Genomic DNA, 50,626 nt, shown 5'->3' on the forward strand with positions numbered 1-50,626 from the left:
GCTAATGAGGCCGACTGGAACAAGATGAAATGTTTCTGCATGGTACAAAACATGGGAATCTCTCCCTGGGGAGGCTCATCCCGCAGCCCGGCTCTGCCCCTCACCCACAGCATTGCCATCACAGCAGTGCCGGGCTGTGCGCGCCACCCGAGCGACCACCACGCCGAGGAGGGGCCGGCCAACACCACGCTGTATTGAAATACCTTCCCTTTTTCTCCAAGGAGATGCAAAATGAGACAAGCTGAGGGTTCTTTCTCCAATAAAGATGACAAAAATAAAAATAAGCTCCAGTCCAGAGGAAATAAATGCAAAAGGCCACACGTTGTATAACGGACGGCTTGCGTTTCCCGCTCGTTACGGGATATCGGCCATCAAACACCAGATCCCATCCAAGAGCTGCCTGGATGTGTTTATACTGCTTGTGATTATATTGTTCACTGAGTACCATCCTCAACACCAAAAGAAGTGTTTAAATGAGCAAGATAAGATCTAAATTAAGCCTGGCTGGGAGACAAGAGAGCCTGGGATGCTACAACCAGCCCCGGGAGGAGGCTGCTGCGGGGCAGGCGGGAGCCGGGGACCTGCTCCACCACCTCGGGGTGGGGATGGGGGCAGGCAGCCCTGCCCCAGCTCACACGAACCCGCAGTGGTCGATCCCTCCTCCAGCGCCTCCTGCTGCCCCCCCCCCGGCCCAACGTGGCGAACGGTGCCCTGCACGAAGCGGCCGAAACCCCCCTCCTCTCGCACAAGCTCTCGGCCCCCGTCCAGCGCCCAGCAGCAGGGTCAGGGCTCGAACGGTCCATGCCGAAGCACCGGAGAGGCGCGAGCTGCCGCAGTGCTGCTGCTTCCACGCTGCCATGGAAACCTGGGTCGCTCTGTTAGGAGCAAGGGTGAACGTGAATTGGTTCCAAGTACTTTTTGCTCTAGAATACTTCAGTTTTAAGGGACTGGTAGAAATAACAACTTGTGCCCGTTCGAGACAGGAGGTCGGTTTACAAGGGCTGATGCATTGCATCTTGTAACACGCTCTTCAGCACAACCTACAAGGGTCAAGATGTGCTGGGCAGACGCGCGGGGTGGGCTTGGAAAGCTGTCTCGTAACGCAGGCGGGGGAGAAGGATGAGGACAGAGAACTTCAACACAACCAGAAAGCAGCAGTTTAATAAATAATCCATCGGAGGGAGAGATTAGCCAGTTCTGAACACAACCTGAACTGAAATAAATACACTTCATCACGAGCTTGAAAAGAGAGATACAGAAATGCACGCAATAGTAAACTTTGAGAGCGCGAGGTACTGCCGTTCTTCAGAGAACGTGGGCTTGCCACATGCCCACACGTTTTAATCAAAGATGTTAGCAGCCATTCAAGTGCAGAGAAAAGAATAAAACCCAGTGAAGTAAAAAGTTACTGTTTCGCAATAGTAATGGTAAAGAGAAAGCAATGGTTTAACGCGACAAGACCAGTTTAAACTCACTTGAACTGCTGCCATTGATACTGGAACTGCAGAAGAAGGGCAATTAAGCCAATTTTTGCCTTATGTTTGGGGCACTGCTGTTACCGACCCGAATTGTAAATCACTGCAGACAAATTCTGGGAACACTGATGTTAAACAGCCAGGCTCAGGCACTACACAGCAGATCAGTGGGATTTTAAGAAAAAGCTCTTTTAAAAAAGTTGCATTTTCATATAAAGTAACAAAAATTGGCAAAACTAGCTGAATGCTCCGTACAGATTTTCCAGTCTCCACCTGGGACGCTGCAGAATTACCAGCCCTTCAGAATGAGACATTCTTCATTCAGGTCTGGTAATTCCAACTCCATCACCGCTCGGCCCGAGTCCTCTCCTGCCCCTTGAAGGCAGAGCAGTGGGTGGGTCACATCCTCGCGCTGAGGGGGAGGGGGGTTACCTGGGCCCCACCGAACCAGGCGAGAGGAACTCCGAGACCACGGAAAGGAACCCCTGCCTGCCCCCCGTGCCAGCAACAAGCGCCGGCTCCAAGGCGGGCGAGCGCCCGTTCCTGGGGCAGGTCCACACGCCACAGGCGCCCGGGGTCGGGGCTTCGACATGTCCCAGGGCCAGTCCCCGCGCCGGCACGGCCAGGGACCGATGTACAGGTCACCTTTACGCCGGTAACGGCGCCCACGGTGCACCCACGGGCGGTGCACCCGCCTGACGCTGCACCCCCGGCAGCCGAAACCTCTGCAGCAGCACGCCGGCGCGGCAGGAGCCTGCGGCATCACCTGGCCCCGAGCTCAGGGGCTGCCCAAGGGATCAAAACACTCCAGGCGCACCGCTGGCGAGCCGGGGGTGTCGGCATCGCTGGGAACTCGGGTATCGTGTCATGACGGGCAGGGGCCGAGGAGGGAAGCTGGCCCGGGTCGTTCTGCTGTCTGAAGGGAAGGAGAGGCCGAGACGCCGCAGGCAGCGGCGTCGGTGGGAGGGCACGGGACTAGAAACACATTGGTTTCAATAAACTATTCAATAAAGGAAAGGACTTTTAAAAATATATCTCTATATACTTTATATCATATAAATTACGCTCGTCTTCTTGTAACATTCCGCTATATTCTACCCGTGAAGCTCCAAGTGCCTCAGTATGGATGAGGTAACGATTCAGTGTTTCACTTAACTTCATTCGTGTGTGAGGGACAAACCTACTTCAGTTCATTTTAATACAGTGTAAATAAATGAATCTGCATGTGTACTTGGTAAAGCTCCGGTCTAAAAAAGGCATTTTTGTGAGCAATAGAGCTGGGATTGGTGTCTGCAGTCTGAGTGACTGGATTTCCTTCAGGAAAGCAGCTCGCTGTGCAGGCACCGTACAGACCATCCCGGTAACATCTGGGAATTTGGAGCATCACCACAACGAGCTTGGGAAAACTGGAGTCACCACAGGTCACTGAGACTGTCTGCCAGCTCCGTTCTCCAGTCCTGCCGTGAGATCTGCATCAGCAGACCCTCAGTGTCCGAGGTGCCTGCCCTCTGCACGGACAACAATCTACCCTTACAGCTCTGACTACAGGATCTGGGTACCAGGCTGGATTAATGCAAAACAAACTGTGAATCATTTCACCTAAACATCCACCTCAATAACTAACCGGTCCAGAAAATCGGTGAACAGACGTGACATCATTGGTTCAGCCGCTGCACGTCCCCAGAGCTCACGTCCCCCCGTGCCTCCGAGCGGGGCGAGCCGCGCTGCCAGGGCCGAGCCGGGCCGCATGGTGCTCGCCCCGGTTTGTGCCAGCTGTGGGCCAGGGACTGAGCTCTCCAGCACGCCCGGTTGGTGCTTCCCAGTAAACCCAGAGGCAAGCGGCACTGCCGGTCGCTGCTGCGCAGGCACAGCAGCAGCCGCCATCGCCCGTTTGCAGACAGCCAAGCCATCAGGTGACGGCACCCGCTCCCTCCTGGCCCTTCTGCCCTCGGAATCTGTCCCCAGCCCACAGAGAAGGGATCCCAGCCAGAGAACGGCAGCTGCTGCACATACCCCGCTCTGAGGCACGATATTTTTGGCCACTGTATCCTCAGTTCCCTGATTTCTTAAGTGTTCCCAGCTTGGTCTTCACTTCCCCAGTTACTTCTGATCTTACTCAGATGGGAACAATAGCTTCCTGCCCTCTGCCATATCTCTGTGTATCGCTACACAACCAAGTGTTTCCTACACCTTTGTCTTGGCTGCTCCCACAACACTCAAGTCCAAGTATCCGCTGCTCTTTCTAAACAGAGCTGAACCCCGCAGCAGAGGTGGCAGTTCCATTTTTCAACAAAACAAAGGCCTTCACAGCGGGCTCAGGAACGCCACACGGAATCCAAACCTGTAAGTTCAAGTCAATCACAATTATCACCATCAGGATCTTTTGGACTGAGAAGAAACAAGCTGCAGTCGTTATCTGGTTTTAATATCAGATGGCAAGAGCCTGGGGAGAAATCAACATGCTTCATAAAAGCGCTCAAGATAAACAGCTATTTCTTTGACCTTTCTCTCAGGAAACCATGCTTTATCAAAGTGCTCAGCAGAGTTTCTCCAGCCTCTCAGAGAACTGCGTTTTCTGAACAACCCCTACAGTTCCAGAAAAAGATTTCCGAAAAACCCTTCTACCTGCTGCCCACGGAGGCAGCGACAGACAAACGTTACATCAGCGTAAAAAGAGAGAAAACCCAAACACTGTCGACCTTCTAAGCAATTTGAACTCATGTCGTTGCCCTCCTCTCATCTGCCCACGCTCCCTTGTGTCAGTTGCAACTTTACTCCTCAATTTTTCTCATCTTCATCAGAACATCAAGTCAGTAGATTTGGCTTTTTGGTCCAAGTTTCACTTGGGCCAGAATGGGCAAATTCATCGGCTCCTCAAGCAGCGAGGACGTGCCGGCAGCTGACCGCACTACCTGTAGGCATGCACCCCCTCACTCGGCGTGTGCCCCCCGCAGAGGCTGCATGGGATGGCTGTCAAGCCTCTCCCAGGCCGGGCTTGGCCAGCCGAGCTGTGACGGGACCAGCAGCAAGTACCAGTTACACCAGGGGATGGGACACGTAATGGACGCCTGGTTTTACCCTGGCTGGCAGCTCAGTCAGTTCGCACCAGGACAAAGACAATGCTAGCTCCTTAATTTTTCACTGGCGAGTTGAGTATTTGGCGGGTCACACCATGAATTCAGTATTCACGCACAAGGGCAGGTTTGCTTTAAAGAACTATCCCTTCAGGTGGAGCAGTTCGGTATCTCCCCTTTCCAGCAGCCCCAGCTGATGCAATTCCCTCTTTGCACGAGCTGGGTGTATTTGGCTCGAAGGGAAACCCCGTCCCTTCGCATCAGCTGTCAGTGGCACAGTCCGTTACCTCATTTCTTCTCTCCCTCCACCCTCTCCCCCCAGACTCCCCTGGCTAAGTCCATCCTCGATCTGGAGCCGAGACGCAAGCCAGGTCCTTCTCCCCCAACCTCATACGCTGCTGTCCTCGAGCAGGGGCTCCTTGCCGTCCGACCCTCCGGCCTGCGGGCTGTGGGGGTGGCTCTGGGCTCCGTTACTGTGCTTCTTGTGGCTGCCCGATCTCAGGGCGAGGTTGTGTTCCGGAATGAACAAGGCCACCAGGAGCGACAGCAGGACAGAACAAGCCCCGAACAGGAACGGAGGCCCTGGGATGATGCTGCTCTGTAGGGAGAAACAGGAGCGATTCGTGCTCAAGTGCAAGGACAGAAGCAGCCCAGCAAACGGAAGGATAAAGCCAAAGAGGTTACCTCGTCTGTAGGGTTGGCCATGTTGGGTTTGGAGGCCTTACCCAAAGTTTCCACCTCAGCCATTTCATTCAGCTCCACGTGGAACAGATAGAAGACAAAGCCATAGAGCGCCGGCCCCAGGCCGTTACACAGACCCCGGATTCCAGTGATCATCCCCTGCACCACCCCTGGGGACAGAGCGAGGAAAGGAAGGAATGCCTCCCGCTTTCTGAAGAAACTCGCCTTACTCCAGGACGCTTACACATTCAAGACAGGATCAAACATTCAGATCTGGATTGACACGCGCTCTACAGAGGTGGCTGGCTGGTGAGCAGCTTCGCTCACGCTCAGGTTTTACAAACCTCGGCGATGCTGGACATGGCACAAAACGAGGAGGGACACGGCAAGCAACAATTTCCAGCTGAACTGGAATTTGAGGCAGCCGAGCCTGAGGACTCGGGGCCGAACCACGAGGCAGGCCAACCATTAAGCAGCAGTCTCCCCTCTGCCTCAGACGGGCAACACCGAACGCCTATGCATACAACGTAAGAATTCCCTCCCAAAGCATCAGCTGTGGCCAGAGGCAAGAGTGTCCATACTACCAAGAATAAAGCGACACTCCCCAGTTGGCCCCGACGTTCCTGCCCGCCCCTCCACCACCGGCGCTGAGCACTCGACCGTGCGCCAGCTCCAGCGCCTGCTGGGACAAACTCGCCCGTCGGACAACCCCCAGGCGACTCACCCTGCTGGTCGGGGTCCGCGTTCCTAGACACCATGGCACTGATGGCTGGGAAGGTGATGCTGGACATGGCAGCCACGGCTCCTGCTGCCCACATCATCCTCGGAGAGGAAGAGGCAGCAGTTAGGGGGCGGGGTGCCGAGGGCCGGCTGCGGACGAGCACTGCAGCAGGGCAGCACCTCGGCCGGGGGACAGGGAGCGGCCGTAGAGCCACCGCGGACGGAAAAGCTGCCGACGGCAGGAGACGAACGTGGGCGAGCTCTTACCAAGGCTGCGATCCGAAGCCGTACCAGGCAAGCTGCAGGATCTGGAAGCCCAGTCCCAACAGGATAGTGTTTTTATTTCCTATCGAACGCATGAGAATTCCCAACACTACTGTCTGGAAAGAAAAACAGGTGCTTTCAAAGTCAGTGCCAAGACGACAAGACTGGAAGACAGAGGACAGGAACCCGAGGGAAGTCGTGCTGCTGCGAGACCACCTCTCATGCACCTGCGCCCCCCTGCTCTTGTAATGTTGTTTGAAACCAGCACGTCCCTGTGCAGGGCGATCAGAGCACGATCTGTGGAGTTTTACAGGGCAACACGGGGCCACCCCACAGTTTGTGATTCAACAAACAGCTACAACCAAAAGATAAGAAAGCGGTACCACAGGTAGCCGTGCACAGGTCCAATGACGTCTGTGTGGCCACAGGGATTCTGGGCGCTCGCCAGCCCCGATGATCAGACGTTTTGGCCATTCTTACAAGCAGACTGCTACGGCCAAGATAGAAACGGCTTCTCACCTGAGCCAGTATGGAGAGAATCCCAACCACACCAATAAAGGCTGCCACAGTCTCCGAGGAAAAACCAATGACCTGTGAAAACACCAGAGACAGACTTTTCAGGCAAGAGGTTTGTGCCCTGCGAGAAAAGCCACTCCATCGGTGTCACCGACGTTTACTGACATTGCTTATCGGGCACTTAAACATTAATCGACCGTACCTCCCACTACCTTCCCGCTGCTGCAGGAACAAAAGACCTTCCTCGGGCTGAAGGAGCAGCTTTAGACCACTGGGCTCACCCGAAATGCCTGACAGTGGCACGGACAGGGCAGACAGGCAGCCCACCAGCTAGAAGCCAAGCGAGGGTCCTGGCAACGCCTACGGAGCGGTCACCAGGCTCCCACATTTTTTAGGAAAGCTGGAACAAGTCGCTATTTCTTATAGCTTCAACTTCACTAAGCTATTGGCCAAGGTTAGCTTCCTCAGGACATGCGACTCAGATAATATTTGTAGGCTGGGATTTCCCACGTTCAGAGCCTTCCCTTGTGGCAAGAGACTGACCTGTCGCAGGTACAGGAAGAAGCTGGAGTACTGGCCGGCTTCAGGAAGGTAGGAGAGAAAGACGGTGATACAGATGAGCAGCACTGTAGAATCCTGACCCACTTTCCGCAAGGACTGTAGGGAAGGGGGTCGGGAATGAGAAAAAAAAAGAAAAAAAAAAAAAAAAAGAGTTAATATCATTAAATATTCTCCAGGTACAGAGACAGCAAACCCAAGTGCTTAAGTCACCATTTTGTACCTAAGAAGTGAATGCTTGACTGAAACCAGAGCAGCATTTCAGAGGAAGGTGCGAATGCTGCCACAACACACCAGACCAGGTGTACGACTGCATCAACTTGCACCCAGAATGAGGAACATTCAGTTTCTCAGATTTATACCCAAGTGCTTTTGATCAGAATTGTTCTTTCCCCAGACAGCCAAAATAACCTTCCTAGCAAGCAGAGGTGAGGTGAAACTGTGCAAAGCTCATCACCATTAGCAAAGGTCCCGAGAAGCCAGGAACACAGAAGACTCCTCCTGACACAGGACTATTGCCATGTAACGGAGTCTGTACTGCAACAACTGGAACGTTTCCACCGAGACGCTCCTGCTTCAGGACACCTGGAGCTGCTTTTAGACGGTTTGTAGCGGTACGAAATCGGTCAGAAGCTACTAGTCAGCTTTAGATACGTGCAGCCTGCCGCCAGCTGAACACTGTACCTTCGACGGGGTCACTCTAAGCCTCACACCCTTCACCTGCTGTGGAAAGCGTCTTCCTTTTGAGAGACATCAGCAGAACGAAAGCAAGCACAAGCATTACCAGCACGCAGAAAACCAGCAGCGAGTCTACTTACAGCGAACGGGTCTGCTTGTTCCCAAGAGATCGGAGCTCCCCAAGAGACCGGGCGCATCTCTTCCGGCAGAGACTCCGGCACAGCCAGCAGGATGAACCCAATATCCAGCAAAGCAACACCTGAAGCGAGCACAACCACCAAGGTATCGCCGTAGGCTTGGGAAAGGTACGCCCCAATCGCTGGGCTTGTGACCAGACTAGCAGCGAACGTGGCTGACACCTGGAAGCACAAAACATTAACACAGCCTCTTCTCCCTGGAGCCTATCGTCTCCTCCAGAGCAGCCCAAGGGCATTAGTTTTGCCATCTTTGACGGAGATAATCCAGGCAAACAGGGACTCTCCTGCAGGCAGACAGATGACACGTTCTCTTGGTGCAATCTAGGCTAAGCTCCAGCAAAGGGAAGTTCAAGCCACCCTGACGCTTCACCTGTGACGCTCTCGGTACCCCTGCGGAAAGGGCCCAATCACAGGCTACTCGCGCACACGCCGGCATCGCTGCCTGCCCCCGTTCCTGGAGCGAAGCAGCTCCCAGACCAGGCTGGTTTAAAGGCTAAGCCACGACACAGCCCATATTCAGATCACACAGGAGTTAGCCCTCTCCCTCAGTGCTAAATCACAAACTGAAGAACAGGGAGACTACTATTAGCGAAGCACATATCGTCTTTTCACTGATGCTGTCCTCAGGCTTGTCAATGAATCTCTCACCCTAATTTTACACCTCTCCTACCTGCAAAGCCCCAAATATTCCTTCCAAGAGACAAGGCAGTTACTCAGTTCCTTACCAAGCCATACGCCGTGCTGCGTTCATGCTCCTGTGTGATATCGGCAACGTAGGCAAAAATCACAGAAAAGGTGACAGCAAAGACTCCAGACATGGAAATGACAGCAAAATACCACCTGAAACAGGCATTGCCCAAGGCAGAGTTAGAGAGCACCACACGGTAGCCCACAGCTGCTGAACTAGAACCTCTCCCTTGTTCTTCCTTCAGCCTGTCCTACTTCATTGCAGCAGAAAGCGCCCAGGAACACCGAGCTTCAGCCTGGCGGCCCGTGGAGTTTCATCGCTGATTTTCCCCACACAGAAAGGAAACATCAACATGCCCTAACAGTGGTAACGCCCCTGGCAGGAGAACAGGCACCAGGAGGGGGCGGACAGACTCGTTCCTCCTGACACTGAACCCTCCAGAAGCACCGGACAAGTAAATCAGTCCCTAGGCTGAGCATCCTCCACCCGACGGACTCTTCCACGTCATCCGCAAACGCAACACCCGCAAATCCCCCATCGTTCAGCCTCACACCCACTCCTCTCCTCAGAACCTCTCGGCTGTAGCACGAGTAAACTCACCAGGGACTGATCTTCATGAGGGGAATTGGCGCACACGTGAAGAAGACAGTGAGGAGGAGGAAGGATTTCCTGCCCCAGACGTCAGAGAGAGCACCAATCAGTGGGGCACTTAGAAAGGAAAGCAGACCCTAAGACAGACAGACGGGACGACAGAGAGAAACCCCTCAGTCAAACTCTGATTGTCGACAGCGAGAGCTTTTGACAACGTTGCCTAAAGCTAAAAACCCGAGGAGACAACCCACTCCTACTCTCCACACGCAGGCGATACTACCGCAACAGAACAGTTTGCTAAACTGCTCACATCCTTTTAGGGAGGGAAAAATCGTCCTCAACCAGCGAGGCACTGCTGAACCCTCCGATTCCCTCCCGTTCTCCGCACTGCTCCGCCCGCGGCGGTGCTCCTCCGGGCACGCCTGTGCAGAGGGAGCTGCCCTGCCAGTGCCTGAGAAGCCGCTGGCACAGCCAGGGAAAGCCTTCTCTTTCAGATGGAGATGAGACAGACCTGACGAGACACCGAGGCCATCAAGCACAAATAAAACTGTTCGATGCCTTTCAACATCTTTCAAGCCCGAGTCAGGCAGGGAAGAGCCCTTAAGTGGGTACGGGGGTGCCCAGTAAGCCTCTCCAGGCCATTTTCAGAGATCCTCTTGCCAGTGCCAGGGCCTAACGATCTGTTTTGCCACACTCCTGAGTCAGAGCATGTGGCTACTGCTTGTTCGCATAGTTGCCTCCAATTCTGCTCTGGGAACGCTGGTCTGGTCCAAACTCACTGTGCCAGACCACACTCCTCACCTTCTCTGCGGGGACAGCCCACTAAGGCCTGCTTGGTTTCAACTTCTCTTACTGATACCTTCAGATGTCATTGACTTTTCGTTTTGTCGCACCCCAGAACAGGGATACAGGGCTGGTCTCAGGCCGATCAGAACATTTTCAGCTGAAACACACAGCTGTTGCAGCCTCAAACCCACGCTGACAAGCAGCACGTTGTTAACACAGCTCGGTAAAATCAACCGCACAAGACACCCGATGTCTGTGCTCTGTCAATTCTTCATTTTGTATCAGGTTTGCCCGTAGCCCCCCAAACTGAAATACGAACATCTACGTGTCAAATACTGGCCAACATCAGCAAAGGACACAGGCTGTACTGCCTTGCCACCTCTTGCCCTGATGGCAGGTTCAAATGAAAGCCTGGAAGGAATATTCCTTACCTTGACTCCATGAATCAGGCCATTCATCAAGAACGTGTGCTGAGGAAAAGTCTGGTGCAACACCTAGGGAAAAAAAAAAAAAAAAACAAACCCACAACAAACCAACAGAGCTAGCAACTTTTGCAAAATTTCCTCAAGCACCTGACAGCCTGAAGAGCGAAACAGGGAAAACGGGAAACGCGCCACTGCCAGAGCCGCTGCGGCACCTACGTGAGCAGCTCCACCTCCCCGCTCCGGCAGGGCAGCCACTTTCGTTGGTACCTCCCGGGTCTACAAATCAGTCCAGGAAGCTGAGGCAAGGCTAAGGTAACCTGAAACATGCCTTTCTCCACCCCTGCACCATCTGATTTCCCTCTGTTTTCACTCCACGTGACCACAGGACTTTTCTGTTGTGCTCTGCCCCTTCTGTACCGTCCATATGTTCGATCTGCCTTTCATAGGACTAAACCAATACTCTGCTTCCAAACGCCTCTGCATAAACCAAGTCTCCTTTCGCACAGTAACCTCCATGTCAGGGATCAGGCCACAGATGCACATGGCACATCAGACTTCAATGTGGGCTGGCACACCACCACCAGAAAATGAGCTTAAAAAGCTGAGAATTCTTCCTGGAGTTGCCAAACCAGAAGTTTACAGCTCCTCAACCAGAGGCAAACATCCAAGATGAGGTTTTAAGTTTCTTTCCTAAAGCTATCCCTCTGCACTTTACTGTGAAGCTGCCTTTGCTGCCTGTGCGCATCATAACTCAGCCAAGTCCTGAACGAGTCACCGGTGGCTCCCCTAGAACGAGCCTGACTCTGTGTAATTGCAAGTAATTGCCAGAAGATTATCTCTGTGCCTTGACACCCCAGACAATGGTGGTGGAGGTTCAGCAAAAATCTCTTCTATTCCTAAATAAGTCAGCACAGGGCAAAAGGTGCAGTCTTTGGATAAAAAGCCAAAGCTTTGTTCAACTTCCTTTTATTAAGCTCCCAAGTGCACTTTTTTTTTTAAAATACCTGGGGGAAAAAAAAAAAATTAAAAAATCAGCAAATTAGTCAGCTACCAGTAAATTCTAGTAATTTCAGGTCAGGTCTTTCACTCCTGCTTTCTTCAAATCCTCCAAAAGCTTTCACAAATCTAACTCATGCTTTGCTCCAAGTTAAGGCACAATAATTAAGAAAATGATTGCCCAACTCCAGCTTTTTCAGGTACAAACCATTACCTCTTGGTTTCTACTTCCTCTACTGCACAGGCCTACACCAAGATCTTCACCCTTGCCAGCCCAAGGTGAACTCCAGGCTACAGGAGCCAGTGTTATGCCCAGGGAGACTCACTCACCGTCAGCATCGGCGTGGTCAGCAGCCCCCAGGCAAAGAACTCCAGGAAAATAACCACCACGGCATGGTACACGCTGGGCTCTCCAATCCCCTGTCGCTGCAAAACAGAGCTCTGTCAGTAAAAAATACACGTACCCCGACCTGCGACGGGTTTGAGACGTGTGGTTGGACGCCGAAACACCAACCCTGACCTGAGCCGTTCCCCAGGCGACTCAGTGCTGCCCAGCGCCGGCGAGCTCCCGCGGCAGCAGCCCTCTGTCCGGGGCCTACCAACACACACCTCTCCCACAAAGCTGCCTGCTTTTCACTTTTTTATCCAAGAACTAACATCGTTGACACCATCATGCTTTCCTCAAACACGACCAAAATTATCACCTGTTCAATCCTCGCCCTAAGGACTCGGCAACGGAACGCCCCACATTCTGCGTATCTTGACAGCAGCACGTGCCATGCCCCAGAGGAGGCTCTGGGAGTCTGGGAGGGCATTAGCTCCTCAGCGCCAACCCCGTCTGCCCAGCACGGTGGGACAGTCCTTGGACAGGCTCTTAAAACCCCCACGCTTCAAGGCCTGGCTTATCTTTCTTTCTGCCAAGATTTCTCACCAGGGCAGCCTTTGTTCTACCCCTTTTCTCAGCCACCAGCCCGAGGGCTTCCTCCTGCCACGCAGGGGACACCTGCAGAGTCACGAGCTCCCAAGGAGAAAAGAATCGCGAGGGCGGGAGGGAAGCATACCAGTTTCGGCTGAATGACACCGGGAAACCGCACGGGCCAACGGCTCAGCAGCAGCAGCAGCAGCAGCAGCGGACTGTGCTGTTCCACGGGAGCCAGCTGCTGTGTCGGCAAACCACGCGGTCCAAACTCACCAAGAGGGGGAGTCGAGCCCCGATACATTATTAGTAAAACCACCCGAAACGTCTGCAGTCCCAGCAATTTAGAGAGCTTCCAGCAGCTTGAAGAGCATCCAGAAGTTAAAAAAACTTCCATGGGCTGCACAAATCTCACATCCAAAGGGACACTGGATCTGGCACGGGAAACCTCAAACCCACGGGCATTTCTTCCAGGCTACGAGAATGGACTTTTGTACCGATTTCCTCACAGCTGACTAACATCCCTGCACCGTGCTCCTGAGATAGAAACCATTTAACGGACCAGACCAAAGACGTATCTGTATCAGGATCCTGCTCCAGCACTCGCTGCTGACAGATTCTCAGGGACAGGAATGCAAGAAACCTGGCATGTGAAGAGCGCGTTTTACCCAGTCACACCCTCCCAGGTTTTGACAGAAGAATACTGCATTTCAGGTAACTAATCCAGCTGCTAAGTCATTTGAAATACAAGGGAAGGCAGCAAGAGACATTACTCTGCTGAAACGCTGTTTATGCTCACAGACTCTACCTCCCGCAGACTGGCTGGCTGCTTAAAAAACAAATCAACAGCATCAACACGAGAGGCGCCCTGCCCGAGGGGAACACGGTCATTAAAATAAGTCAGTTTTATTGCACACAAATGACACAACGTTTTGCAGCAGAGGGAGAAGCCCCAAGGCGGCACGAAGACAGTAATTAAGAGTACAGCCATCGTTACCCACCTTGCTGCACAGAGCAGCCCGCTCCTCTCCCTTCCATCCTCCCTCTTTACCCTCTCAAGCAGTTATACAGGACTGCAACAAAATTAACAGCCGATCTCTCATTGCAGAGTAGGTCCAGATCTAACCTGCCACTGCCCAGCATCACTCCTTCCACTGATCAACCATCTCATTGCGTTGGAGTCCTCAAACACTTTAGGACCGCGAATCTCCTGCGAGCAGCGGTCACCCCACCGAACCCCTCCTCCGGGGGATGCGCAGCTGCTGCCGCAAAACATAAAGACGCTCCAGAAAAATACATAGAAAGACAGAGGAGCCCAGGCAGGACAGGCCAGCGCCTCGTGACCAGGGCTGCCTTCGCTCCAGAGGGCGAGCCCAGAGGGAAGGGGCTGGCAACCGCCTTCCGCTCGGGTGCGCCCACCTCAAAGCCATCGCCCGCACTATTGGCAGCCAGAACTCCTCGCAAAGGGGGGAACGTTTTACACAGATTCGAAGGTCGCCCGTCACCCCCAAAGCGAACCTTAAACGTCAGCGTTGGCACCTCGCGGGCAGCTGGTGGAACGGGGAGGCGGATGGAGAGGCCCGGCGGGAGGATAGCAGCCTCGCACCCCGAGCAGGGCAGGGCGGCGCTCTTCCATCTGCGAGGAGCCCCAGGGCGGCGGGGCTGCCAGCGGGCACCGGCACTCCCGGGACCGCTCCGGTGCCTGGCACAGCGGCCGGGCCCCCCGGACGGGCCGGTCCGGCAGCGGGGCAGCACGCCAGCCCGCAGCGCGGCACCGCTGCTGGGGTGCGACCGCACCCCCCCTGCGCCCCAGCACCGCCCGGACCCCGCACCCCCCGCCCCACACCCACCGTGGCACCGCCTGCCCCGGGGGGCCCGACCGCCCCCTCACGCCCCGGCCCGGCCCCGACGGCCCCGCGCACCCGCTGGCCCCACTCCCGCCCCCAGGGCCCCCACGCTCCCGCCCGTCCCACGGCGCCGCTCAGCCTCCGGTAGCCCCCGGTAGCCCCCAGCCCCCGCGCTCACGCCGGCCCCGTCCCGGATGACGATCTTCTTGGCCAGCAGGACGCTGCGGTTCAGCCGCTTCTTCTTCTTCTTCTCGCCGGTCATGGCGCCGCCGGGCCGCTGCCGTTCGCCGGCCTCCGCGGCTGCCCCATCCTCCCTGCGGCGGGCCGCGCCGCGCCGAGCCCGGGCCCGGACCCGGACCCGCACCGGGCGGGAGAGCGCCGGGCCCGGGGCTGCCGGGCGCGGGGGCGGCGCCGCGGGGCGAGGGCGGCGGCCCGGCTGGCGGCGGCGGAGGGCGGCCCGCCCGCAGGCCCCGCCCCGCGGCTCGCCCCGCCCCGGTCGCCCGGGCGACGGCGCTGACGGGCACTTCCGGCGCGCTGCTCTCGCCGCCGCGCGCCACTCCCTCGCGTCCCATTGGCTGCTGCGCTTCTGCCTCGTCCGCCGAGCTGGCCTTCGATTGGCTAGGAGGGGCGGGGGCGCGTGCGAGCGGCGCCGCACCGCTTCTTCCGCCGGGCGTGAGGGCGGTGCCGTGACGTCACGGCACCTGCCGAGGGCGGTGCAAGGCACGACGGGACGCGGTGGGAGGGGCCGCCGCCCGTCAGGGCTGCCGCGGAGGAGCGCGGGGCATGCCGGGACGCGCCGGTCCTCCCCCGCCCTCCCCCGCCCTCCCCCGCCGCTGTGGCACCGGCAGCGGCCCAAGGCCGCCCCGGGGGAGAGTGGCCGCCGCCCCGGCCCCGCATGAACGGCACCTGACCGGCCTGGGGCAGCGCCGGCCCGGTGGGCTGACACCGGCGGCTCCTGGGGGAGCGGAGCGGTCCGGCCCTATCTGCCCGAGGGGCGGGGTCTGCCCGCGGGCCCCGGCGCCGAGCGACTGGCCTCGGGGCGCCGGCGCTCGGCGGGGACCGAGGGTTCACCGCGCTGAGCTCGGCCGGGCCGGTGGCTTCTCCGCCCCGCGGAGCCCCCGCCTATGGCCGCGCTGCGGGGCGGAGGGGCTGGGGAAGGGGCCCGTCCTGCCGCAGCCTCCCCTCGCTCGGGGCTCCCGGTCGCTGCCCGAGGAACCCGGTGGCGGAGCTCCGCTTGCCGTGGGCGGGAGGCGGGCGGGCGCGGGGGCTGCTCCGAGCCCGGGCCGGGTCCTGCGCCCTGCCTGTAACGGCGGTAACGGGTGACCGCGGCGTGTCCAGGTTTTACCTGTGCGGCCCCTGCAGTGACTCGCGGAGCTGCGGGGCTGGTCCGGAGGCAGCTGGCGCCGCTCGTGGCTGCCCGGCTCAGACGAGCCCCGCCGCCCGCCCCCGCTTTCCTGCCCCGTTTCCCTCCTGCCACAACCCGACCGAGCCCTCCTGTGGTCTGGCTTCCGAGCGCTTCAAATATCTTCTGGTTTCCATGATGGCTGAAATCAAGCCAAGCTTGTGCCAAGCCCCCGCTTCCTGTGTGCTCTCCCACCCAAATGCCTCCACCTCAGGACAGAGATGCCATCTCTCTCCCCCCTCCCCATAGGGCTTATTTTTGCCAGGCTTGCGGTTGCCGCCGGCACTCCGGCAGCTGGACAGTGAAGGGAGGTCAGCTCTGCGGCCAGCTCTCCAGGCCACAGCGCCGGCATGCCTGCGGGCACCTCTGGGCTGGGGGCAGGAGGGTTGAACAGGGACCCACGGCCACCCCGGGGGCTGCTGAAGGGGTGTCCCTGCGCTGCCGCAGCCCCGCTCGGTGCTGGGCTGGTGGCTCTGGCCTCAGTGCCGGTGTCTCGGCTGGCTTCGGTCAAGGTCGTTACAGCTGAGCGCCTTCCTGGGGGGATCCCGGCCCTTTCCCGAAACCTGGTGCCAACGGGAGATGGGGAGGGGGCAGCCAGGCCCGGGGCTGGAGGGGTCGGCACCACCGGGGGCTGCGGTGCGGCGGCCGTGCTGCGGTGGGAGAGCAGCACCTGCCTCGGCACCGCCAGCGCGTCGCTCGCGTGCTTGGCTGTGCGGGCACGTGTTCTCCTCTCCTAATTAATCCTTCACGGACTGGAGAGCACTTGATGTCGATTCCCTTAACGCAGTGCCAGAGGTGTAAGGAGATTAATTAGGCACAGTTTAGAAAAGTTATGCTAATCGGGTGCCACTGGGGAGTGGCAGGGCAGGGGCCAGCCCTGCTCGCCCCCCCCGGCTCGAGTTGGCCACCCCAGCAGCATCACTTAGTCTGGGGTCTGTGGGGCTGCAGGCTAGCATGTGCATGTGGCAGTGACTGGGGTGACTGGGAGAGCCTGGAGTGATCTCACGGTGGGGCAGGACGCTGCCCGCCCAGAGCAGTGGGACGACGAGATGCTGCGGGGCTCCCCCCTGCCCATGGGGCGCTCGAGGCTGTGATCCAGCCTGGATGCACAGAGGCTTTCCTTTAAGTAATGATAAAAAGCAGCCAGGGAAAACCCTTGACGTGAAGCTCTACTCTCCAGAGCCTGAGACCAGCTGCAAATGAGATGAAAATGATCCCCCGTCCGCCGGGGACTTGTGCAGGAGAGGAGAGCAGCTCCGTCTGCCCAGGGCTGAGGCAAACACGCTGCTGCAGTGAGCAGGGGCTGGCGGGGGGCTGCTGCTCTGTGCCTGGCTTTGCTGCGTCCCATCCCCACGTTGGGTGATGCCTGGTCCCGTCCCCACGCCACAGGGTGCTTGCGATCCCCGGAGTGATCTGCACGTGGCATGGGGTAAAACGCCCGTGACTTCCACGGGGACCCAGCACCTTCCCTCAGGCCGATCCCCAGGCCCCAGGAATGTGCACCCAGAACTGCCCGCACTAGGCAGGGACCCGAGTCCCCACTGGAGCCCCCTCGAGAGCACGAAGGAGCCCAACTCCTTCCAGTGCTCTGCAGCGGTTTAAAAACAAAACCAAGGAGAGCAGAGAGAGCAGAGAAGCGGTTCCTAATATGGCAACAGCAAATGTAATTCTATTACCTTGATTTATTGATCGCACTTAGAGCAATTACTGGCTTTCACCCCATCACCTGCCAGGGAGCAGGAGACAGCGAGGGGAAGGCAAGACAAAGGCGGCCGCGCGTTGCCCAGGCATGGCCGGCCTCCGGGGAGGCTCCGGTTTTGTTTGTGCCGGTTGGCGGGGGGGGAGGCTGCGCGGCCGCAGCAGCGTCGCCTCTGCAGGCAGGGGAGCGGGGTGGTTCCCCCTCCTCGGGAAGCTGGAGCCAAGGGCAAAAAGCCCCCGATGCTGGCACCGTGGGGACAGAGTGCAGGGCTGGGGTGGGCTGGGGAAAGGTGAGGGTCCCCGGGGCACCAGTGTGGGGGAGCAGCTGCGGGGCCCACTCCGGGCCACGGAGTGGGTTCGGGCTGTGGGGCCCCGCGGCCTCTCACCCCTCTGTGCCCAGCTGGCATCTGTGGAAAGCCCTGGAAGCACCAGGGCAGAGGGGGAACTCGAAAGACAGAGGCCTCTCCGGGCTTGGTTCCCGGCTCTGCCAGGGCCACACTGGGCAGCTGGTGTGAGTCGGGCTGGGGCATCGCCCCATCACCTCGCAGGGACGGGGCTCACACCCTCTGCCTGAGCCCGGCTCCCAACAGGACCCCCCGGCTCTGCCACGCCAGCCAGTGCCCGTCTCACACCGGGGGCACGCGCGCAGCTTGGCCCCTCTCTGAGCCCTGCGGTGAGCAGGATGCTGTGAGTTGGTGTCGGGCCGCGGGTTGGTGCCAGGCTCGACAGGAGGTCTGAGTCCTTTGAACCACTGGAAAAAAGCAGCAGCCCCAGGGCTGAAGGAAGGGCGAGTCACTTGGTTGAGGTCAGAAAGTCCCTTTAAGGGTGGTTTTTTTTTTTTCCCTCTGCTTGCTGCAGATACTGGCAGAGAAGCAAGAAAATGATTGTGCTTTTTACTGCCTGAGCCCTCCAGACAGATATAAACAAGCAGGAGCCAGACCTGGCTTTGGAGGCAGATGAAATCAGAGTGAGCAAGACCACTGGGCCGGGAGGCAGAAATAGGGCAGCCCCGTTGTGCAGCGAAGCCTGGCAAAGCCTCCCACCCCCACCCCACCTCACCCCCCCCCCCAGCTCCCAGCCCGCCCCGGGCTCCCAGCGAGCGCTTCCCGGTGATGAAGATGTGAAAAGAGCAGAAAATGTCCCCGGTGCGGGTGCGGGCAGCGGCCGGGGGCTGCTGGCCCCTTCCAGGAGCTGCCTGCTGGCCCCCGGCTAATTGCACAGCGGGAGCGGGAGCAGCCTCTGCATCAGCCTCATGGCTCCCGGGAGGGCAGCAGCCCCCCGCCCCCCCACCCCCGCCCGGTGACCCCGCAACGCCCGCGGTGCAGCCGGGAACCCGCGGAGCCGGGCCGAGCCCCGGGGGCGCCGGTTCAGCCCCGGCGCGGGGGCCGGGGAGCTGCGCCCGGAGGGTCCGTCGGGCGGCTCAGGCACCCCGGGATCTGCGAGGAAGAGCCCGCCCGGCCTCGCCCCTCAAAGCCGGGACCGCGCCCGCCCTTTCGGGGCTCCCGCTGCTGCCCCCCCCCGCAGCCCGCGTTGGTGACGCGGGGGGAGCAGCACAGCCCGGGGGGCACAGGGGGGTGCGGGCTGTCTGAGGATGCTGGTGGTTGCGGCGAGGGGTGCACGGGGCGGCCGGGGGTGCTGGGGGCTGCGGGGCGGTCTGAGGATGCTGGGGTGTGCGGGGGGACCGGGGGATGCTGGGGGGGGGGGGGGGGGAGATGCTGAGGCGGCTGCGGGTCCATAATGGCGAGAGGGTGCGGGGGATTCTGGAGAATGCGAGAGGACCGGAGGGTGCTGGTGGGTGCGAGGGGACCGGAGGATGCTGGGGGGGGGGACATGTTGGGGCGGCTGCGGGTCCAGAATGGCGAGAGGGTGCGGGGGATGCTGGGGGGTGCGGGGGATGCTGGTGCGGCCGCGGGCCCGGAACGGCGGGGGAGGGGGGGGGGGGCGGGGGATGCTGGGGCGGCCCGGGGGGGCCGGGGCGGGCGGCGGAGCGCTCGCACCATGACATCAGCGCGGCGCGGCCCCGGGGGAGCGGGCGGGGGGCGGGAGCCGGCGCGGCGGAGCGGAGCGGCGGAGCGGAGCGGAGCGCGGCCCCGGGCATGCTCCCGGAGCCCAAGTATGACCGCTTCCGCGACGAGCCGCTGACCGCCCCCATGCCGTCGCCGGCCCCCGGGCCGTGCCCCGCGGCGGGCGAGGAGCCCGAGCCCGGCACCACCTTCTGCGCGCTGCTGCCGCGGATGCCGCAGTGGAAGTTCCCCGGCCCCGCCGGCTTCCTCGGCCGCGGCCCCGCCGGCGCCGGCCGGGAGCTCTCCGGGCCGGCCCGGGCGGGCGGCGCGGCGGCCGCGGGGGCCCCCTCGGCGCTGGCCGCCGTGCTGAGCGCCTGCGAGCCGCTCTGCGCCGCGCCCTGCGCGCTGCCGGGCGGCGGGGGGCGGCGGGGGGCGGCGGGGCGGGCGGCGCGGGCGGAGGCGGCCCGGCCGGGCGGGGAGGAGTGGAGCCGCAAGGGCAGCTTCATCCGCAAGCCGGCGCAGGGCTGGCTGCACCCCGACGAGCGGGTGCTGGGGCCCGGCGTCTCCTACATCGTCCGGGTAAGTCCCGCCGCAGCCGCGGCCGGAGCCCGGGAACGAGCGGAGCCCCCGGCCCCACGCGTGTCCGGCGCTCGGCGGGTCTCTCCGCGCCTCCCGGCGGCGGCGGGCGGAGCCCCCGCCTCGGGTCCCCCCGGCTCCGGCCGCCCCGGGGCGGGCTCTGCCGCGGGACGGGCGTCGCGGGGGCCCGCGGTGCTGAGCGGTGCCGCGGCCCCGGGGATGTGGCGGGGTCCGGCCCGGAGGGGGCCCGGGGCAGCCACCCCCAGCACACGCAGCCTGCGGCCCCCTCGGCCCCGTCACGGGCAGCCCGGCCCGCTGCGCTGCCCGCCTTGTCGGTGGCACGTCCTGGGAGGGACGGCAGAGCCTCCCGAACCGGGATGAGAACGGGGATGGGGGCCGGGATGCGGCCGGGGGGGGCTTTCCGGACAGGGGAAGCCGCTTTGGGACCCAGCAGCCGTCAGCCCTTACGAGGGCGTCAAGTCACGGCACAGCGATGAGCGTGTTGGGTCGCAGCGCAGGGTCTGGGCGTGCAATGGGGCATTTTGGGGTGGGGGGCGAAAGGGTGATCCCTGGAGCCGGTGTGGAAGGGGCCCTGCTCACTGACGCCCGGCTCCTTCCCTCCTCTCTTCTCCATCGCCTGCCCCGGGCTGGTGGCCATGGCGGGAGGAGGCTGCTCTCACCGCGCCCCCCCGCAGTACATGGGGTGCATCGAGGTGCTGCGCTCCATGAGGTCCCTCGACTTCAACACCCGGACACAGGTCACCAGGTACGGCTCCGCGGTCCCGCTCTCCCGCACCCCAAGGCCACCCAGAGCCCCCAGCGGCGCGTGTTCCCCCTCCCTGGAGCACTGTGGAGAGGGGGGGGACACAGGGCCAGGGTCTGGGGAGCCCCTGCCCCACGGGATCCACCCCGCATGCAGGGACGTGGATGAAGGGCGCTGCTGCGGATCAGTGGGTGGAAAGAGGAGAAGGGAGGTGGCCCCGGCCGGGATTACGTACCACGGGCCATGACGTGGGGCAGTGCTGCGGGGAGGCTGCGGCGCCCGGGGCTGCGGGGGCTGATGCCTCCAGACCCCACAGAGCTGCAGGCGGGGGAGGCAGCTGCGAAGTGGCCGGGGGTCTGCAGCAGTAACCCGGCCGGGGGTCGTGGCTTGCAGGGAAGCCATCAACAGACTGTATGAGGCGGTGCCGGGCGTGAAGGGCATCTGGAAGAAAAAGGTGAGTTTCCACCCAGCCGGTCTCTCCCTGGACTCCTTCCTGGGGTGAGCTGGGGCTGTGGGACAGGGTGCTGGGGGTGCCTGCCCAGGTCACAGGGCAGAGTCTGGGGTCTCTTGGGGCACCCCTCTTTGCCTCCTTCACACCAGGAAACCTGGTCCTGGTGGGCCGCATCGCCCCCACAGTCCTCTCCCCCCGTCAGGCTCCCAACAAAGCCCTCTTCGCCATCCTGGGCAAGAGCAACCTCCGCTTCGCTGGCATGAGCATCGCTGTCAACATCTCCGTTGACGGGCTGAACCTCATGATCCCCACCACGCGCCAGGTGAGCGCCATCCCCAGGGATGCAGCCCCGCCGCCTCCCAGCTCTCTGCCTTCCACCATGAATGGGGTGGCTGGCGGCCCCCATGCTAACTCCCGCGTGGGCCGTGTTCCCCCCACAGATCATCGCCAACCACCACATGCAATCCATCTCCTTCGCCTCCGGTGGGGACACGGTGAGGCACGCGCGCCTCAGCCTTCCCCTGGGGCTGCTGGTCCTATGGCTGAGCCGAACTGTGGGGCAGCCTGGCCCTGGGGCAGGACGCGGGGCTGAGGCTGAGCCTGTCCCCTCGCCCCGGTGTCCCCAGCCCTGAGCTCCCCCCTGTGCCCCCAGGACACCACGGACTATGTCGCCTACGTCGCCAAGGACCCCATCAACCAGAGAGGTGACGCTGGCCCCCGTACCCAGGAGCTCTGTGGAAGAGGAGGGATGTGCTGGGGGATGAAGGCTGGAGCAGGGGATCCCTCGTGGGGGGCACGAGGGGTGGCTTAGGGCAGTCCTGGAGGGGTGATGGGAGCATGGCGGAAACGCTCGAGCGTCGTCCATCTGTCTGTCCGCAGCCTGCCACATCCTGGAGTGCTGCGAGGGGCTGGCACAGAGCGTCATCAGCACGGTGGGACAGGCCTTCGAGCTGCGCTTCAAGCAGTACCTGCACAGCCCCCCCAAGGTGGTGGTACCCCCGGACAGGTAGGGGGGTGGGGGGCCCCGCTGCAGCCCCACACTTCCCATCCTGGGCACATCTGGCTCTGCGTTGCTCTGGGAGCGCCCCGGCGTGGGGGGGGGGGTGGTGTCTGAGCCGGGCAGGGTGTCCCCAGCTCGCCTGTTTCTGCTTCAGGGCACTGGGTGCAGAGGAGTCAGCCTGGGGGGAGGACGAAGAGACGGCGGAGCACGACTACTACAACAGCATCCCGGGGAAAGAGCCACCCCCCGGGGGGCTGATCGACTCCCGGCTCCGGCACGGCACAATCCTGGGCCACGTCCGTACTCAGCCCTCCTGCTCCGGCCCCCCCAGCCAGGTGAGCCCTTGGGGCTGCTGCCAGCCTCACCGCGGGGCTCCCAGGCACGTCCCCCATGACGCCCTTGCTGTCTCCTCTCCCCAGGGTGGGTTTGCAGCCAGGCGAGACCAGAGCAGCCAGCTGGGGCCACCCTGGGACCTGGAGAGCCAGGGTGGGTACCGCTGCGGGGGGGGGACACCTTGGGAACTATGAGAGGGGGGTCCCTGCGGCTCTGCCCTGCCCGGGCCAGCAGTGATGCCTGGTTCTCGCAGGCCAGCCCTGCGACGGGTACCTGCAGGCGGACGGCCACCCCCTGGGGCCGCGGGACTACGAGGAGCACATGTACGTGAACACGCAGAGCCTGGATGCCTGGGAGCCAGAGGCGGTGGCTCGAGGGGTGCCGGAGGAGAGCCCCAAAAAGGACCTCTTTGATATGAGTAAGCCGCCACGCTGGGGGGTGTGGGGCGCAGGACCTGTTGCAGAGGGGCTGAGCCCAGGGCAGTGCTGGTGCTGAGCGCTGGGGGCCGTGAGCCAGGGCCTGTCCTCGCCCGCCCTTGCCGGGGCAGCAGGGCCTGGGGGGTGGGCACCCCATCTGCCTGCCCTGTCTGGGCCCGTGGAGGGGGCAGCCGTGCCAGCACAGGGGGCACCGTCCCCTCCATGCCCGGGTGCAGGCGCAGCATCATGCCCGGCGTGGCCGTGGCGCCGTGGGATCCGGTCCAGTGGTGGGTCTGGCCGTAACCCCGGGTCCTGCCGCCACTGCTTGGCCTGTCCCTGTCCCCACCACGCCCCAGCCCTGTGTCGTGCCCCGGGGGTGACGCCCCGCACCCCCTGGCTCCCGCAGGGCCATTCGAGGATGCCCTGAAGCTCCACGAGTGCATCGCGGGGGGCAGCACCAGCCCCCCCATCGAGGACCAGTGGCCGAGCCCCCCCACGCGGAAGGCCCCCATCGCCCCCACGGAGGAGCAGCTCCGGCGGGAGCCGTGGTACCATGGGAAGATGAGCCGGCGGGACGCCGAGAGGCTCCTGCAGATGGACGGGGACTTCCTGGTGCGGGACAGCCTCACCAACCCCGGGCAGTACGTGCTGACCGGGATGCACAGCGGGCAGCCCAAGCACCTGCTGCTGGTGGATCCCGAGGGAGTGGTAAGGGCAGGGCGCCGGGTGGGCGATGGGGGAGGAGGGTGAGGGTGGGGTGGGAAGGGATGCTGGAGGACACGGGCTGCAGGGGTGGGCAGCACTGGGGGGCTGCATGGGGAACCTGTGCGGGAGGCGGCAATCCTGGGTTCAGGCCTGCTGTGCCCCCCCCGGCCCCCAGGTGAGGACCAAGGACGTGCTGTTTGAGAGCATCAGCCACCTCATCAGCCACCACCGGCAGAACGAGCAGCCCATTGTGGCCGCGGAGAGTGAGCTGCACCTCCGCCAGGTTGTCCAGAGGAGGCAGTGATGCCGGGGGGTACGTGAGCCCCTGACCCGCTCCCCTGGCACCGGACTCGCCCCAGCCCTGGGGCAAAGCCAGGGTCCCTCTGCGCTCCCCTCCTCCAGTTGTGCTTGGCCTCTGAGGAAGCAAAGTCCCCCCCACACCCCAGGGTCAGGCTCCCCAGCCCCCTCCCAACCCTCGGGATCCCTGGCCCTCAAGGCCCCCCCAGCCCCACTACCTCCCCTCCATCATCCGCATGGGGCCCCTTGCCCAGCTGGACATGAAGACGTTTATTCCACACATGCAGGTGAAACGCTGCTGGGGTGGGAGGTGGTGGGAGGCCTCGCCAAGAGGGACAGAGCCCAAGCCTGGCTTGGGCAGCGCTGCCTGCTCCTGCCCAGGGCTGCCCCCCTGCTCGCCCCAGCAATGGGAGGGGGCCCGGGTGGGCATCGCTGCGGGTCTGCCCTGTCCCCCTCCTGCCCGGGGATCCTGTCTGCGTGGGGCTGTGCGCACCCCACCGCTGGTACTGCCAGCCCCTGGCCCAGCGCTGCTGCCCCCAGGGCCACCTCTGTCCTGGCACAAGGACTTGGTCTCTGGACGATGATGGAGCAAACAGGGTCAGGGCTGGTGCCAGGAGCCTCGTCCCAGGGCTCCCAGGATGGGATGGGACGGGCAGGCGTGGCGTGTGCATGTGTGTATCCATGCGTGTGCACAGGCATGCGAGGGGCGACTAGGGGACCAGCCCCTTGCCCACTGCTGATCAGAACCCAGCTCCCTGCCTCAGTTCTCCTTCTCTGCCAGGACATTTGGAGGGGTGCCCTCACCTGTGAGGTCCCCCGTCGACAGGGGGCTGTATCCCTTGCCTTGGGTCTGCTTGGGTGGGCCTGGGCACAAGCGTCTCTTGGAGGTCAGTGCCGCTGGCTGTCCCTCTTGGCCCCGCATTTCCAGCTGGATTCTCCCCAGGAGCGACTGGCATGTGAGGTTCCCAGCAGCCCCAAGCCCCCACAGCCTTCCCCAGGCCCGGGCCAGGATGAAGCTGCTGCGGGGAAGGCACAGGGCAGGGGTGAGCTACCAGCGCTGGCTCGCAAGGCCAGGTCTGCCAGGAGGAGAAGCATCCCGCGGGCCCCAGGGACACCCCCCGGCCGGCTCGGGGCTTCAGCAGGTTTTTATGGCATATGTGGCCCCATCTCCAGCGTGTCTGGCACTTGGCGCGGGCTCGTGGTTTGGAATACGTTTCTAATTAAACCTGGAAATGAGCAAAGAGCCCGGGTTATTCATGCCACCCCGGAGCACGGTGCTGGGAGGGGGCTGCTGCTGCCAGCTCGTGCGCCCAGGGGCTCAAGGGGGCCGGGGAGGCAGATGGTGCTGGGATGGCGTCTCCATCAATTGGTGGTGGCAGCCTGCCCCGTCCTAGCCAGTCACGCTTGTCTCTGCCCCCCTCAATCACCCTGTCCCCCTCCTGCCCATGGGTCAACCCCCGGCCCCCTGGCCCGGAGGGAGCTGTGGCACCCAGGGCTTGGCCCCAGGGTGCTGGTCCTGTGCGGCATCTCCCCCTTGCACCCAGCACCCCCCCTGCTCTGCCTGTTCCCGCTGCCTGTGGGCTCGCCTCCTGCCTCTGCCCGTGGCCGCAGTGGTGGCCTCCTGGCGAGGCCTCGTCTGGCTCCTGCCGCAGCTGGGCTGGCACTGAGCAGCCGAGGTGTCGCCCGTTCATGAACATGGTGGCCAGTGGAGCGAGACCCCGCAGTGGGCCTGGCCGCAGCTCCGGCCGTGCGGCACAGCCGGCGGTAGGAATCGGCAGAGGCGGGAGGAGGCTGCCCCAGTGCTGCTGGAGCCCGGTGGCAGGAGGTTTCCCGGGCTGGCAGCGTGGCCGGGCTCCAAAACGCTGGGCATGGGCACTGGGCGGGCACTGACCCTGGCACTGGCCGGCTCCAGGGTCCTGCCCCTGGCCGGCTCCAGGGTCCTGCCCCAGCTGGGTGCTGGTGGCCTGCCCCAGCTCTGCCCCGTGCTGCCACCGTGCTGCCGGCACCTGCCTCAGGGAGCGGGGTCACCCTGGCACCCTCTGCCCCTCACTGGGGACAGCCCCTCCCAGGATGGGGCTGCTTACTGCTGGCTGAGTCAATGAATAAAATAAGCCCCTAAATAAAGCCCGGTAACGCAGGTGTAATTTTCCATTGATAGCTGAATACCTACAGGGACACGGCGCTTCCATCTCAGCTGCTATTTTTTGTCATGTAGTAATGCGCCTGCACAGATAATTGCGCCGTTCCCTCAATAGCAGAGGCAGGAAAAGGCAGCAGAGCCCGGACTTTCTTCTTTCCCCGCTGGAGAACAAGCCCACGCCTTCCACCGGCTGCTGCTGGCTTTGCCCTGGCCCCGCAGCCCCGGGGGTGCTGCCGTCAGGTGCCCGAGCAGCTGGTGGGGTGTGTATTTTAGGGGTTTAATCACTTTGGTTGAGGCTGGTGTGCGGAGCTAACGGCTGTGGGGTGCAGGGGGCTCTGCCCCCCACCCCAGCCCCGAGTTGTAGGGCTGCTGAACAGGGGCTTAGAGACCCTCCTCATGAGGGTCCCGCTGTGGGGCAGTGCCCCACGGCCGCCTGGTGTGGAGGCAGGACCTCGGGGGGGAGGCGGGCTGGGAGCTGCACAGCAGTGATCTTGAAGCAAAAAACAATTCAAACAAATACGAGGCCTTGATTGAGTTAAGTATGGACATGAATAATGCAGCCAGAGCAGCAGGGAGTGCTCCCATCTGAAATTGGATTTCTTTCCATGTGCTCTGCACCCCAGTGCGGCTCTGCTCTGGACTGGTCCTTGCTGGGTTGGGGGCACAGGGAGTGTGAGGGAGGAGGGAGCCCATGGGAGGCTGGGGCTGGGCAATGGTGGAGTGAAGCGGGTAGCGGCACATGTGCTGAAACCACTGGTGGCTGCTGGTGCGTTTGCAGGGTCCAGAGTTAACGCCGGGCTGAAGGGGAGAGGGGGAGAGTGACTTACCTCTCAGCACTGCTCCTTCAGCCCGTGTGACGGTGGGGAGGACGAGGTGTTTTGCACAGCCCATGTCTCCAAGGCACTGGAGATGCGAGCACCTGTGGCAGCTCCTGGAAGTCCTGCCCTGAGCTGAGCCCAGGCAAACTCAGTGCAGGCAGGAGGCAGCTCCGAGCACTCTGCTCCCCTCTGCACCCCAGAGACGGCTGGCCCCGAGCCGAGCGGGCAGGGCTGGCCCAGCTCCAGCACTCTTTGTAATCCCAAGGGAGCTCAACCATTTCTGCACCTTGTTTACCCACCGTTGTGCAGGGTGGAGGAAAGGCAAACACCAGCCTTTTGTTCATCAGCCTCCCCTTTCCGGGAGCCTCATCCTCCTCTCCCAGGAGGATGCCCTCTTCCCCCCACGCAGGACCCAGGACTTAGCACCTTGCAGGGCAGAGCACAGGGGCCAGCCAGGACACTGCTGTCCCCATTCCCCACTGCTGCCCCCAACACATCCCTGCCCAGAACCCTCCAGGTCCTGGTAGGTTTCTTTTCCCCACACACCCTATCTGGAGGGTCCCAGCACCTTTCCCGGGTCCCAGGCCTGCTCCTGTGCCAGCAAGGGCCCACTGCCGGTGAGGGTCTGCGGTTGGCCTGAGCCACTGCTCCCAGCCAGGCAGAGCCATGTGCCAAGGAAGTCCGTAAACCAGAGCGCTCGCCCTACCAGGGAGCCCCCACTCGCTGCTGGGAGAGGCCTGGGCATGGTGGGCAGAGGGTGTGTGGTGAAACCCGGGGGGTGCAGGGAGAGGGGAGGGCGGTCTGCTTCCAGAGAGGGAGAAGGGTTGTTCCCCCAGGCCCTGGGGACCTTCTCGCCTGCCACCTTTCCCAGGCGCTGGCAGAGCTGGCTGCTGGCCCTCGGTCCCGCTCGGCACGGCCGGCCACCTCTGTATCAGCTTGGAGCCAGATGCAGAGGGAGTCGAGAGCCCCCACCGCCCGCAGTCGCTGCCCTGCCCCCGCCGAAGGCGCCCACCGCGCCAGGCTCCCCTTCCCGGCGACCACCCCAGCCCTGCGCCGCTGCGGGGTGGCGGTGCCCCCCCCGCGCCCCGAGGCACCCGCAGGGCAGCACTCACGAAGGGGCAGCCGCCGGCCCCGTCCGTGCTCCCCTGTCCCCAGGGCGGTACCTGGGCTGGGGCCGTCACCCAGGTTTGAGCCTCCTGCCCCCCCGCAGCACCGAGGCCGCGGTGACGCTCCGTGGAGCCTCCTGACGTTTTGCCCCGGTGCCCCAGCGCCACCCGGGCCATCTCCTGCCCCGGCGCGGTCCCCGCCAGGTGCTGGCGACACAGGGACATGTGGCGCTGCCTCCCCCCGCCTCCATCCGCGGTATTAAACCACTTACCGCCCCCGGGGGTCCCTGAGCTCCGTCCCGGCGCTGCGGGCTTTGGCCGGCGCTCTGACGGGCTCAGCGGCTGCGCTCCAGGGGAGCGGCCCCGTCCTGCCGGCCCCGGCCCCCTACCGCGCTCAGGGGCTCTGGGGCTGAGCCGCCCCGCTCCCCGCCTCATCCCGGCTCGGGCCCCCCGCCCCCCGTCCCAGCCCGGCCCCGGCGCTCCCACGGCCAGGCGGCCGAGTGTCCCGGGGCCGGGCCCCCGCATCCCCCCGAACATCAGCACCCCGGGGCCGCTCGGCCCGGCTCGGTGCCGGTCCCGGTCCCGGTCCCGGTCCCGGTCCCGGTCCCGGTCCCGGTCCAGGTCCCGGTCCGGCCGGGCGCGGCGCGGCGCGGGGAAATGAGGGGGCGCCGCGCTCGGAGGATTACGGCGGCGCGCGGGGAAGGAGCGGGGCCGCCGCCGCCGCCGTATAAAAGCGCGTCCGCGCCCGCCCCGCCCGGGCTGCGGTGGCGGCGGCGGCTCCGCTCCAGGTGCGGCGGCTCCCGGCAACTTCCCGATCGCGGCGGCGCCGGTGCTGGTCAGTCGGTCGGTCCGTCCGTCCGGGCGTCGCGTCGCGGCCGCCCCGTCCCGTCCCGTCGCTTGAGGCCGGCGGCGCCGCCGCCACTGGCGTGTCCCTCGGGTCCCGGTGCCCATCGGGTCCCGGTGCCCCTCGGCGCGGCCAGTTCCTTCCCTTCCCCGCCCCCCCCCCCCCCCCCCCCCGGACTGGCGAGTCCCGGTCTCTCGGTGCCGCTGGTCGCCCCCCGGGCCGACGGCTCCGGGCTGTCGGTGCCCGGCCCCCCGTGACAGCGTTGTCTCCTCCAGCCCCGGACCCGGCGGCAACATGTGGCTCCTGGAGCGGCTGCGCAGCGTGGCGGAGAACGGCGGGTCCCGGGGCGCGGGGCCGGAGGAGTCGCCGCGGGGGTCCCGCTACAGCAACGTCCTCACCCCCGACAAGATCCCCGACTTCTTCATCCCGCCCAAGCTGAGTGCAGCGCCCGCCGAGGCCGAGGGCACGGAGCCCGCCCCAGCACCCGCCCTGGGCCCCTCTGCCTCGGAGCAGGACCTGGCCGGGCGCAAGCCCCCGCGCAGCCCCCGGCCGTCCAGCCGGCCCCGGACGCGGGCCGCCGGCCGGCACATCATCCAGATCGAGAGCGCCGAGGACTGGACAGCTGAGGGGGGCGTCGGCACCAACGTGGACCCGCAGGCGCAGACGGCCATGTCGCTGCCCTACGTGCCCAAGGCGCAGACCTCCTACGGCTTCACCACGCTGGTGGAGAGCCCCCACACGCGGCGCAAAGAGTCGCTCTTCCACAGCGAGCACAGCAGCCTCTGCCCCTCACCAGCCACCTCGCCCAGCGCCCAGCGCAGAGCCAAGCTCAACGGCGAGAGCGGGCCTCGGACGCCCGCTGACCTGGGCGCAGCCCTCATGCACCCCGGCCGCTACTTCAGCGGCGGCGAGAGCGACACGTGCTCCTCAGCCGAGTCCTCCCCCTTTGGCTCCCCGCTGCTCTCCCGCTCCGTCTCTCTGCTGAAGATCTTCAGCCAGGAGAGCCAGTCCAAGGTCATCAAGCTGAAGCAGTCGGTGGCCCGCAACAGCTCGCTCTCCACCGATGACAGCTCGGCCGACACCAGCCCCAGCGCCCAGCGCCGCTCCAGGAGTGCCCCGGCCGGGGGGCAGCCGCCCACCGCCCTGCTGCCGCTGGACTTGCCGCCGGGCCGCAACCGGGAGCACAGCCTACGGCTCAGCCGGGGTGGGAGCCTGCGCCTGGCCGCCGAGTACGACCCCTCCAACGCTCGGCTGCGCGTGCGGCTCGTCTCCGCTGAGGACCTCTACGACGCCCTCGTCGACGTGCGCAGCATCAACTGCTGCGTCTCGCTGTGCCTCAACCCCGGGAAGCTGCAGAAGCAGCGCAGCACCATCGTCAAGAACAGCCGCAATCCCGTCTTCAACGAGGACTTCTTCTTCGATGGGCTGGGCCCCGGCCACGCCAGGAAGATGTCCCTGAAGCTCAAGGTGGTCAACAAGGGCAGCAGCCTTAAGCGGGACACGCTGCTGGGGGAGAAGGAGCTGCCGCTCACCACCCTCCTGTCCTGCCTGTAGGTGCTTGCTGCCAGCCCCGGAGGGAGCCTGCTGGCCCGTGGGGCTGGGGTGAGGGCGGGGGGCTGGCCCTGACCCCCAGCTCCCCTGGAGGAGGGTTTGGAAGAGCCCCTCGGAGGAGGGACAGGGCCGTGGCGGAGCGTGGGGGTCTCTAGGGGTGACACTGCTGTGGGGCTCTGCCAGCACCAGCCCTCCTGTGGTGGGGCAGGCAGGGCCGGCAGCCGCAGCCTCTCCCCTCTGCTCCCTCCTGGGGCTGCATCTCCTGGAGCCCAGCAGGGAGCCACCGGCCCCATCTCCGCCAGGAAGGATGGATGTCACCTGCTGGGCTCTTCCCTCCCTGGTGCCCGTGGTCTCCAGCTGGCCAGCACGAAAGTTGGAGGTGGGTAGATCTCTGTAGCATACTTACTGCCACCTCTCTCAAAGCCCCAGCTCCTGGAATCAGGTGACAGCATTGATCTCAGCTTTAATTTCAAAACCAAGTTTCTAGACTTGGAAACTGCAGAGGAAATACTGCAGAGGTGACCCAGGAGTGGGCCAAGGGAGGTAACCCTGGGGGATGAGTCAGGTTTGTGGTTTTTGAGCCTTTCCTGCACTCTTCCCAGCCCTGCAGGACTGCACAGATGTGCAAGTCGGCTTGGTCCGACGCCTGCAGCCTCCCGGGATGCCCTCCCTGCTCACCCCCAGCAGTGTCCTGTCCCCCATTGCCGACCCCCTGCGGGAAACTGCTCATGGAGCTTCAGGGGCTTTGGGTTTGCCCAAATCCAGGAGGCTGCCTGTGCCTGTCCCCTGCCTGCGGGAGGGAGGTGCTGGGGACTGGCACCCCTCGCCCTGAGCACATGGGTGGTCCTGGGCACTCTCCCAGCAGATGTGCTTGTTGACAAAGGTGACAGGAATAGCACTCTCTGAGTGCTGGTGGTCCAGCTGGCACTGGGGACATCCCCAGGTGCCACTGGGCAGGGGTGAGGCCGTGGCTGAGGCTCCCCTACCCTCTGCCCTCCCTCGCCTGCGGGGGCTCGGGGGCTTATGAGCAGCTGCACCCACCTGGCAGGAGGGACGTGTCCTGTGGGGCCACAAAGCCCCTGTGCCCAGCCGGACCCCGCTCCCCAAAGGGACTGGCCTGGCTCTGCAGTTTCCCTTTGGGGTGGCGTGGGGTGCTCCTACCCCTTCCCATCCCTCCCCGCCATCCTGGTCCACCGGCTGGAGACACTGGGAGCCGGGGAAATGCTGCCTGGGGCATTTCTGTGGGTGGACAAAACAGACGCCTTGTTGTTGTTTGGTGTGGTGTTACCCATTGCATCGGGCTCTGCATGTTTCTGTGGAAGGGAGCAGAATTCGCAGTGCTCCCGTCCCTGCCTGTTGCAGCACGCGTGGACACACATGCACACACGTGTCCCTCTGTGTTAACCTCTGTTGGTGGCAGTTGATGTTCCTTCCTTGTCCTTTGCAGCAGATGGCAGATTTCAGTGTTGGCTATTTATATCTGAGGCTGATCTTTCCCAGCGTGTTTTACTTCTGTCTGTAAATATGTTTCAGGTACGCGAGGCATGGTTCTGATAGCACGGTATTTGCATGTCCGGGGGGATTTGGGGTGATCGTGGCTGTTTGTTGAGCTTGTGGCCGAAAACAAACCATGCAGGACGTAAGGAGAAGACACATCCCTCCTTCGTGGAGGGAGGGGTTTCCCACCTGAGGCTTCCCACCCCCAGGATCTGACACAGGGACACTCCTTGCCCTGGGGGCAGATGGGGGCTCTGGGGAGGGTGGGACAGGAAGATTATCCACTCATGTCCCTGGGCTAGGGGCGAACATCCTGCCCTCGAGCAGACCCAGAGCAGGAAAGGGACCCTACCCGGCTGGCTGCTGCCCAATAGCCCTGTGCACCCCTTGCCAGGGTGCTGCAGTCCCCGAGGTGCTGCACCTGCAAGGGGCTGGTGGGACCCAGGCACTGCTGGGGGGGGACACGACACCCAGCAGGCTGCGAGGGGAGGGGTGGCAGGAGCTGGGCAAAGATTTTGGTGCTCTGTGAGAGGGTTGGGAGGGTGACACATCCCACACAGCAGAGCCGTGTGCCTTTGGGTCTGGGGAAAGGGGATGCTGAGAGCAGGGCCCTGGGCTGCTCCTTGGGTTGGGGCTGGCCTTGGGGGGAGACCCAAGGGCCTGGGGGCTTGTGCTGTCCTGTCCCCTCCTGCCTGTCCCAGGGCTGCCTCGCTGGAGTCGAGTGGCGTGTGGCCGTACGCCGAGCCCTGGGACGTGCTGCTGTGAGCCCCACTCCCGGGATGGTGGGCGGGTGGTGTGGGAGCTGGGACTGTGGCCTGGCTGGGTCTTTCCTCCCCTGTAGCTCTTTTCTACTGCTCCTGCTTTGATATTTCTGTGGCTGGATTTAATGATGTATTTTTGGAGTGAAAAAATATACTAATACCTGAATGGAATGTTTGTTTACAGATGACTTCGCCTTTTTAGTGCAATAAAGTAATTTCTAAAACAGATTCAGGTGATGCCCCGGCTCCTGGTTCCCTTTGCTTTCCATTGCCGTGGCTGTGGCATCCCCCGGCCCTATTACCTTCCCCGCCGGCTCCCCGTGCCGCAGAGGGGTGGGGGAGCAGAGCTGGGACCCCGGGACTGCGCAGCCAGGGAGCGGTGACTGCTCTTTGGGGTGATGCTGCCTGTTCCCGACAGCCTTGCAGGGCTCAAAGCCCTTCAGCAGCTCTTCCTCGGTGCTGCCGACCAGCCATGGGGTGAGGTGGGAGGAAATCTCCCGGGGAGAAGCAGGGAAAGGGGCTGTTCCTGCTCGGGGGGCACCCAGGGCCGTCCCGGCTGGGGCAGAGCTGAGCCAGGGCATCCCACGGGAGCCCTTCCTCCTCCTCGCCAGCTCCCCCAGCCTGGCCCCTGTGCTCCTCCTCGCAGTGCCGGTGATGAAGGCTGTGACGATGTTTTTGTGCTCCCTGTCAGCAGCGGGCTGCGTGGGCTGGAGCGATGCCCTCAGGGGGGGCCGGGCGCCCAGCACCCCCAGCCCTCGGGCTGCCCTCGCTGGGGGCTCTGAGCTCCAGCAGACCCTCGGGGGGGGGGGGGGCTGTGGGACACAGCTGAGCTCCAGCTCAGGGTGGAAGCCCACCCTGCTGCTCTCTGAGCTTCACAGCCCTTTTTCCCTCAAAACCCTGGCACCTCAGGCCGGCTCCTCCACTGCAGAGGTGATCTGCTCCTGCAGCGTTTTGGCATGAAAACAAACCCAACGGTTTCTGCCCAGCCATGCCCCCGCTGCAGCGCTGCCAGGACGTGTGTCCCAAGTGCTCTGTGGCACAAGCGATGTGGGTGTTGGATGAGCTGCTCTTGGGGCATCCCCCGGATTATTTCCCTCCCCTGCCCCTCTAGGGACCACCCCCCCACCTGGCTGTTGGCATTCAGTAGATTACCCTGTTTTTCCCCCACCTTCCATTTCCAAATCTGTTTTTAACCAGATGCCGCTGAAGAAATGAGGGAGGTTTGTCTGTTACCTAAATACCATTTTTCTAATTTCCACCGTTCTAATAATTTGTCATTTTTGGTAGAAATAAAGGCTGGGAGCACTAAACAGATCCGCCCTCTCTCCTCCTGCCTCCACAGGGGCAGAGAAAGCAGCATGGCGAGAGCTTGGCAGGTGCCAATAATTTAAGTAGTGCTTTTTCTAGAGGTGTAAAGCTACAGCAGTTAGCAATAAAATGAGGCTGATTAAGTTAGTCTGAACTAGAGTGGATGGGGTCAGCCTGAACACACGAAAAAATCCCTGGAAAGCGTTCAACATTCAAAGCACTGGAAGCAGTCAGAGGGGTGGAGAGGGGTGTCTTGTGGGGGAAGATTTAACTCTGAATTTGTTATTGAGTCGTTGTGGGAAGGAAATGCGGCTGCTTCTCTGCACCCTCAGCTGGACCCAGGAGGGCTGGGGTCAGGCTGAGACGAGCCTTGGAATTGGAGGATGCTGGTGGTGGCCGTGGGGGGACCGGGAGGATCTGTCCCCTCTCCACAATGCAGCCCCTCGGACAAAGGATGTCCGGGTGAATCACAGCCGCTGGACTCTGCCAGGTGAGAGCCCAAGCCCGAGTGGCTCTGCCTGTCACTGGTGATGCCCACGCCAAGGGGTGTTCGAGCCCCAGGAGCTTTCCCCTGTGTGTGGGTTTCTCTGGCCAGGGGTCCCCAGGCCACCGCAGCCACACGTGGGTTGTGCTGGGGACAGCACGGCGCATGTTTGGGCAGCGGGATCCATGCAGGCAACAGAGGCAGAGAGTGGGAGACGGCTGGATGCGGAGGAGCTGGTGGCAGCCACTGCCTTTGCCCTTATCTCCAGAGCAAGATTCACCTGGGCGAGACGCACACGCAGACCTCGGCTATTTTTAGTCCTGTGTTCCCACAATGCGAGGACTCAACTTCTGAGAAAATTGCCTGGAGCTCATTTAGCTGCGTGTGCGATGGCTGCCGAGGGAGGTGAGGGCGAATTAGGGGCTCCATCTCATACGGGGCGTGCGGTGGGGCCAGGGCTCCCTGGGGAGGGTTCCCCAGGGCGGAGGCCAGAAGGGCCATTCCTTGTCCCTTCCCCGTCCCCCAGCTGGGCAGGGGGTCCCAGGGCCGTCCTTGGCCGATGCTCAGGTTCCCTGGCAGTGTCTGGGGCCGGAGCAGCTTTTAGCAACGGCTGCTTCTCCTTTCCATGTTTTTGGGTGCTGTTGGGGCTGGGGAACCTCGAGTGCCACCACGAGCAGCCCCAGCTTGGCCATGTCCCTTCCTCCCGCTCCCTGACCCAGCTGCCGATTTACCGTTTTGGTCAGAAAAAGCATCTTCCCGTTGCCTGGCAACCCTCGGCCGCCCGGTCCAGCGGCGGGGGGGGGTGCTCCGCGGGGGCTTCTCTTCTGCCCGCAGCCCCCGCCGTGCCGGGGCCGGAGACCGCGGGGGCTGCTCGGTGCCGGAGGTGGGCACGACGCCTGCGAAGCCGCTGCAGCGTTTCCCGTGCTCAGGGTCTGCACTGCGGTGCTCAGGGGGCGCGATCCCCCGGTGCACCCCGGCTGTGCCCGGGGTGTGAAGCCACCGCCCGCCATGGCAGCGCAACCTGCCGCCTTCGAGCGCGACCGTTCCCCCAGGACGTGAGTCACCAGGCCGGCAAACCACCGCGTCCCGCTGTCAGACGGCGCAGAAAAACCTCAGGGAGGGGAAAGGCTGGCTCCCACCGGGGCCGAGACCCCCGCAGCCATCGCCGCCCTGCAGAGGGGTGACAGCTCTGCAAAGGGCCCCGGATTGGCGGCAGCCGCCCCTACGAGCCCCCCACCTCCTGGGGCAGACGCGGAGGCTGTGGGAGCGGACGATGAAACGGCCCCGTGCCCGTGTCTGGCCCCGGCTGGGGCCATGGGGGCTGCACGGGGGGTCCTGCTCCAGGGCCAGCTGGGTGCCCGCCGCAACTCTGACACCTGGCTCCAGGCACCTGGGACTGGCCCAGGGACACGCTGCGTGCGGGACCGGGCGTGCAGGTGTGCAACAGGGAAGCGGGCAGCGCGGCCCGGGCAGTGCCGGCTGCACACAAGCATCGGCCTCCCCCGGCACGCACGCTCCTCTGCTTTATTGCAAGCATTTGTCTTCCATGGCAGCGTGTCTGTTTTAAAGCAGAGAGGAGAGACTCCCACTGTTACTGGGAGGAAAACAGAACTTTATTGAATCCCACACTCACTTGTAGTCCATCAGGCGAGAGAGTGAGCCAGAGGAGAGCAATTCCCCCCATGCTCCTGCTGGGCTCCTGCACCCCAGCACCCTGGGCTGGGCACCGGCTGCACCTTGCCAGCCAGCGGTCCCTGCTCCTCCTGGGGATGCGGAACACCCTGGGCTGGGTGACCCCGGGGTCTACTGGCAGCAGGGACAACCTGCGGCTCCTCGTCAGCCCCGCGGCACTCGGCTGTTCACTGAAAGCCAGTGCTGCAGAAGCCCTGGGGTGTCCCCAGGGCAGGTAGCGCAGCCTGTCACTGCCAGCCTCAGGGCACCCGCTCCCTGTCTTTCGCTTTGCCGTTTGATCTGTGCTCTCCAGCTTTGAGGCTGGCAACCCAACAGGGACTTGGGGACAGATCCTGCCTCGGTAGCCAGGGAAGGGCATCAAGCAGACAGGCATTGCCGCCTCAGACTCTCCCTCTCCATCTTCTCTGGCAGAGGGGAAATTAATGCAAGTCCCGGGAACCAGTGCAGGCTTGGCTCAGGCTTGGCTCAGACCTGGGGCTAGGGTGGGCGTACAGAGCACATGGGACCACATCAGGGGAGTGCAGGCAGCGCAGCTACAAGGAGGGATGAGGGCGAGAGCAGAGGCTGCTTTGCAGGGTGAGGGATCTCTGCCCGCCTCTCGTCTCTCTCTCCAGTGACCTGCTCTTCACTAGCTGCCTGCTGGAGTTTTAAATGCTGCCTTTAAAGTGTTTGCAAAATGCCCAAAGCATCAAATAGGCCCAGGTGGGAGGGAAAAAAATGGCATAAACAAAGCAGACAGGAGGATTTGTTAAACGCAAGCAGCTGCTGGCAAACGCTTTAATACCAGTGCAGACGGGCGCCAGTCGATACGGCATTTGGGGCCACGGGCTGATCTCCGCTCTGTGCCCACGGGCTGGCACCCACACTCGCTGGCTCTGGTGCCAGGGTGGCTCTGGCTGAGCCCAGGGCAGCTGTGCTGCACAGGGGTCGCGCTGGGCAGGGGGGCCCCCAGCTGGATCCGGAGGGGGAGCATCTCCAGGTGCCGGCTGGGGCAGAGCTCCACTTCTCCCCCTGCTTCCCCACCCGGACCCCAAGCCCTGGGCAAGGGGATGCGTCTCCATCTCCCTCCATCGGCTCTCCCAGGCCGGTGGCAGCCCCGCAGCCCCTCTGGGGCACGGCAGGAGTGGGGCAAGGCAGGAGTGGGGCCATGTCAGCCGTCGCGGCCGAGTCTGCCCAGCGAGGCAGCGCCCAGCCATTGGGCTGGACACGCCGCAGGGAGCTGCCTGGCATTGCCATGGTAATGGAGATAACGGCACTGCCAGGCGGAGAGCAGGGAGGGCAGGAGCTCCGGCAGAGCTTGCCGGGGAGACGCTGCCGGCCGCGCACATCTGTGCTGGGGCAGCGCTGGGAGTCCCAGCCCAGGGCCCGTCACACCGACATCCCCTGCCCGAGCCCCGTGACAGCACGACAGCAGCAGTCGCGTCCTTGCTGCGAGCGAAGCCCTGAGCACCCCTCACACAAAGCCAGAGGTTGCACTGGGCAATACATAAAAATATCTATTCGAAACCTCAGATCTCACCGCTGCCAGGCTATAATTAATTCCTATTTGCAGCTCGGTCCAATTTCCCTCGCACAGCTCCCAATTCAATCCAATTGCCATATGAGATTTCTGTAATCACTAATCTTATCAAGCACATCGGTGTGAAGCGACAACTCTGCAATTAGCAGGAACAGGAGCAGCAGGTGAGCTGCCACTCGGCGAGTATTTATTTCACCTCTGCCAGGGGAGGAGGTGTACTTGGCTGAGCACTTGCTGGGGCCATCCCCTGCCCACCCTGGGCAGGGTGGGATGCTTGGGGGACCGAAGCCACGGCGGTGCCAGAGCCGCCAAACACCAGCAGCTGTCGGGAGCTCAGCTGGCCAGCCTCTGCCAGGGAGGGGGCTTGCCTCTCCCAGCCTCCCCATCACCAGGGTGCTGCCAGGGGAGCCGAGAAACCCCAAGAGGATGCTGGCGAAGCGTCCTTAGACAGCACTGCCTGTGCCTCGACTTGTCACAGCAGCAGGAGCCGGAGACAAAGCGTCAGCCTTAATTCTGGGTTTCCTGGCTCCTCTTGCCGTCACTCCTGGCACCGCAGCTCAGCTCTGTCCTGGCTCTGCTTGGGTGCCCCTCACTGAGCAGATGGAGACTTGGGCTGTAGGGGCAGGGGGAAGCTGCTGGTAGCCCGACTGCCAGCAAAGCATCACCCTCCTCTTGGCAGCTATTGCTGTGCACGGCCATTGGGGAGGCAGCTCCTGCTCCCCGTCCTGGTCCGGGCAGCACAGGAGGGACCCACTGGCAGGACGCAGGCCATGCATCCCACCCAGCATGAGCACCCATGTTACTGGACCCCAGAGGAGGTGCACAGGGGATACTCTGTCCCCCAGACCCTCCCAGGAGGCTCAGGCACCGCAGGAGATCCTGCTCCAAGCTGCTGCGTGGGGACTGACGCGCTTTTTTGTGGACAATCTGTTCCCCTCCCACCGCCGCTGGCCGCCTGCCCGCAGCGTCTCCCGGCAGAGGCGTCGGGTGGTGGGAGCAGGTCTGGCCACTGGGCCAATTCACCAAAAGCCACAGAGCCAGGCTAGGCTGAGCAGGCAGCTCCCTGCCACTCCCTGGGTCCAGCGGGGTCACTGCCTGCACCGGCAAAACCTGGGGCCAGCCAAACCTGCAGAGTGGCAGCTGGGTCCAGGGAGCAGACGTTCACCCGTCTCAGATCCTCCTCCAGATCAGGTGGGTGATCTTCAGCCGGGACGGATGGGCCTCATGGGACTCTGCTCTTTTGGGAGCGGCTAAATTACCTGTGGGTTTTGCACAGCGTGGTGAGGCTGGCGGCGCCTCAGCCCTGGGCACCAGCGATGCCAAACGTCTCTGGGGAGTAGGGAGGCGGCTCAGGCAGCCCCAAGCTGTGCCTCACCGACACCAGGAGAGCATCGCTGCGCTGGTCCCTGCGCATGCGGGTGCCCCCCCGATGGCACATGGCGGGGGGCGTCGGGGTCCCCACCCTCGCTGCAGCTGTAGCGTCCGTAGGGTGGTGTTGCACGGGCACCTACCAAATTCTCTCGCTTTGCCACCCCCAGCCGTCTGTCGCTGCTGACACTCTCCGACAGGAATAAACTCCAACACCTACCATATGCTTTGCTACTTCTGCTGCCTGCGCTCACTTGTTACTATCTATTTCCAAAGCCGAGGCTGCCTCTGCACCGGGCGGCTGGCGGGCCGTGCCCCGGTGGCGAGGAGACGGGCTGTGGGGCAGTGCCTTGGGGACAGCAGCATTTCTGGCATCCCTGCAGCAGATGAGCGCAGCGGGTCTCTGCCCTTAGCCGGGCTCAGCCCTGCTCTGTGGGGGACCCCTGCTCCCCGGTGCTTGTTCAGGGCATGGTGGCTTGGGTGCTGGTGGGGCCAGCTAGCCCTGTCCTGCAAAGGAGCTTGGGGCGCTGGCAATGCGGCCCCTCTGCAGCAGGATCCGGCCCCTCCATGCTGTGCCCCGGCACTGCATGGCTGGATCAGCGCCCGCCGCTGCGCCTCGTGGGGCACCAACAATGCACCTGCCCGGGCCGTGCCACTGCGCCTTTGTCCTGCGGCCCCGGCCGGCGTCAGCCTGCGCCAGAGCTGGATGTGGCACCGGGAGCTGCGCTTGCCTGGCCGGGAGCTGGGCGCCGGTGGCTCCGGCTGTCCCCTGAGTCATTCGCTGGGCCGGGGACACAAGCCAGCGTGACGGCCCCAGGTTCTGCTGGCAGGATCCGTGTCCCCAGGACTGTCCCAAAGGAAAACCATGGGGAAGGGTGCAGGGAGCAGCCGTCAGCATGTCCCCCCAGTCATGGGAGCTGGAGGGTCCCGTGCGGGGCAGTCTCTGCCCTGCCCCAGCAAGAGGGAGAATTAGTCTCGGTCTAAAGACGCTGAGCGGAGCCGGTCTCTGCCCTCCCCTCGGAGCTGCTCCATGTGTTTAATGATCCTTGCAGCTGGGGAAATTCATCTTGCTTCAAGAGTGGATGCATCTCAGCGCATCCTCCAGGCGCCAAATCTGGTGACGCCGTGAGCAGCAGAAAGACCTTTATGGCGGAGCACGGCTGGGCTCAGCCTGCGCCCATCCTGCCACCTCGCACCCTCCTCACACCCCACGTGCCAGAGGAGCACCCTGGGGCCAGGCGGGGGGACAAGGACGCCTGGGTGCACGAGCAGAGCCCAGCAGTGGCTGCCTGCTTCCCCGTGGCATCCCGCACCCTGCATGTGGTTTTAATTGCACCATGCGGCTTTGGTTCCTGGTTTTAATTGCAGCCTAACGAGGCCGGGGCAGCAGGAGAGGAAAACATCAAGCTTAAGGGAAACAAATCGGGAGAGAAAAGAACATTTACTGGTGACTAATAGGTCCGTGGCTCAGTGTGTGTGTGTGTTTGCCTGCCACAGCACAGGACGTTGCCAGCATGAGGAGGAGAGGGGATTTCTTCCACGCACTTGGCAAGGCAAGACGCACAGTGCAGCACGAGGAGAGCAGATTTTTCCTGGGCCCGTGCCGTTTCCGCGTTATTTTTAATCCCTGTTGCACAAAAGCTGCCCCCCCCCCAGTAAACACAGTGGATTTTGCCTGCTTGCACAGGCAGGGTCGGGGCTAAATCATCTAACGGTAACAGATGGGCCCGTTTACACACCGTGCTGGTCCCACCAAAGGAAATTGAGACTAATTCAGTGCAGAGGAAAGGAAGAAAGTTTCTGGCACCTGCATCCAGAGCCCTGGGGCAGCTGCAGTCCTGACCAGGTGCCACCGTGCTGGGCGAGGATGGGGCAGGTCAGGGCAAGTGCGGCACTGGGGGTCCCCGAACACGAGCCAAATTCCCTGGGGAGGCTGTGGCACCTCCCCCTTGGGATGCCTTGGGCTCCCCAGCCTCAGTCTTGCTGCAGGGCCCGGTGGATGGGGGACTGAGCCCAGTGTCCCCAACAGCCTCTGCTCAGGGGTGGATGGGGTCCCTTCGCAGACTTGGGCAGGGGAAGCTTTGCTGTCCCAGCAAGGGATGCCAGGGACACCCCCGTGGGCAGGCTGGATGGGGCAGGGGAGCGAGGATGGGGACGGAGACAGGATGTGGGGACGGGGACAGGGCAGGGATGAGGACATGATGGCACAGCTCCGTGCCATCCCTGACCCCCATCCCCCTCAGCGCCATCCTGCTCCTCTCCCTCTGCTGTAGAGGCCACCTCTGCCGAAGGGGTGGCCCCGTGGGGACTCATGCGGATCTGGCATGGCTGCCCGGGCTGTTCTCCCCACACCAGCTGTGTGGGCTGGGATCTCGTTACTGAGCTCTTTGACTTTGAGCATCTTGGAAACCGGTGCTTGCTAATAAGACAAAAAGAATGACAGCCAATAAGCCCAGCCACAGGAACATGGCCTTCTCATCCAGCATTTTTTATTCCCCCACGTTCTCCCCCTTCCCTCCTTTGCCAATGGATTGAAGCCACCGTAATAAAATTATTAAATAAAAAAAAGCTGTAGCCCCCACCTCGATGCGGCAACCATGGAAACTGGATCAAGGGGACACCTGTACATTTCCATTCTGGGCTCCCGCTATCTGAATATACAGAGGAGCACTAATTAAAAACCCAGCGCGTGTGGCAGGCGGAGGGAAGGCACTGGCCCCGAGAGAAGGGGTGCGTGGCTTGGAGGCACGCCAGTGCCAGCGGGCACAGGGACGGGCCCCGCCAGCTCTCCAGAGACCCTCCAATGCCATCCGATGCTGCTGGCTCCCGGATGCTGAGCGGGCGCTCGCTGGCTGCCAGCTGCAGTGCTGATGAGACGGCCCTGGCCCCCTGCCCCGCTGCAGCCCTCGGGACTCTATTCCAGACCCAGGGATGATGCCCAACGGGGCAGGACAGAGCCGGCCGTGGGGCTGGCAGGTCAGTGTCCTGTCCCGTGCCAGGAGGAGTCACGCTGCTGCACTGCAGTGCCGGATCCTGCCGGGGTGCAGGAGCAGCAGGGAGAAGGGGGAGCCTCTCAGCGGCGCCTGCTCCCATCCCCATCCCACAGGACAGCCCCGGGCAGGCACCGGGAGCCACATCACCCTTCCCCAGCAGCAGCCCCGGGCGCTGTCACGCCTGGTCCCCCCGTGGCCGGGGGCGGGAGGGCAGCGGGTGGCGGTGCGGAGGCGAAGCGAAGCGTGAGATCTCGCACCTCCCACGGGGAGGGCGAAGGGTGCGGGGAGGCTGCCGCCTGTGCCGCCAGCTGCCTCCCTCCGCCGGCACCCATGCCAGCGCTGCGAGTGGCACTGCCTGCAGGGCCCTGGCAGCTGCCCGGGTCTCTGCCGACCCTGGCACCAGCCAGGCAGCTCCTGCATCCACCCTCGTCCACCCTGGCCCTGGCTGGAGGGTGGCTTGGGCAGGCGCAGGCGTCCCCACACACAGCTCCTGGGCAGGTGCGGCGGGGATGGTGCTCCACGGCCGTGCAGGATGTCCATGAACAGGGCTCCTCTCTGTCCTGTGCCACACACCTCGGGGCTTGGGCTTGATTTTAGGTTTTTTAACCATTTCACCAGGAGGAAGCTCTCAGATCTGGCACGTGAGCACCCAGGAGGAAAAGGCTGTCTTTAACCTGCAGGTTTATTTTTACTGACAGCGAACGGCAGCGCCTGGAACATTCCCCTGCTTGGAGATAATTTTTGCTGAAGCTTAGTTTTAGCCATTGTTGTCTAAACCTGTCTCCTCCACCTCTATCCCATGGAAAAGCTCCTGGAGCTCAGCCCCAGGATTTGAGGGCTGACGTCCGGTGCCTGCTCCTGCCAGCCTGCGGGAAGGTCAGGACAGCCCCTGGCTTCTGCTGGCAGAGACCCCCACTGCGGGGAGAGCAGCCCCCACGCCCGCGCAGGCCCCAGCGGCCGCTTGCTGCGGTGCTTCCTGGGGCTGGCGGCAGCGAAAGCTTTTCCTCTCCTCAGAGCAGGCATCAGGGCGGCATCTTCCCGCGGGAGGCGAGCAGAGCACCGAAACTCTGGCGGCCGATGGACTGGTCTGGAATCGCTCCCCAAGTGTCCTTCCCAGCCCCAGCCAAAAGCAGAGCTGGCTCCCCCCGCGACCACCCCCGCAGGGCCCACACGACAGGGCGGCTGGGGCAGGAGCGGTGGCTCCGGTCACTCTGCCGGGTCGTTTTCCCAGCGAGCGGCTTGTTTTCTCCGGCCGAGCTGCGGAGGACGGCGGGGTGTGCTCAGCGGGGGATGTTCCTCCTGCTCAGCCCCTCTCCACCCGTCAGGCCACCCTGGTCTGCCGAGGGGGGGAACCCACCGCACGGTGCAGCGCTCCCGGGGTGCGAGGGGTCCGCGCCGACCCCCGGCTCCCTCCGCCGACACGCACCCCCTGCCCAGCAGCACCGGCTGCACAAACGCCAGCCGAATCAGCGGCTCCCACCGAACGGGACGTCCCGGGAGGGCGTCAGGGGCAGGACTTGGGCAGGCGAGCGCAGGCATCGCCCGCTGCCTGTCCCTGCCCGCTGCCGGTCCCTGTCCCTGCCCACTGCCGGCGCCGCAGCCCCGCTGCCGGCTCAACTTTGGGGAGAAGACAATTCCTCGTTTCCATGGGAACCAGAGGAGGACGAAAGTTTCTGGGGCTGCGGCTGGGATCGTGCCAGCGGGCGAGGCAGCGGGACCCCGGCGTCGGCCGCCCCCCGGCTCCGCTCCGCTCCGGGGGAACGCGGGTGCCCGGCCGGCGGCCCCGCCGCCGCCCCCCGAGGGCGCCTCCGGCGAGGGGTGCGCCGGGCTCCGCGTCCCCCCCTCCCGAGCTCTGTCAGACGCGGTCTGACATTTAGCTCTGCCGCTCGGTGCGTGGAGATGCAGCGATAGCTCTAATCTGCTTTTCTGCTCCTCGCACTCTCCCCCGAGGCCAAAGCTGCTGCCGGAGAGCAGGGGGGGCTCCGGCAGCGCGGCGAGGAGGGTGCCGGCCGCACCGTGCTGGGGGTCCGCAGGGTCCCGAGGGCCCGGGGGGGTCCCGGCAGCATCGGGCCCTCCTCCCCGCGCCCTCCCGTCAGGCGGCAGCTCGCTGGCGGGGCCTGGATGCCAGCAGCGGCTGGAATTCAGGGTGTTTTCAGAGCACCCAGGGCTCTCCTTCCTCCTCCTCGCTCGGCTCCCCCGGCTCGGGACGCGCCCAGGACGGGGGCCGGTGGCAGCGAGGGCAGCAGCTCCCTGGCGAAGGGGCTGGGACACGTCCGAGCCGTGACACCGACAGCACAGGCGCCGCGGGGGCGTCGAGGCCCCGGTGCCGTGTGCTGCCCAGCAGGGCTGCAGCTCCACGGGGACGTCCCGAAGGCTGCAAGGGCAGAGGCACGGCGGTGCCCCAGACACAGCCAACAGCCCCCAAAACCAGATGGCCACAGCTGCCTGCCACCCCGCCAACCAGCCCCACCACCCCACCCCACCACACCCCCTTTCCCGGCTGCAGCCACGGGGTGTCGAAGCCATCCTGCCCTCCGGATGGGGAGACGGCGTGCAGCCCCGTCTCCCTTTCCCGGTGGCTCAGCTCCAATTAGCAAGGCCCCTATTAATTTTTTCCGCTCAGCAGCTCACGTCAGTGTCAAACTGGCAGAGTGCGGTGCGGGAAGGAGCCCGAGCTGCCAGGGGGGTGGCGGAGGGGAGACGTGGTGCTGGGATCAGCCATCTAACGAGCCTCGGGTGCACGCAGGCCAAGCCCCGGCCCCACAGCCACACCAGGTGGGAATGAGCCCCCGGAGAGCAAAAGCTCCCATCTGGCCCCACCGCTCCGGCATCCCTCCCTTCGCCATCAGGGCCCACGGCTCCAGGTCACAGGTGAGTCCCGGCTCCCTCCTCTCCTGCAGCATTTGCTCCCAGGCGTTCGGAGCAGGTTTGGGAGCCCACCTTCAGCCCCCGTGCAGCAATGCGAGAGCTTGGGCAGAGAGGGCACGCCGGGCTGGCACAGCCATGATGTGAGCCCGGAAAGCTGCCCGCCACAGGCACAGCCCTGGGGCTGGAGCCCCCAGGTGAAGACTGGGCTTGGTGGGCACTTGAGCTGACTCTAGGGGTCCTGCAGCTGCAGGCCAGCCCCCAGAGCCTGCAGCAAGGGCCAGCCCTTGCCACTGGGCTCCTGCCTGGGCAGCACCAGCCTCCACCCACTGCAGGTCCCACAGGGTGAGGCCAGGACACAGGAGACCCCCAAGATCCACCCCCCTGCCCAGCCCTTGGAGATTGACTGGAGCAGGGGGTTAATGATGCATCCAGACAGACCCAACCTTTCCACCTTTCCACCTTTCAACTTCACCTTTGGCTCCCTTTTCCCTGCCATTATCTGCATGGATGCCTGTGGATTTCATTTCCATATTCATGGTGTTTTAATGACCCTGTAATATCTTTATGTTCTGCAATTAAATGTGGAATATTTTTTTTTTCTTCTGCAGATTAGCATCTGCATAGGATCATTTGTGGCATTTGAGCAGAGGAAGGGAAGGCTGTGCAGGAGGGTTAATTAAACTTCAGAGATCAGCAGGCTCCTTCTTGCCGGTGGGACCAGTAGAGAGTGAGGAGGGAACAGCTCTGGGCTGCCTTACAGGGCTGGGCCACCCTCCGGCAGCTCCTGCGGGTGTTGAGCAGCTTTGAGTCCAAGCACACAGAAGCACCGCACACACGCTTGCACGACGTGGCCCAAAGTCTGCATCAAGATCCCTGACGAGGGGTGCAAACCACGACTTAAACTGGTGCTGGCGTCACCCCAGTGCAGGAGGGTCCCGTCCCCATCCCACCTCCTGTGGGACCCTCATCTTGTGAGGCTCTCCACCATGCAGCGTGATGTCTGTCCATCATCCAGCACTCAAAGACAGACAGACAGACAGACAGATGCGTCAGGGAAGAGAAGTGCCACCAAGCGGGACAGGGAGCTGGGGGCAGCCAGGGGCTTGGGGGGCTGGACGTGCCCCCTCACGCTCACAGCAGCCTGCAGGCCCCATGCAGCCGGGGCAGTGAGCCTGACATCAGGGCTCCGTGGAGAAGCCATTAGAGCTCCTATCGCTCCATCTCCATTCCCCGGAGCTAATCGGCGTCTCTGCCGGCTGCACCATCCCCCTCCCTGGGATGGTAATTGGGTTTCAGCCCTGTAAGATGGATGGGGCCGGGCTGAGAGCGGAGCAGGGAGGAAGAGGAGGGGGGCAGAGGCAGCTGCAAGCAGGACAGACCCCCCTTGCCCTCCATCCACCTCCTGCCCCTCTGCTCGGCTGTGGGATGCCACCGGCCCCAGTGCGGCTCCAGACCTTGTCAGAGGCATCTCCATCGCCTTGTGAGGCAGCTGGGGACAGGCAGGTCCCAGCAGCACAGCCGGCCATGGGCATCCCTGGGGAGCAGAGCTGGGGTTGTGTCCAGGGGGTCTCAGCTCCTCCCTGATGGAAGATGCTGACGGCAGGCAGCCCCAGCGCGCTCGCTGGCTTTGTGTTGCACCTCGCAGCCTCCTCCTCCTTCTCCCTTGGCCCTTTTGAAGCTGCAGCTGTGAACAAGATGTTTGCAAGGGTGAGGCGCAGGAGCGGTGTTTTTGGCGCATTGAATAAAGATGGGGCTGAAAAACACCTCCTCGTGTGGCTGTTTGATGTGAAGGGCAGCGCTGAATTCATTAGGAGCGCTGCCAGGCGCGCTCTGCCACCGGCGCTCAGCCGGTGCCCCGGCGGTTGGAGCAATACGTGCTGGTGCCCCACAGATGTGCCACCCCGTGCGCTGGCACACGCTCGCACGCGGGCACCTACCGGCCATGCCGAGGCCCAGGCGGGTCGCGGGCCCCGAGAGGTTGGCAGTCATTCCCGCTCCGTGTGCCGGCCGGGCCCACGCGCCCCACCAAACCGCGTTGGGGCCACCTCCACCTCTGCGGGCACCCAGCCGCGGTGAACACAGTGCCTGCCAAACCCAGCGGATAACCCACGCGTGCAGGGGCCCTCGTCCACCCCGTGACCCCCCCACTCCTCCTGGGGGTCCTCACGCTCCCCTGATCTGCCAGGGGCAGATGAGGGGCTGGATGCATGTCAGGACAGAGGGGCGCAGGGGGAGGGCCGGCTGCGGGAGGGGCGCGGGACGGACAGGCTGCTCCTTTCTAGTCCTGCTGCTGCATCCCGCTGCTCCAGAAGGATGCGGTGTTTTATCATCCTGTACAGCTGACAGGCATCAGAATTAATGAGTTCCTCATCAGCGCTGCTTCATTTGGCTCCCTCCCGGAGTCGCCAGCTCAGGGTGGCAGGCACGCAGCCCCCCGGCAGCATCTGACGCTGCTCCCTTGGCAGTGGGGCGAAGCCGGGGGTGTTACACGGGCATTCTCCACAGGAAGATCATCGCTGCTTTGCAGTCAAGAGCCAATGTCTACCCCCGAAAGAATCGTTAGCACGGGGTCAGCAGGAATCCCAAGTTAAGACCTGTCGGTGTTTTCCGGCTGAGGGTGGGACCTGCTCACTTATTATCAGGCACTGCCCTGAGGTGCTAGACGCCAGGCTCAAAAGACATCAACTGTGTGATCCACGGGCTGAGGAAGCTCGAAAGGGAGGGTGGTCCGTGTCTCAGGATCCGCTCCCACAGGCCCACCAGGGTGAGTTCTGTAAGCCTGTAAAGGGTGCTCAGGCACCGGTGGCTGATATAACTGTCAGGTACAACAGTATCTACTTACGTCTGTAGATATTGCACATATTTTTGTGAGCCCCGCAGAGACTATTGTATAATAAATATTTTGACTGTATATTTTTGGGCCGTGAAGACTTGAAATGGAGGCCTGTCGGAAGGGAGGAAGGAAGGATAACAAGGATAAGAAGAGAACCCTGCAGCCATGATGCGTCACCTTAACCCACCCATCCGATCAACTGGCCGTACTAGGGTGGACAGGCTGCCTTAACTAACCTGGAAAAGGATCGTGTAAATGGTACGTGCTCAATAAACAGCTGACAGCACTGGTGGATCCTGAGCAGCTAGCATGTTTTGGAAGTGTAAACACTTGTCTGAAAACCTAAACTAGTATGTTATTTACGAGTAGCACAGCTCCATCTAGCATTCGTGGACACTGATGCTTCTCTAAAGCTTAAGTCGTAACTACTTTGTTAAGTGTTAAAAGCTGTTCTTCTGTCTCTTAACAGCTACAACCAACAGGAAACCAAGGGTTTATTGTCAAAGCTCATGCACACAGCTCTATCACCTCCTCTGCGTTCAGACCATCCTTTGCACTGCAGACCCCTGCTGTGCGGCAGGACACAAACCTCTGCCTTCCCTCGGCAGGGGTCAGGCCTTTCCCAATACTGATACAATTTTTTTGCTTTTTGAATCCATGTAAACTTTTTTATGTTTTATGTTAACCACCCTTTGTGGCTAAACCCCCCATTGCTGAACCATATCAGGTGAAAAAGTATTTGCTGTTTGTCTCAGGGCTGTAAAGCTTTTCCAAAAAGCAGCATTGCTTACCAGGTAGAGCACGGGCAGACGAGAGAAAGGAGGGCAAGGCCTAGGTCCACTCCAGGTTTGCAGCCAAATCAACCCTGCATTCGGCCAAAGCCACTTCACCCTTCTATGTTTCGTTGTCGTCATCCAGAGAGCAGCAATTGTAAAACAACCTGCTGTTGGACCGTCATGGCTAGTCACTTGCCAAGCCTGGAGGGCCTAAGCCACCCTGTACTCCAGCGCCCTTCGGGTTTTTGAAAGGCCTTTGAAAATTTCAAAATGACGGGTGCTAAAGTCTCTGACTTACTGTGCTGACGTGGGGCTGCCTTTGCTGACACACCAACTGCTCTGCGGCCCAGCACCACAAACGGGCTGGGAGCTGTCTCCAGAGCCTGATGGTGGAGAATCACTGCACCTGGCGATTCTGAGGACAGAAATTAACAGAGTGGGCAATGGAAGTGTCTATTGGAGAGTGTCTCACCACGCCCTCAGGGAAGCATAGCTGCTTGGAGAGACTCAGCCTGGCCGTTGTCACTGCACTCATTAAATGGAGCAGCAGAAGTTGGCATGGACACTGCTCCGGGTCAGCAGAGCCGAGCTCCTGGCACAGCACTCACATAACGAGTAGAGCCGGGCAATTGTCATGAAGAATTAAATTTGCTGCAATAAGTCCTTCCCCCTAAACGTTCAGGAGAGCGAAGTTCGCTTTGCGAGGCCAAGGGAAAGCTCATCTTGAGGTGCGAACATGCATTCACACAAAAGCCTGCAGTCTCTGTGCCTTTGGGCACCGGGTGCTCGTGGGATGGGCACAGCGGCTGGTGGGTGACCAGTCCCATGGGCTGCCTGAACCACTCCCCAGATCATGCCAATAGGAGCAGACCAGCAAGACAGCTCCCGGAGCAAACAGCAAACAGGCAGAGGGCCCGAGAACTCAGGCCACAGAGTAGTTCACTCTCCCCAGGTCTTGACCCCAAAGCCAGAGCTTCCTGCTTTTTGTGGTGACAAAACACCTGGACGCACTGCTGGGTGCAAGGCAGAAAGCAGCAGTTTCTGTAGAAATTTCTCGGAAAGCTAGAGACAAGATTACTTTTCTAATTGAATAAACAGCACCTGCAATCTGTCAGTCCTTTGAGAAGAGCTAGACAGATCTGTGCGAGGGAATAAAGCCCACTGAAGTGCTCTGGTTCTCAGCTCAAGGGCCACCACCACTTCAGAAACACTTGATAACACTTTGCTTCCCGAGCTCAAAAGCATGAGCGAAGCCCGACGCAGAGCAAATCGCCAGGGCGCTGTGCGTGGAGGCTGCTCCTAACAACCGAGCCCTGAGAAAGCCTCTGCACGGCTCTGCGGCCAGATCGCTGCTGTCGGGAGCAGATCTGATCGCAGCCCGAGAGCCATCGGCTGGAGCTGGAGGGTATCTACTGGACCTGATCAAACAGTGAGATCAAATGTAGCTGCGCATCCTGCCGATCACGCGCACCTTGAGGAAAGTGCTGGCTGCCGGCTGGGGGCAGGGGTCCCCGAGGGAGGGGAGGGCCCGGGCACGGCGCTTGGCCACAGGAAGCCCTGGAGATGGGCGGCATTAAGGAACGAGGCGCACTGGATAGTGCTCTGGAAACGTGTGGCTTGTTGGCAGTTTTAACAGAAATGGAAAAACCCACCAAGCACCTTCCGTGAGCGCATCTCGGGCGTTCTCCGCACACAGCCGCGGCAAGGGACCACGGGACAGCGCTTGCATTTCAGTCCCTGCAAGGCAGGGACCGCCCCTGGGCTCCTACCCCAGTTTTCCTCTTCTGTGACCACTAAGTGAGATGCAGCCACTCTTTATCAACTGGTCGCCCAGCGAGGATCGCTGCAGGTTGGTTTCCTGCAGATTCAAGCCCTGCGATCCATTAACTGTGGTCTCGAAGGACGCGCGGGCTGTGGTTGTGTCATCTCAGCCTCTGGCACCTGCGGTCCCTGGAGGATTTCCGTGCTGTGACCTGGCGTTGAGGCTCTCCCCAGCGGAGCTCACCTCGGGG

At 62.5% G+C, this 50,626-nt stretch overlaps 3 protein-coding genes across 4 annotated transcripts; 2 read left to right on the forward strand and 1 right to left on the reverse strand.

The window, feature by feature from the left end:
• Window positions 1-3,358: 3,358 nt before the first annotated feature.
• Window positions 3,359-14,694, reverse strand: LOC104342839 (solute carrier family 71 member 1). Of its 2 annotated transcripts, XM_086477330.1 has the most exons (12): window positions 14,591-14,694; window positions 11,980-12,075; window positions 10,660-10,722; window positions 9,452-9,579; window positions 8,889-9,003; window positions 8,107-8,325; window positions 7,274-7,387; window positions 6,734-6,805; window positions 6,218-6,330; window positions 5,955-6,052; window positions 5,234-5,400; window positions 3,359-5,147 (listed from the first exon to the last, which is right to left on the reverse strand). In XM_086477330.1, exons 1-12 carry the CDS (start codon window positions 14,672-14,674, stop codon window positions 4,938-4,940), a joined length of 1,479 nt encoding a protein of 492 aa, XP_086333456.1. In that variant the 5' UTR covers window positions 14,675-14,694; the 3' UTR covers window positions 3,359-4,937. The 2 variants fall into 2 exon arrangements, with proteins under 2 accessions (XP_086333456.1, XP_086333455.1); XM_086477329.1 differs by lacking the exons at window positions 8,889-9,003; window positions 9,452-9,579 and having other exon boundaries at window positions 14,591-14,674.
• A 4,914-nt stretch (window positions 14,695-19,608) lies between these two features.
• SHC2 (SHC adaptor protein 2) lies at window positions 19,609-24,063 on the forward strand. Its single transcript, XM_086477483.1, has 12 exons — window positions 19,609-20,094; window positions 20,787-20,857; window positions 21,248-21,308; window positions 21,508-21,627; window positions 21,746-21,799; window positions 21,958-22,009; window positions 22,185-22,311; window positions 22,460-22,640; window positions 22,725-22,791; window positions 22,892-23,056; window positions 23,461-23,762; window positions 23,935-24,063. The coding sequence occupies exons 1-12, from the start codon at window positions 19,609-19,611 to the stop codon at window positions 24,061-24,063; spliced, it is 1,815 nt and encodes a 604-aa protein (XP_086333609.1).
• Window positions 24,064-29,258: 5,195 nt separating this feature from the next.
• C2CD4C (C2 calcium dependent domain containing 4C) lies at window positions 29,259-30,518 on the forward strand. Its single transcript, XM_086477669.1, has one exon. It carries the CDS (start codon window positions 29,259-29,261, stop codon window positions 30,516-30,518), a length of 1,260 nt encoding a protein of 419 aa, XP_086333795.1.
• The last annotated feature ends 20,108 nt before the right edge of the window (window positions 30,519-50,626 follow it).

This window comes from Leptosomus discolor, chromosome 24 (genome assembly GCF_034619465.1).
Source record: "Leptosomus discolor isolate bLepDis1 chromosome 24, bLepDis1.hap2, whole genome shotgun sequence".
Lineage (NCBI taxonomy): Eukaryota > Metazoa > Chordata > Aves > Leptosomiformes > Leptosomidae > Leptosomus > Leptosomus discolor.

Excerpts from the sequence above, each read along its gene's own strand:
- LOC104342839 (XM_086477330.1), bottom strand. The coding sequence starts at position 14,674 with ATGACCGGCGAGAAGAAGAAGAAGAAGCGGCTGAACCGCAGCGTCCTG. Across the intron at positions 9,580-10,659 it reads GCCTGATTCATGGAGTCAAG|GGTCTGCTTTCCTTTCTAAG; the intron begins GTAAGGAATATT and ends TGTCTGTCTTAG. Across the intron at positions 9,004-9,451 it reads CTCATGAAGATCAGTCCCTG|GTGGTATTTTGCTGTCATTT; the intron begins GTGAGTTTACTC and ends TGCCTGTTTCAG.
- SHC2 (XM_086477483.1), top strand. The coding sequence starts at position 19,609 with ATGCTCCCGGAGCCCAAGTATGACCGCTTCCGCGACGAGCCGCTGACC. Across the intron at positions 21,628-21,745 it reads TGATCCCCACCACGCGCCAG|ATCATCGCCAACCACCACAT; the intron begins GTGAGCGCCATC and ends TTCCCCCCACAG. Across the intron at positions 22,792-22,891 it reads CTGGGACCTGGAGAGCCAGG|GCCAGCCCTGCGACGGGTAC; the intron begins GTGGGTACCGCT and ends TGGTTCTCGCAG.
- C2CD4C (XM_086477669.1), top strand. The coding sequence starts at position 29,259 with ATGTGGCTCCTGGAGCGGCTGCGCAGCGTGGCGGAGAACGGCGGGTCC.